This window comes from Botryllus schlosseri, chromosome 2 (assembly GCF_051294905.1).
Source record: "Botryllus schlosseri isolate E-star chromosome 2, Bs_hap1, whole genome shotgun sequence".
Lineage (NCBI taxonomy): Eukaryota > Metazoa > Chordata > Ascidiacea > Stolidobranchia > Styelidae > Botryllus > Botryllus schlosseri.
This window is the reverse complement of record NC_137237.1, coordinates 9,968,568-10,040,656: the sequence shown is the minus strand read 5'-3', so window position 1 is coordinate 10,040,656 and position 72,089 is coordinate 9,968,568. Positions and strand designations below refer to the sequence as shown.

The following is a 72,089-nucleotide window of genomic DNA, read 5'->3' as shown; positions in this document are numbered from 1 at the left end:
AATTATACTGTCAATCATGTGACAAGTTAACAAGTTTCGTGGCCCCCTGATTCAGAATAACTGACAGTGAAGCATTCCACTGCAACACAAAGGTCGGAATTTTGAGATAACATTTTCACATGAAATGACTGTTCTGTCCCATGACTCAAATTTAGTTTCGCACCCTGGCTTAGAGGCAGCAATTGAAGTGCATTTGTATATAGTACATATATTATCACGAACGACAATTCTGCTGATGTGATCCCTGATTATATCAGTTATGAAATAAAAAACGGCGAAGCAAAACCGGTTGAGAACCACTGTCCTAGTAGTTTTTACGTCGCATGATACCAATTTTGACGCGGTCCATTGCTATAGCCGATATGCATCCGGGCGGGTTCAACTCCTGTTGTTTGCAATCTGCATGGGTGCATCACCTCAGACGACTGATGAATTGTCTTGACTCGAATCATTTTGAAAATGTCGTGATTTGACTTGATTGATTTTGTGATGAATTGACTTAGCCCGAGTTAAAATTAGCATTCACTCGAAGTAACATGCGGTTCGGAGATACTGACTTGATCCCAACAATCCATCAATGTATATGGGGTATATACTTACTGTGTTGAAGATTCGTTCAACGTCTCAAATCCGCGACTTTTCGGCATCGCGGTGGATGAGTTATAAGATGACATTCTTCCAAATTAATCACCATACACCTTACTGATACGTTTTTCTCAGTAGTACATACAAAATGGATTCATGCGTTATGCGACAGCAGGCCCCGAGTGCTTCACAACTCTATTACAACTGATGTTAAACGGCCGCGTGGACGTCGATAAATTTGTTTCCTAAAAGGAATGACGTATTCCTAAACTTGACTAGACAAACTGTGGTTTCCGAGCGCCGCATCTGTACCGGCATATGGAATCTGTGAAGAGGTATGTGATTGGTTTAACTGACTTGTTTAGTCAGTGCATTACAACAACGTAAATAATCGCGTAGCGGATTTGTAGCGTTAACAGTCAATTTTGAACTCATGCAGCGCCCACATCACAGCATTACGATATTTGATGGTTATTGGCTCCTCAGAACACGATTAAAAGGGCAAAATGCAGGCGGGGCCTACGATATTCGTAACATAAAAATGGCTCGAGTTGAGTCGGGTCAAACGTTACAAACAGAGACGGACTTGTGACTCGGAACGCTGCGACTTGGTACAGCCACAGACGCAATAAACTATCAAATTGTTACGGGGAATAGTAATACATCAAAGGTCGTAGCTTGCGCTGAGTAACGTATTTAGCTATCTAATCAGGTCGGTATGGCAACCATTTGCACTGTGCTGCCCCTTGATGTGTAGTCATGTACGTACATCCTCCGTCATTTTGGGTCTATTTATCCATGTTATTATCGCCAATTGAAGGTGGCGAGTAAAGTAATGGTGCGCTCCACAGCTGTAGCAGCAATGGATTGTTCGTTGATTGGACATTTCTGTTACTATTGCACTTTAATCATTATAGTCAAGTTGTTATTGATCTGTTCCAATACACGAAGGTAAATATAACGCTGAATTGATTTGACTGGTAATGACATGATCAATAGCCTAGTTATCAGGAGTATGCCAGAAACCCGGATTAGGCTGTACTCTGACACCATATCAATCTTTGATAAATTCTAAAACGTTCTATCTATAATTCTGGCCCGCCAAATGTCCGCCAGCTGAGGAAGTATAACGCGACAGCTTTTGCGATGCCATGATGCATTTCAACTCTCGCGTGGTGTCTATAACTAAGTATTTTGACAAACTATGCCAAGTATACAGCAACAATTTTATTCAAATATTTAAAAATATGATTTTTTTGGTGCCAGGCGTGAAATCATAATAGTAAGTCACATTTTCACGATGTGTGTGAGATGTCACACTGCAAGGTCGCGTCAAATAAGGCCTACTTGGAAATACATTGAATACCCCTGTTATTGGTTCTGCGGCCCGCGACACCATCATAAAGTAGGAAATCGGTCCGCGAGAACATTTGAGTTTGAAACCCTTGCAATAGGTATTTAAGTCGCGAAGCTCGAAGAACATTTTCAAGTAAATTAAATCTCTCGAAAATACTCTCTAATTTGTTGGTTTACGAAATACTTTTGAGTCCTCTTTGAGCTCGCTCCACAGTCCCCACCCTATTAGGGAGTTAGGGGCGCGCCGGTTAGGGCGCGTTGGTTACGCACCTGGCAAGAATGCATATCATTGGGTGCGATATATCGTCCCCTGTAAAGTTGGTTTATAACTTAACAAGCAAATGACGCAGCATTTATAGAGAAAGTTTTTATCGCATTAAGCGTTTTCATCGCAATCCTTATATTGTCTTCCAATATATCTTCTGAGATTAGTTCAAGAAACAAAATAAATGTAATCCTGAGTAATCGTGATTACTTTTCCAATGTAATCGTAATCGTAATCGACTACTTCCTGATTTTGCTGTAATCGTAATCGTAATCGTAATCGCGAAATTCAGAAGTAATCGTAATCGCAATCGATTACATTCATAAAGTAATCACCTCATGCCTGCTTGGGGTGTGGTATTTGACTTATCTTACGGGTCATATTTCCTTGCTGTTTGGCTTTTTACAGAGAACTATTTTCAATTGAATAGTATATTCATATTGAAATGAACCTGAATATTTTCGGCTGACACTCGTCGTTTCGGTTGTTGATATACAGTGTGTTATCTTCAATTCTCTACTAGTTGCTGACGATTACCGCTGACGAGTGTCAGCCGAAAATATTCGGGTTCATTTCAATATGAATATACTATTCTCTTGTATATTGAAGTTCTGTACCTCCAAGAAGCTCTTTAGAACTATTATCGCATTGCGTTATTTTCTTGCTGCGTACGGGCAAAGATGTAATTTCAGGTGGTCTCGCCAGGCCGTTCGTGAAAAAGGAATGCACCAAATTTGGCAGCTCTGCAAGAGCTGACAGCGGAACCTTTCGAGTATCTCATACCCTAATAATTCTAACAAATTATGAATGGAACTTTTTACGGCAACTTTTGTTAAAATTGAGTGCAACTTTTTCGCGATTTAAGAGAAACGAAAACTTATCCTCATCAAATTTCGCCCCAAAGTTTTCAGTCGCTCTTCCTGAATATTTCATGTTGGCTAATGGATACGCATTTGATTCCAACTCTGATTGTAAACTATAGTCTACATATTGTTATTCCGCGCGTAGCGTTCTATAATATATCCAAACATCTGTTGTTGTTGTTGTTGTTGTTTTTATTAACTCATATAATTGGCGCTTGCAACTCGTGGTTATTTGCGCCCACACAGTAAATTTCATAATCGCATAATGGCATGTCTTCATGAACTTCAGTCTTTTTTTTCGGCTCATTTGCTGCCTTCTTTCATGAGTTCGGCTCTCTCTTCGTCTGGGCTTTTCAATGCGCTGTACTACAGCGGGATCGGCGATGAGGAGCCCAGTTAAGCCTCCGACACATAGAAACATGGCAGAGCCGAGACTCGAACCCCAAACATCTGTTGGTTTCCCGGACCAATATACTTTTCTTCCGTTCTGTAATCGTTCTATTCGATATATATACATACTTTATAGGTCTGGTGGAACTTCCCAATAATCCCAACCAATCAAAACCGATCTAATAATGGCATATCCCCTGTTACATAGGAACGGACCTGCTTTGCCAAAATATTGGCAGCTAGTGAATTCCCCACCCACAGATACACTCAACGCAGTTTAATCAGATAGGTCGTGATGGTAGGTTGCTTGAATGAGTCTAAAAGCTAAAACATCTGAAACGAGTTTACATGGTAAGCATATTGAGAGATCTGTGCGATTTTTGCCAATCTCGTGGTAATAGTACTACAAAAAATTGTATGCTTCCTGCAATCCTGCGCATCACATACATAGCATTAGCTAGAGACATTGCTCGAAGGCGGTGATTCTTAACGTAACACTTACGCTAAACTTCAAACCTTCTTGGAATCCCGATTTTGCGTTGATTCATATAAGCCAAAATCAAACAAAATACACATCCAACTACACATCTGATACATCACTACTAAAGATAAAGGTCATTTTGTCCTTCTCTCGAAAGACCCACCCGCAGATTTCATGATTTCGATTTCCTGAAAATCAAGGACAAATCCTCCTACATGAGGACTTATGGTAACCCTATTCACCGCGGAGAGTGTCATCGTGGTGTTGTTCGGTCTAAACTCAGCAGCATGATATTGATGTTAACATCATTCCACGGAGGATAAATTTGTTGATATGACCATTCGTATTGCCTTGACGTGCAATGGCTCACCACTGCCAAGACCAGGGGTTGTCAAATAGTGGGCCATAAGTCGCATGAATAGTTTGTATAATTGGATTGAATGTTTTGACATCGCAACTTCAGTAGATACAAGACATAGGCCTACTATGTACTGTACATTGTACAGCTTGCATATGAAAAATACATTCTCCATTTCTCAGTAGTATCCCACTCATCCAAGAATTGTTTGAAGCTGGTCCGGAAAGGTTATATTATTCCCCACGGTAGTGGAGCGAAAACCCATTCACACAGCGGGGATTGGATCATTGGGTTTCGCGACGTGAGTGGAACAGCGGAGGGCCATAATGTACACAAGAGTTATACGATCTACCAGGGCCATAACTGCCGCACCCAAACCCCAATTGGGGGAGCTCGAAGCAGAGGTGGTCAAAGTAGTCTAGAAAGCTACTCAAGTAGAAGTAGCGACGAAAATATCTACTTAAGTACGAGTAGAAGTACTTCTTCTATAAGCGACCTAAAACTACTTAAAGTAGAAGTAGAATTGACTGACTTTAAATCTACTCAAGTAAGTAAGTAGTTTTGATAACAGTCTTAATTCGTTGGCATGAACTGGGAAAAGCTGCTATTTGAGCTATGCGGAAGGTGCAGAGAGCTTGATTCGTATTGATGCATCCTATAGAGGTATCAATTTTTGGCAGAATAAGCATTCTTTCGCATCATGGGATGCAAATTATAGTATTGATATGAAAATGCAATACTAACCCTTTGCTTACTAGAAGGCCTCGTTTTAGAGAACATCATGGCATGGCGCCCTACCCCTTATTAAGGCCTCAAGCTTTGGCAAAGAGCAATACGGAGAAGTTGTATCGGATACGGTTTCAACACTTTGCGCGATTAGTATGCGTAAATAACAAATATAGTGGATCGTAAAATTTATATTTAGTGTAGCTTTATTTTCGGAAAATAGAGGCATTACTACACTTGCTTTTATGCTGCAACATGTATGTTCTGCAGAGAAAAGAACTGAAAGTAATTAGAGCTCACAGTATGATATTCGGAATTGAAAGTGAAATACAAATAGCACTTCTAAAAAGTGGAAAATATATTTCATGTCTTTTGTCCATAAAGCTTCAAAGGTGATCGGCTAAAACAGGTGTAGCGACAAAAAAGCCGGATTTTCCAGATTAGCAGGACACGTTATGGGCTGCTAGATTACGATATGATAGGTAATTGCTAGATTGCGAAACGGTAGTTTCAAACGTTATGGTCGGCCATATTTACTGTGATGGAATATTCGATATGGGCGACAATGCGATGTGAGCGGAACCAAGCAATCCGGTACCTAAATTATATTCACTGATAATTTCGTAAAAACATACTTGTCACCCCAGAAGTACTGTGCGCGAAGCGCAACAAAATTTCTGGGCTTTATTTGACTTTTATGAATATTAAATGTTGGTACTCCGTGAAAACCGCCCCGAAATTCCTCAGGCTACCTTTCGTATTGAGGGCTTAAACTACTTCTACTTGATAAACTGAAAATAGCGAAAAGTAAGTAAGTAGATCACAAAATATTACGAAGTAGAAGTAGAAGTAGAGAAAATCAGATCTACTTGAGTAAGTACCAGAAGTAGAGCAAAACTACTTGAGTACTTCCAAAAAGTAGAAGTACTTCGTTACTGACCACCTCTGAGTAAAACACACTTTGAACAGGGCTATCACCAGGCCGTGTTATTTTTGGCATATGCCAAAACTGCCCAAAATAACTTATTTTTGGCATTTTTCGATTTTTATTTTTGGCAGTTTTGGCATCGTCCTCTAAATAGATAGTTTCAGCCTCGAATTAGTCACAAAAACGCTTTATTTGGGCCAGTTTGTCAATAGAAACCACAAATGTGTAGCATCCACGTATAATCAGTGCCAACAAACAATAAGAATGAAGAAAAAACCTAACGATTTCATAGGTTAATAATATCAAACGAAACCACAAAATGTGCAGTATCCATCGGAATCGGTGCCAATAAGCAAAAAAAGGAAAGAAAAGCCAAACAAACACGCTCAACAGCTGATTGCTACAGCTGTTGAATAGACTTAAATCGTTTGCACTGTAACAGTGCTTCCAGACTCAGGTCAGCTAAGTTTCTCCTAAATTCATTTCTCGCCCAGCGAATCTGGGAAATATCGGCTTCAACAGTAGTCGTTGAGGGAAAGAATGTTGCCAGTCATCCACAAAAGGTTTTCATAGCTTCAAAATCTTTGGAGGGCCGAACCGGCTTCCATGCATCATGAAAAGAGATCACTTCGCCAGTGCCATCGATCTCATCGCGGAAAGAATTTTCTTCCCGATCCTTTTCCAGGAGTTTCCTGTGTTGTCTCTCAACACATTTTATTTAGTAGCCCGACTATCATTTCTCCTTCAGTCTACCGATATATTTTGAGAGGACTTTTGTCACTTTAGGTGGCTTTAATATTACCGACTCGCATGGAAGAGTCCTGGGAAGGTTAGCTTGTTTAAGAACATTGACGCAACAAGAGTGTCTGGCAAAACGAGACTATGCAGCTCATAAATAGCCAGACAGTTTGTTGCGTCACAATGTTCAACTCGATCACAATGCAAAAATCGTGGTTGAGTTTGGAGGTTCCAGTTCCATGAGCAGAATATAATTTATATTTTAATAATCAGTACTGCGGCAGCTTCTCATTGATACCCGTTTTATCAAATTTAGCGCTCGACAAGCCGGTCAAAAATGGTCGTAAAATTGCCTTTGGACAAATGGAAAGTATGACGTAAACCAAATGCAGTCAGCCATCCAATCTCGCTGTGCCCACACCATTTAGGACACCATGCATTCATCCCTAATGGGTGGGCTGGACCCAGATTAAGAAACCTGCCTTTCACAAACGCTATTCTCGCTTGTAACGCGGTCCTGTTAACACAACACCATGAACGAAATACACTATTTGGCAGGCCGTGTTATTTTTGGCATATGCCAAAAATTGCTTATTTTTGGCATTTTCAAATTTTTATTTTTGGCAGTTTTGGCATCTGGCTCCTGAAATGCCAAAAATAACACGGCCTGGCTATCACTCTAGCGTAAGGTTACCATATTTCCGTGGACCAAATTCTGGACACTCCCTAGCGCCTTCTAGCGGGCTTTAAAATGAGGTATGAACACATATGACTTTAATGCTTTATCTATCGATTGTATTCGGGATTGGATTTTTTAAAATAGGCCGTGAATTAAATAGGCTATTGAGCTATCTCTAATGTGAGTTCTGGTGATTACTAGGGTCGGTACTGTCATGCGGTCTGAAACATGCTTTTTCGCGTGATGGATAAAATTGTCTGGCCCGCCGGCGGTGTGTTCGACTGCTCTGCTATACTGTTTCGTCGGTGCAGATATGTTGTTGAGTGTTGTTGCTAGGACCGAAACAACACTTTTAAGCCAACTACCGCCCCCAAAAGTATTAGTCTGAAGCACCACCATAGGGTGAACGAGGCAACTTCTGGTGGGCTTCCTATACGTATCTGGTTGTTAAATTTTGCGAACGAGTTCTGTCAATAATATGGGTTCTTTCATATATCACAATAATATTTTATCATCTCAGCCCACGTGATCAAAGTAACCGTTCGAGCTGGTGGAGATGATGACGTTGAAAATGCTGGGAACGAAATTCTACATCGTTGTCTTGTTCATGTCACACAGATAAGACTATTTATGAGCCAAAATGCTAGTACGCACCAGCAGGTTGCATATCCCGTGGTTTCCAACCTTTTATGGTCGCGACTCCATTTCTCATTTGAAAATGTTCCGTGGCCCACCTCAAAATTGGGAGAGCCAAGTTTAAAAACATGGTAAGCCCCTTTGCCCAAACTTACTCACGGCTTATGTTGGAAGCTGATTAAGTTCAACATCTTCGCGATCCCCAGAAAAGGGCATACGACCTAGGAATATACGGTTCTCCGACAATTGCGATTACAATTAGTATTATTACAGTAAGTGATAGTTATTTTAATTTATTTTCTTTGTAGTTTTTGCGAGACAGGGGTACATACATTAATATCGATATACGTGACACTAAATCACGCGTAGCGCAAAGAACAATTTCAAGTTGCATAAATCTGCCCCGGAATAATATATTATCATGTTGATTTACGTAAAAAATTTCAGTATCTTTCAAGTCTTTAAAATTCCGGACAGTTTAGTAGATTTCTGCTTTTCCTCCCGGACGCAGTTTAAATAGTAAAATTCCAGGCATGTCCGGGCAATTCCGTCAGTGTGAACACGATTAATAATTGGTATTTCTTTATGGAGAGCATCATTTTCCTCTGCTGTTCGCATCGGTACTATGTAGCTCAGATTACAGGGGAAACGACTATATTAGAATCGACAGTTTTAACACGAGAGCACCGTGCCGAAGGCTGCGGTCGCAGCACTGCGGAGAATCCGCGATCGTTTGAAACAAAGATTAAATATCGGAAGACAGTTTCTCTTAAAATGCCATCACGCCTTGCAGTGAGCAATAACTGCTCAAATACTTCGTAGTTCTCACAGAACACAGTGAACTAATCTTTCTAGTGATTCTCCCGACTGCTAAATTAATCCATTGATGGGCAGGATCATCATTGTTAAGTAACGATGGACTTTTCCGGTACAGCTGATTAAATAGACCGATGACCAGGCCGTGTTATTTTTGGCATATGCCAAAACTGCCCAAAATAACTTATTTTTGGCATTTTTCGATTTTTAATTTTGGCAGTTTTGGCATCGTCCTCTAAAGAGATAGTTTCAGACTCGAATTAGTCACAAAAACGCTTTATTTGGGCCAGTTTGTCAATAGAAACCACAAATGTGTAGCATCCACGTATAATCAGTGCCAACAAACAATAAGAATGAAGAAAAAACCTAACGATTTCATAGGTTAATAATATCAAACGAAACCACAAAATGTGCAGTATCCATCGGAATCGGTGCCAATAAGCAAAAAAAAAAGCCTAACAAACACGTTCAACACCTGATTGTTACAGCTGTTGAATAGACTTGAATCATTTGCACTGTAACAGTGCTTCCAAACTCAGGTCAGCTAAGTTTCTCCTAAATTCAGTTCTCGCCCAGCTAATCTGGGAAATATCGGCTTCAACAGTAGCCGTTGAGGGAAAGAATGTTGCCAGTCATCCACAAAAGGTTTTCAGAGCTTCAAAATATTTGGAGGGCCAAACCGGCTTCCATGCATCATGAAAAGAGATCACTTCGCCAGTGCCATCGATCTCATCGCGGAAAGAATTTTCTTCCCGATACTTTTCCAGGAGTTTCCTGTGTTGTCTTTCAACACATTCTATTTAGTAGCCCGACTATCCCATCACCTTCAGTCTACCGAGATATTTTCTGTGGACTTTTGTCACTTCAGGTGGCTTTAATATTACCAACTCGCATGGAAGAGTCCTGGGAAGGTTAGCTTGTTTAAGAACATTGACGCAACAAGACTGTCTAGCAAAACGAGAATATGCAGCTCAGAAAGAGTCAGACAGTTTGTTGTGTCACAATGTTCAACTCGATCACAATGCAAAAATCGTGGTTGATTTTGGGGGTTCCAGTTCCATGAGCAGAATATAATTTATATTTTGATAATCAGTACAGCGGCAGCATCTCATTAATACCCGTTTTATCAAATTTAGCGCTCGGCAAGCCGGTCAAAAATGGTCGTAAAATTGACTTTGGACAAATGGAAAGTATGACGCAAACCAAATGCAGTCAGCCGTTCAATCAAGCTGTGCCCACACCATCTAGGACACCGTGCTTTCAACCCTAATGGGTGGGCTGGACCCAGATTAAGAAACCTGCCTTTCACACACGCTCTTCTCGCTTGTAACGTGGTCCTGTTAACACAACACCATGAACGAAATACACTATTTGGCAGGCCGTGTTATTTTTGGTATATGCCAAAAATTGCTTATTTTTGGCATTTTCAAATTTTTATTTTTGGCAGTTTTGGCATCTGGCTTCTAAAATGCCAAAAATAACACGGCCTGCCGATGACCCTATATTGCCTTAACTTAATAGATTTTGCATTTTTACTGCGTATTTAGTTGCTTTATTCATCAATCGTTCCAATACTATATACAGCAGTTGCCTACTAAACCTATATCGCCCCCATTTGCTCTCAGTGCCCCCTTACCACCCAATTTTAAATAAGTGCCCAACCGCACATTTGATGGCCAGCGCACCCTCCACGCTTGCGAACGCTCCCAGGGGGCGCTGGCGCCCACTTTGGGAATCACTTATCTATGTATAGGCCTATGTGCTATAATCGTTGAACCGACGACGATTCCGAGGGTTCCAAGCTAACCATTACATATTGTATACGTCGACTATATCGGGTGTTAATCGTCCCTATTTCATGCTGTTTTCGAAAATATTCACAGCATTGTGACATAATTATACAAATTTTGAAAAAGCATTTTTTAAAACACTGATTGAAACATGTTTAAAGAAAAGTCTTTTAAAACACCATTTGTTTCAAATACAACCCTAGTTGCGACTGTTACCTGTCTGAGCTGCATCGTGCATGTACATGCGGTCTACATGTAGACTACAGATTGTACTTTAGAACGAATCACAAAAAGATTGTTGCCGACATCTGTCTATTAGGAAAGGTTTAACTTGGAAAATACCGAACCTTTGCGACAGGGATATATCCTGCTGCATTGCGATAGGGAAAATGCTAGATCCTTGAGATATGTTGTACCACTTTTAACAAACTCACTTTAGTATATATGTATAAGTAGGGTTGCATTTAAAAAAACGGTGTTTAAAAAAAGTGTTTTATTGTAGTTATAAAGCTATGTCATAATCATGAAACTACTTTTCAAAATGCATGTTGTATGAGCTCACGGACAATTACCAACCGATATAGCCGACGTATATCGATGTGGGATGATTGGAACTCTCAATAGTCGGCTCAACATTAATAGTGCAGATATTTCGTCACAGGAGCTATATTTACCATATATTTTCAATTGTCAATGTCAATCCACTATGACCTCACAATTCCATATTGTTGACGTCATGCTTTAAAAGAAATCACACACAAAAAAACAATGAAAAGCATGTTTTACATCAGGGCTTTGTTTCAAACATGTTTATTTTAAATTGTTTTTTGTTTTAAATGCAACCCTATATATGAGACGAAGGTAATATTATTTGCGGCTGCATTTCTCCCGAATGACGCGGGATAAGCGATCTCACATTGCATATGAATATACTATTCAATAATATATTGCAGTTCTGTACCTCCAAGAAGCACTTTAAATATTTCACATGAGAAAATATGCGGCTGATGTGTAACTGCCCTGCTGTCGGGTCATTATGAATCCACATCAACGATTGCCAAGGTCAGTCATGCGTACAGTGGAATGCGATTCATTTGAATATGTCTTTTGTCTAGTCCAGTGGTTCCCATCGTGGCAGAGATGAGCGGATTTGAAATTTATATGTCCTAATCCAATCCAAATCCGAACCTTCAAATCCAAATCCAAATCCTAATCCATAACTTTCCCATATTCAAGTCCATGTCCAATCCTAATCCGATTCCAACTGAAAATTCAGAAAAAAAAACTAATTTATGCAATGGAGGGATTCGAAAATTTCCTTTCACAACCAACGATTCACTTGATTCAAGATAACCTCGTAACCATAAGTACATTAATAACTGATCTGAATAGAGTTTGTCGCCATTCGCTGCACGACATTTCAATTTCCCAGAAATTACATAAATCCAATCCAAATCCTAATCCGTTCTGAAAAAAATGTCTAATCCATATCCAATCCAAATCCGACAAAATTTCACAATTCCTGTTTTTTCAAAACCTAATCCTAATCCATGCTCATCTCTGCATCGTGGGCGATATCGATGAGTCGAAAAAGGTTGGGAGCCACTGGTCTAGTCTGCTGGCTGGAAGTGCATTTCTTTGATATTGTGTTCTTCGTTTGTTGCAAGATAACTGTAGCGGTTCATGGAGGATATATTATAGCCATCCTCTCCAGACAATAGACAGATCAACGACAGAACGGATGCAATAGGGTTTCCAAAACGTCCGGATTTTTCCGGACATATCCAGAATTTCAGTATTTAAACTGCATTCGAGAGGAAATTTCAAAATATGCCTAAATGTCCTGAATTTTGAAGGCTTGAAGTAGGCTCGATCATGTTTCGTAAATTAACATAAACACTATTATTTTTTGGGCAGATTTAGGCCACTTCAATTTTTTATTCGTGCTGCGCGCGATTTAGCATTACGTATATTGATTTTAATATGGGGACAGCCACCCACGCAAAATAGAAGAATAACCATCATTTACTGTAATAAGTCTAATTGTAATCGAAATTATGAGTGAACACTATATTCCTAGAGTCGGTTAAAACCGTTTTATTGGATGCTTTAGTCAAAGATAGTGGTTATAATCCTTGGGGTTGTTTGTCTTTATACTGGGGATCGCGAAGATGTTGAACGTAGCCACCCTCCAAAATAGGCCATGAGTAAGTCTGGACAAAGGTGCTGACCTTTTTTTAGTAATCATCTTATCAAATTTTGAGCTCGGCCACGGAACATTTTAATAGAAGGTCGGGAACCGCCGGATGTGCCACCTGCTGGCGGGGACCGGCCTTGGTTTATCCGTAAGATATGAACATGACTTAACGATGTACAATTACGCTCCCTGCATTTTCGAAGTCATAATCCTCGACCGGCTCTATCGCTCTACCGATCAAAATTTTATAGTACCATATGAAGAACCAATATTATAGACAGAACTAATTCACAAAACTTAACTACCAGGTGCATATAGAAACCAGATGTATATTATAAGAATTGGCATGGATTTTCGGACTGTGAAGGGTCCAAGATCAGTGTTTACCGGTATATCTACGTCGGAGGGGCTGAAAAATATTGCTTTTATCCTGGTTACAACATGCAACCACAAACTCCGGCACCTGAACCGGAATGTGAGCACCTCTGGTCGACAGGCCAAGCTTTGCTAGTGTGACGTCATATTACTGGACAATGCATTCACACCTCATTTTCAAACCCGCTAGTAGGCGCTAAAGAGAGTCCAGAATTTGAGCCACAAAAATATGGTAATCCCAATACATTACAATAAATTAGTAAGTCGGCTTCTCAGCTGGAAGGGCATTTTTGTGGTTCGCGCATGTGTGTTCTATAAATAACGCTCTGATAATACTAAAGACGGCAATATGACATACGCATCATAAATTGTTATCGCCTGTTTCGTGACTAGGGGTGGATGGAGATGATCGGTTCGCGTTCGACTTCAGTTTGAACAGTTCCCGAATGAAATGAACGGTGTGACTCCTCATCTTTGAAGAACCAAGATTGTAGAAGATAGGATTCATGCATTCGGATAGACGCAGAAGAATATACTCAGTTACACCGAAGTAGTAGTCAGTTAGGCGATAATATTGTGAATTTCCATGATCTTGCACCGACCAGAACTCATATGCTGAAAAACACATTTATATACGCTGTACAATGTACACTAATCATCGTTGACTACACCGCAGAGGCTCTCAACCTTTTTGACCTCGCGGCACTTTCTGAAAGGTGAAAAAAGCTTGCAGCACCCTAGCGCTTCAAGTAGGCTAGCTTAAGTTCATGTTTGGGATGCTGATGAATTAAAACAAGGTCATCAACCTATGTCATATCTCTGTTAAGCCGCATATTCTGATGTTGGCAACAAGAAAAAAAATTATCACTTTCGGTAATATCAATTACTCATTGCCGGTGACCATTTTCAGTCATCAGCTTCCCAAATGCTACTCAAAATTTGGATGCTCCTAATTTCTATTTTTTACTCATTTTGTCGCAGATACCATGCCGCAATCGGCATCCCAGAGTGTCGCAGTAGCCCGGTTGAGAACCACTGCTACAGGGTAACGCTACGTTCGCAATTACATTGTATTAATACTCAATGCTTGCTCTCCAATTGCAATGACCAGCCGCGCAAGCATAAATGTTGCGAAAACATTATCGTATCTAGTTCAGATATCGCATGTACATTAGATGGCAAATGTGACCTGATTATATAGTTTCAGTACAGTCGTTATCGAAGTTGGATGATTTCAATGTAATCTGCGTCGGCAGGACAAGGCTAGCAGTCTGACAAAGAAATAAATTAATGAAATGAATTAAAGAGTGGCCCTGGTTCATGAACCAGATGGCCGACATACAAACAACGTAAATGCAGATCGGAACTATATTGATTGTTGGTCGATATTAATGAAGAAGTGAAAAAGGAGACGTCTAGACTCACACTTCTGCAATACAGTGTTGGGATGACTCGAGTCACTGCCATGACTTGATTCGGACTTGACATATGAAAAATATGGTGTGACGATTTCTCGATTTTCAATCCACCGAATATTCTACTTGGTAAGGCCACGCAATCAATCCTAGTCCTTTATTAACTGCATCGTATTTCAGTTTACGTTTGTGATTTGGTTAGCTCCACCAGCAACAACATCACAGGCACAAAATCTTCGGCACGCCCTTAACCGTCGTCATAATAGCATTGTCGGTCGTTATAATCTTATTACCTAGGGTTACCATACGCCCTCCTTTAGGAGGATTTGTTTTGCTTTTTCAGGAAATCGAAAATGGCCTCCCAGGACGCCCAAATGTCCTCCTTTCTGGCAATTCGTTCTCCTTCATAGCTTTGACAGCCAGGTCAATGGACAGGCAACGCTAAATGACGCGAAATCTGGACGGCTTTAAACATAGCTGATATCCCTCATTTTAGCATTCATATATGGATATTGACTGTACCTATTTATAGGAACAAACAACAACTGTCGTCTATTATATACTGTGGCATATTTAGAGGTCAATCAGAGCCGGAAGAAGGCTACCTTGGAGCCGCATGCAGCTCTGAGAGTCACGGTCGGGAATCACTGCTTTATAGCATTCGTGCAGCATTTCAGTCAATAAACGTCATTTACTCCGATAATATTTTGAATGGAGCATGCCTTATGGGTAGCATGGACCAGGGTTGTAACCAAGTCAAAAGGCTCCGAGCTCGAATCACGTCGAGTCATTTTCAATTCACCTCCGAGTCAAGTCCGAGTCCGAGTCATGGTATTATGAATCGAGTCCGAGTCCAAGTCATTATGTTGACTGCTCAGTTTCCAGTTAAAGTGTTATTAAACCCACTTTTTACAAGTCTGTTTGGTGACATCAAATGGTTCGCATTTATAATATACTAATTTTCCTCACTTTTAGCAGTTTCTGGTCTCATTTTCATTTACCAGTACCAATAGACGAAATGCTACTCTTCCAAATTACAATGAAATGTCTTTCTTGGCTGTCTGAGTCTCGAGTCATATGACTTGGTTCGAGTCATCCGCAATGACTCGAGTCCAAGTCGAGTCAATACAAAGTCAAGTCAAGTCGAGTCATCAGAAAATCGTGATTCGACTGGCATGGACTTCAATTTACATAAATAACTGCGGCTCCTCATATCGTTTTGGTGGTTTGGAAATGGCAATGGGCCAAGTTTTACTAGTTCGATATGTCATATCGTATATGCAACTATGCACACTGCACAGGCATCCACACATTTAAATCGAACGACAGAAACTGAACATATTTCATGATTTGACACTGACTCGAAACCGAAACCTTCGAGATTACTTAATTTGAGTCGAGTTGCTTTCAAAAAATCTGCGGTAATTGACTCGTGACTTGACTTTAGAGTTTTTGAAATGACTTGACTTGACTAGAGTCAAAATTTGCAGTGATTCGAAATTATATGGGATTTGAAGACTTGATTCCAGGACTGCTGCAGTAAGCTTTTGTTGTCGTTTGTCTGTTCTTATTGATTCTAATATTTTCAGGGCAGTTCTTATATACATATAAAAACTCAATAAATTTGACATATATACCTGTAAACGGGAGATATCCCATCATAAACGACACTACGATGAGAGTCAGTTGAAGTACGGCTTGTTTTTCTTTTTGCAGCTTTTTACTTGTTACTGGTGTGATGGAGGCGTGGGTAGTAGCATACACCCGACGGCAAGTAAGAACAGATATAAATAGGACAAGGATCAACGGTATATAGAGGAACAGAGAAAACCCGATCTTCTGGAACATCGTGTACTGTCCGTACCTGTTAATCAACAGAAGAGTCCCATAAGGTATGCTGACTTTAATATTATAGGAAATAATGCTGATTTCGAAGGTATAATGCCAGCGCGAGTGTAATTTGTGATTTAGAATTTGTATTTTAACAATTAATTCCCAAGGAAAAAAACATGTTACATAGTCTCATGTATTTCCATATTGGCAATTGATTATTTTTATTAGGTTTCCCTTTTTTCAGATGCAGACCTTTAGATTGAAAAAAGAAACGACATGAGGATTTGATCGTAATGCCAGTGTTATCGAAAGGCAACGAACCGTATCTATCTATGATACGTTTGAAGTAATGCGAATTACCATTCCATGTTTATGGTGCATGCCGGCCATCGTGCGTCTTGTGAGTCGCTGTAGCGATCTCTTTTCCGCGCTCCAAACCAAATCCAATAAGGCACAAAGCCACATCCAAAGCTCACAATCCATATCTGTAGGGCGATAAGCTGCGATTAAGAATAAAAACAATTCGGAAACGATGTCAGAGTAGAGTCCCCCGCAGTCCCATATCCGTGTCACAAATGCAAGTAGAAGCAATTCAGACAGAAAATGCACCGAAGAGAAGGCGATTGAAGCTCCAGGTTTTCATGGCCGCAGGAAGCAAGGATTCTCAACATGTATTCTACGTTACTAAATGAAGTTGGACTACAATAATATATGTCCCACTATCGGTTCCTGGTTATTCACTTATCACGACTCTACATGACAAATGCTTGATAGCCATAGTTGTCACACACCGACCGCAATACCCAAGTTTCACAGAATATAGCCCGAGTAAAATCTAATTGATGCATCTTTCTACTTGCTTAAGAAACAGCCAAACTATATAATCAGGTATTATCATTACTGAGTATTATAGTTGAGGTTTTAATTGAAGTGAATTGTGTTTTAAACAATGTTTTGTAATGTAGTATTAAAATTGAAGATTAAATCAATGGAATTTTATACCAATGAATAAATGAAAAAATTAGTTAAATACAGGCCTCTGCTAATGTTACCGAATCTCTCACACATTGAGCGGGTCTTCAGTCACACTCGATAATTTGGCCAGTATAACTGAAACCAACGAAACCAGCGAAACGTACCTATGTTGGATATACATTATGCTTGGTTTTGCAAATTCGGCCATGACGCACATATGCACAATTTCATATGCGCACAGACGAACGAAGAATTGTAATTTTAGATGTTATGGTTGATAGATAGGTTGTCGATGACTACGATGTTAGTGTTTCACGTATACGATATTGAGTCACGGTATAAAAAGTTATCCAATCGTCGATCTGCATCTATTCACGACACGAAAGAAAGTAAGAAATGTGAAGGTTTTTTACTGCAACTCAGATAATATGAAAATACTCATTCGATTGATAGAACAGAACAAATGTCATTGTAATACCAGGGAGAATTTTGAGTCATAAGTCATATAGTTGTGCGACCAAAGAGATAATAATTGTATTTATTGAGCACCATGTAACTTGCATACAAAGGGTCATCATTAGGGTTTTCGCTTGTTATCGCTTACCGTTCGGGCAATTACTCCTGAAACCTCTGAACTGCATGAGTACTTTTTTACCTTCTCGGAATTTGTAGTCGATGTCACAGATTCTTTACTTACAGCAGCGCTTCTCCACCTGACGGGCGCGGGAGGCTCTCAAGGGTGGTGGTGGTGGTGGGTGGGCGAGAAATGGACAAAGTCTGTATGAATTCTGACTAAACATGTGTTTCACAAACATTCTAAGAAGACGATTGTTGAAGATGAAACTTATTTCATATTAAAGAAAGCTCGCCAAATTCAAACTCAAGCTGTAGCCCTCAACGGTGGCTGATTTAAACTTCATTTGAGCAAAATTTTGATATTCTTTGAAGATTTAGAGTAATTCCCATCAGTAAGTTATTCATTACTTCAAAGCTTTGGCAGTAGCCTAAAGCTCGGTGCGCTGGGTACCTGTTGTTAATAGCTAGTGAACTGCACTGCATAAGACAGACTTAGGTGCAATATCGGTTGCCCGGTTTCGCCCGCAATTAGGCTATCCTAAATCAATTCAATTACAAAACTTATCAAATTTAGCACGGCAGTGCAGAACGACCCCGTGCTCTCTGCAGTCACCATCAGCATTAGGATTAGTCTCAGTGCAACATTACCTTGAAATAAAATGATGTCCTGTTCAATGTTTTTTAGCTTTTTTCAAACAAGTTTGGGTAAATTTGTCAGAAATGTTAAAGACTCAAAAACTGGAATGCGGATTCAAACTTGCCGTAAAACATACCATATGTATACTATTAGAACAGGGTTGGGCAACCTGCGGCCGTAGAAGGGAATTTGTGCGGCCGTTGACACCTAATTCAATTAGTATGTGTGGGCGGCCGTCGACATGCATATTGAAATTACGAATTTGCTTACAAATTTTTGAGAGATTTTACTTAATCTTGAAATTTTCTTCGCACTCCGCGCTAATCCACATAGCTTCATTTTTCGATTTTAATATAGGAGCGCCCTTCTCAATCTCAAATCGGAATCGTGTGTTTCTCACGAAAGAAATTTGTCTATGGTACGTTTGGACGCAACATTGCCCATCGACAGTTGATATATGGCACATGTCCATGCTTGATATTTGCTATCGTGAGGGATCATTTACTTACGTGGAAGGATTAGTGTAGCTACATATCTCTACTGTTGATAGAAATAGGCTACTACAAGCATTTTTACATTTATCCCGCATTGCTTCGCCGACAGGATCCTGACACCCCAATAATAAAATATATTGTAAGCAAATACGGATTTTCATTTTGAACACAACACTAAATGGCGATGCTTATCGCAATTGTTAAGTGTTATCAAATACGAATGATTAAAGGAAAGAATATTTAGTCACTTACAACAGCAACCTTGTTTTGGAGCTTTGCCGTAATATGTGGACACGAGACAGAAATCAAACGGAATACTCCGAATGCTACGATATGCATTGCCGTTGCAAAAGACGTCATAATATCCGCTGACCAGTAGACCTGTTATGATATGTATCATAGCGAATGAAATTAGAATCGGTAAAATATATTATTTTTGATTTACCTTGCATAAGAAAGGAGGTAAATTCCACTCGTCGAATCCAAGAGTTCTGTGATACCAGTAGAGGGGACTTATCAATGCTGAAACCATGTCCGACAGACACAAGGAAAATATAAAAATGGAAAATATATTTCTGTAATGTAATAGTATCGGTATGATACAATTGTAGAAATCAATATGCATGATAGGAATCGTATACCTCAATTTGTCGTATTTTACGATCACAGCAACAGTTATTGCGTTGAGAACAATTCCGAGGAACATGAAGGTAAATAAAATAAACCCCATCACCAATGTTACCGTCTCGCCAAACGGTCTTTCGTACGGTCTAAAAGCAGATAATAGTGTAATAATAGTGTTATGTCTGCATATGAGTATATGCACTGAAGCCTAGATTGGTCGTAACGCGAACGTTTATCAAAGGAACTAATTTTCGTATCATAGGGGTTTAGGCTTATAAATCTCCTTTTGTGAAGTTTCAACATTGAATAGTTCATTCAAAAAATGATATATAGATATATTTCTTACGTGATGGTCGTCACATCTCCTGTTGCATTGGCAATGGTTGACGATACCGATGAATCAGTGAATGGAGTCATGCTTTGGTTCATGGTTACGAAGAAAAGTATATGCAAATAGCTCAACTGGTATATTTAGACATTGGTTATAGTAGTAGTACAAATCACAAATGCCGGATAGCAAAATTGTTAATGGGCTCGACTAGGGGCATGTTGGCGAAAGAAAGTTATGAAAATAGTAACTGGGGATGGCGTGAAAGTGATGTTCACGTTCGCGTTCTGTGTGTGAACCTCAGAAATCTAGAGGTTCGCGTTCACAAACGAACCTTGGCAGGTTCTGCACTGTGAACCTTTTTCACATAATAATATTTTCACTTCATTATAACATCTTTGATTGGAATTTATAGCATTTCAACTGCGGGCAACTCTATGCATGGCGCTTGCAGCAAAAAAATTCAACACTGAACACCTTGAGAATCTCAAAATTTTACTCGCTTTGTTACAAAATTTGCTTAAATTATCCAGCTTTCCGTCCACAGTGGCGGAACACTGTGCAAATATACTCCAGACATCATGCCCGGGGTGTCCACAGTCCGAAGACTCCGTTCATACTGAAGCGATGATGTCCGAGTAGCAACACATTTCGAACATACCAAATACATGATGTCTGAGTGGCGGAACACAGTGCTAACATACTCCAGACATGATGTCCAAGTGGTCGAACACAGTGCGAGCGTACACAGTCCGAAGACTCCGATCACACTGAAGACGTCCGAATAGCAACATACTCCGAACTTAGCAAAGAAGTGATGCCTACCCCAGATTTAATACTGTCCGGCCGTTGGCATACAATATCTGTTTACGAAGATACAAGAAATTGGTAGCTGCATCGCGGTACTCAACCGTGAATCACGTGTTGCTCATCTATTTATTTGAATTGTTCGTGTTCAAATTACATGGTGCAACCATAGTGTCTTATATGTTGTCGACACAAGCAAATCTCACGCCTCAGTGAAATTGTATCACGTCACAATTTTCATTTGGGACGCAACAATGCTGTCTGGCTCTTTTTCTCTTGAGCTACTCTCCCGTTTCGCCAGACAGCATTGTTGCGTCCCAATGCCAATCTCCATAACAATGAGAAATTCGAGGCTGATTGTGGGAGTTCCAGGGCCACGAGCGGAATAAAATTTATATTTTTGTAATCAGTACAGAGTCAGCTTTCGATTGATACCCATTTTACCAAATTTAATGCTCGGCATGCCGGTCATAAATGACCGTCAAATTGCCTGTAGCCAAATGGAAATTGTGACGTGATACAATTTCACTGAGGCGTGAGATTTGCCTGTGTCGACACCATATAGGACACTATGGTGCAACATTTAGAGTGATAGAACTTGCCCAATTATCCTTGAAATTATGGGTCTGACTGACTGTGCCCGCTTTCCAGTCTTTGGGGTCGTTACTTTTCGTTCGAAAAAATATGATACGAAGTCTGTATTTCGCCTTTGGAATATATTTATAATATCAGTATTTCACCCGCTCATAGTCTTCTGAGTTAGTGCTATATTCCTACTACTCATCGTCTCTTTCAGTCGTCTGTAACCCTCATACTGTTGTATAACAAGTGTTAAGAGAAACTGAAGTCGATGCCTATATGCACATATATGTATCTTGTAAGTTAGCAATCTGTGAATCTAATATTCGTCAAATGTCAAATAAATATTTTGTTAATGGAATATTTCCAATTTAGTCATAAAATAATCCACAGCGACAATCATATGCCATATATACTCGTTAGTCGTTACAACAACAAAGCATTAAACTGCAATGTACAAACCCCACACTGTATACCGACGTACAAACGTATGCACTGCAAAAACTGTGAATGCAACTCACTAACCTATTTCCTGGTTGAAGAGTAATAAATGCCACAGGTGACGCTCAAAAATATGCAATGGTATATCAAATACATTATTGTCAGACTTATGCCGTGAATTGTGATCTCATTTGTTGATATCGTGAAAGAGCAGTCGTTCTTCCCGAGGTGCTTAATCGCTTCTCAACTTGCTTCTGTACAATCTTCAGACCACATTCAGCATTTTGTTGATTTTGTTAATATCGAAGTCGATTCCTAATCCTTGTGGAATAATGACCAATATGACCTGAACATGAACATGTTAGGAGAGAGTTATCGTCCAAGCATATGCCTATCATATAAGCATGCTGTGGCGTAATCAGGGTCGAATGAGACTTAAGGATTGTAACGTTATCTATTTTCAATGCGTCACAAGAGATCCGTTAGCGTACTGTTTCGCCCGCGCCCAAAGTTTTAAGTAGTTCTTCCTAAATGTTTATGCTGACTGGCGATTACACCTCCGATTGTATATATGGTGTAAATTTTGGTTATTCCGACACGTAACGTGCTATAAAATATCCACGCGTAGGTCTGTTTCGCAGACGATTGCTGACACGGATATTTTTTTCTTCCGCTCTGGCCGACATATTTATATCTATATACTTTATAGGTCTGGTGGAACTTCCCAATAATCCCCACTAATCAAAACCGATATCATGATGGTCTACCCACTGTAACTGACGAACGAACTTGCTCCACCAGGAATACAGTGGTAGCTAACCTAATGTAACTTGACCTCCCGTCTGCTGTTGTCCTGCATGGGTAGTGAATTCTTAATCCACAGATACACTCAATGAAGTTTATTCAGATACGTCGATAAAGTTTAGGTTGCGCGAATGAGACTAAAAGCTAAAACTCTAGGGTTCATACAATCCATGGTGAGAGAGTATCGTAGGCTTACCAAGTAAGTGACCAAGATATGGCGAGAACTACGTCGATCTCTTGATAAATTTATCGCCACGAAAATATTATTCTTCCTTCGTATCACGTACCATGGCCTACTAAAAACAGTAGTAGGCCATGCACGTACATAGATTTAGCTAGAGATATCGCGCTCAATACAGTGGTTCCCAACCTTTATTATAGCCTGGGGAACGCTTACGCTAACCTGTAAGCCTTATCGCAGAACCCCAAACTTTCGCTGAGTCATAAAACCCACAATCTACCATACTACCCATATAACTAAGCATCTAATACATTATACTACAGAATACTAGTGCACAAAATGAACTGGGCTTCAATAGAGTGTTAAAAGAAGAAAAATAAAATAAAATAAATTTTTCACACAAAGCGAAGACATGATAATGAATGCAGATGGCAAATCATTGGAAATCATTTATGAATTACGCTGTTCCCTTTCAGATACCGCAATTTAGAAATGCGAGACTTCACCTTGGAAAGTGCCATCGTGGCATCATTCGGTCGAAGCGCAACAGCGTGATACCAATTGCTTGATTTCAAATGAACTTGTAAATATATTAGAGATAGAATTGACATTACAGAATGAGAGGGTCCGATTTCGAACCCCATATTATACCCTCCCATATATGCGAACGGCACCCGCACACGACTACAGAGCCACAAACAGTCATAATTCGATTACTGGTCGGGCCTATTTGCTTACCACTAGTGATGACCAAGACTGGCGTATCACCAAAAATCATATGTATGGGTAGAGTGTATGTCTCGACCTAGACGGAATCCCAGAGAGTGGTTCAGAGAGAGAACCCCTATAGTGTGTCGTGGACACACCGGTTACGAAGTACTTCCTCAAAGGGACCTGCGGCCCGCCACAAGGTGGTCCTCTGAGACCGAGCGGAAATAGGAAAAGTGGATAGGTCGTCATAGTTGTTGTCTGCCAAGGAAGGCAGTACATAGAACAGACTGTTAAGCGAAATAGGGATGCCAACACATGTCTTTATGCCTAATTGATGGATACAAAGGGTGAGTTTTCATTCGTTTTGGAAGGTACACAAGCTTATTCTTATAAACAAGAGTTAGTGGCTTCTGTAACACGAGTAATTGTTCGATTTGTACATGAGCCATCCCGCTCACTGGTGCCTGCTGTGGCGCCATTGCCCTCGTAGTTTCAGTGTCATATTCCCTCCAGTCGATTGCATATTTATGTGATTCATTCAGGTATTTCTATCTTATCTGAGCTAGGAATTACGGAGAATGGGTTGTAATGTGAGATTGTTTTGTTGAGTGTGTTGTTATTGTGAGGCACTCACGCTGACAGAGAAGCTGGCTAAGACGCTCAACGCTAACTACGACGCACTCCTCCGCTATGCACTCGGCATTCACCACCAGGAGCATATATCCACGAATGCATTGCGAGAACTCACAGGAACGGTCACATGCAGTCTACTGGCAGCTGAACGACGCTTCCGCCTAATCGGCCATCTAGTGCGGCATCAAGACGAGCAACCAGCCGCCGCCATCATCAATCACATTCCCACGGAGTCATGGCGCAGAGGTGGCTGGAATCGGAAAACATGGCGCTCGACAATGAAGACTGACCTAGCGCAACGCGGGCTGTCGCTTGAAGACGCTTACGACCGCCTACGTTGGAGACGCTTAATACGAGCCTAAGACTGATTATCTCGATGTTTTTTTGTTTCCTGTTTTCTTTTGCCCTTTTCATTTTATTTTATCTAATTGAAAAGCCGATATATATATTGTTATTGTATTTAGATCTACGATTAGGCCAGAGAGTTGACTGTTGTTAACATGTTGCGACTGCTACCGTTAAATTGGCGTGAACTTTAGCTAGCCAATAAATTACTTTCTTACCTATAAACCAGTGGTTTATATTGACAGGATCTCAAGGATACGCCTTGAGAGGTAGGAAGTGATTACAAGCACGGTAGAATTGCGACCGAGTTGGCAAGCTTCTCGACTAGCCAAACTTTATATAGCCGAATTTCCAATCAAAATATAACGTACGGTAGTTTGATCAGGCAACGTACTCTAATTACAGCTTCATATAACCGTTTACTAATATTCTAGCTCAGTTTTCTTCGACCTAGTTCGTCGTGGTACACCCGTTTACCGTTTACTCAAAACTTGTACACCCCTGAGCCCTGACCACATAACTCTCTGATTCCATATAAACAGGGTTGCCATCGACATAGACTCAAAAATAAGGACAGTCGAAAAATTAGATTAGCATGAAAAAACGTTTTTGAACATCTTTTGTATTTTTATGAGCCGTAGCATATTCGCTAGAAACAATCTGTTCCAGCAACTCCTTGTTATTAGAAAGTGCTTCATGCATCTCGTGAGAGCTCAGGTCTAGATTTACCTTTACTCAGGACCGAAACAACACTTCGTCACCCCCCCTTCCTAAATAAGCGTTGGCGTAAGTGCAATATAATTTAGAAAAATTTATCAATGATTAACAGCTTACTGCTTGCTTTTTAACCAATGTATCGATTGCACTACGCCTTTACTCATTACGCAATAAATGCTGCCTTTTCCACAGCTTGAGCTTATTCTGCTGTAGACCTAACAGCAGGAACCGAGTACTACTGTTTACTGCTAAAATGACGTCTGCCGTGGTAGCTTGGTACAGACGAAACCACTCAAGGGCACGGCCCGAGCTATCTCACCACTTAGAAGTCAAATTTTATGGCGTGAACGTCACACGAGTTCCTTTCCTTTATGATGTCATAAAATCTCGACGCAAAAGCAGAATTTATGAATATTATGCAACACAAATGCCAGAGAAAAACGATCAAAGTTCTGCAGTGGTTGAAAATAAGAAAAAATAAGGACGCAAGTCGAAAATAAGGACATTCCTTAGAAATAAGGACAGTTGCGTTTTTTAAGACGTGACCCTTCAAAATAAGGACAAATCTTAGAAATAAGGACGGTATGGCAACCTATGCATGCAGGGTTGCCATACCGTCCTTATTTCTAAGATTTGTCCTTATTTTGAAGCGCCACGTCTTAGAAAACTTGACTGTCCTTATTTCTAAGAAATGTCCTTATTTTCGACTTGCGTCCTTATTTTGTCTTATTTTCAACCGCTACAAAACTTCGATCGTTTTCCTCTGGTATCCATGTTGCATGTTGCATAATATTCTAAAATTAAGCTTATTCGTCGAGATTTTATGACATCATAAATGAAAGGAACTCTCGTGACGTACACACCACAAGATTTGACTTCTAAATAGTGAGATAGCTAGGGCAGTGAGTGAGGGTACAGCAGTTTCGGCTGTACCAAGCTACCGCAGCGGACGTCATTTTAGCAGTAAACAGCAGTGCCAGGTTACTGCTGTTTGGTCCACAGCAGAATAAGCTCAAGCTGTGGGGAAAGCCGCATTTATTGCGTAGTGAAAAAAAGCGCAGTGCAGTCGACACATTGGTTAAAAAGTAGTAAAGCTATAAATCATTGCTAAATTTCTCCAAATTATATTGCACTTGCGCATATAGTTTTAGCTACAAAGAAGACTAAATCTGATTAGTGAAATAAACGGGCGTGAAATCGTTTTTCGTGTCGATTATGAGTGAGTATTCAACGGTATCTAACGAATATTGAAGGGCGAGTGTTTCGCACATAGCAATATCTGCAATTGTGACATTAACCTGGAGGCCATAGGAAAGACCGCTACTTCAACTTACACTGATACCCCAAAACACAAGAAGTGTGTCATGATGATTAATTTGAGCCAGTCAATGAATAATTTTTCCACAAGTCGATCAGCACCAACGACCTCAGACTACAAGGCAGCAGCTGCAGAGGGTACCTAGGCATTCTATACTGTCAAACACCAGCAATCATTCCTCACCAACGATTACACATCGCAGTTGTTAAAAGCAATATTCTCCGATTCCAACATTGCAAATAAGTTTTCTTCGGCCAGGACCAAGACGACAAGCATTGTTACAGGAGTTGTTGCTCCATACGCTCAAAAATGATTTGTCTAAACTTGGTGTGCGGCCTTTTTCCATCTTGGTTGACGCCTCGTCTTAACGAGGTGACGAAATTTGGTTTATCACCCCAGGGGGCAACACCAACGGTATTTTTTTTGGGGGGGGCTGACGAAGTGCTGTTTCGGCCCTAAATAAAGGTAAACCTAGAACTGAGCTGTCGCGAGATCCATGAAGCACTTTCTAATAACAGGGAGTGGCTGGAGCAGATTGTTTCTGGTGAAAAGTATGGAATGTGATATGCCACGGCTCGTATAAATACAGTATATGTACAAAAACGCTTTTTCATGCTAATTTAATTTTTCGACTGTCCTTATTTTTTGATCCATGTCGATGGCAACCCTGCAAGCCTAATCCTGGAGTTTTCAATCTTTTTGCTATTCACGGCCATACTTCGATTCCATATATAGCATAAGGCCGCATTCTGGCGGAGAGTCGTCATTGCCAATCTGGACGTCGTCTTATACCCATGTTAAATTGGCCACTGGAAACTCCGCACCGTGGAGAGCCCTTTTGGTGTTCTGTGCCATCACTGATATCTTGAGATATACCTTGCGTATAAAAGTTTCTAATTGTACCAGCAACACATCCCGCAGGATTACTATCTAGCTACCAAATTAACCGCTAGAGATGACAGAGGGGTGTTTTTGAAATTGTTGGGCACAAAATCAATGATGGTGCATTTTCGGTTTTTATTAACCTCGTTGTTGGATGTTGTTGTTTTTCACAGCCCATCGGGATCATAGGCATCTAGAAATACGTATCGGAATCGCCCAAACGTACGAGAATAACTTTCATTCGTGAGACGCAAACGATTCCGATACTTGCTATACGTTCATGGGGTACATCATTTTCCTCTCCGGTTCGCATTTAAGCTGTGGGGCTCAGATTTCACTATCATACTAAAAACGAAAAATCCAAGTAACCCTGAATCGCGCCAAGCGTGAATAAAATTTTCAAGTTTAATTAAAATCTCTCAAAGATTGGAGAACCAATTCGTTAATTCAAATTGCATATTGACTGTCGCCAGCACACGCTAATTTAATTATGTGTATTGGGGCCGCATAATTATTGTTTAACGGCTGCATGCGACCGTACGTCTGCAGGTTAGCCAACACTGGCTTGTTGAAATGAGGTTGAACAAGGCTGCAACGTATTGGAAATGCTAAATACTAATCAGGGCTCGAGGTTACCGGACCACCATTAGCACAGTGGTTCTCAAACTCGATCCCCGAGACACCCTGGCTACGCCCCTGCAATTATGTTCACTATGCACTATTTATAAGCATCTTGCAGGAAGATACCAATTCAGTCTGAGCTCTTGCGGTGATTTCCTCAAAAATCCTTATAGACAGATACCGCAAGACGAAAACATGTCAACTCCATCCTGTTCTACTCCAAAAATTACCTGTTCTAGCCCCTGTTCTAACCCATCCTTCGCATCCTGTGTATCATTTGTTGATAGTAAATTTTCAACCGATAACTGTGACCCTAATAAATCGCTAACAGACAGCACGTGTAATATTGACTAGCCTACATATAGTTACATGGTATATGGAGTTTGTAAATTTGCAATGGTAACGGTTTTAAACTAAAATTCGCCGGACAGAGAGAAATGCATCCAATCATTGACCACTGATGATGAAGGTCGATTTGAGTTATTGATTTTGATGTTCGGTAATAGCACAACAACATTGGGTTATAATTTTCATATGAACAAGTTACACACAATGTACAATGCGATTAGACACAATGCTATATAATAATAATATAGTAATATAGTCATGGCGATGTCGTTTTTATAAATCTGAAAATGCCAAGCTTCCCATTTCTGAACTGGTTAATTACCAGCATTGATCATTTAATGCGTATTCAGAGCAGCAATAACCCTTTGGCAGTCATCAAGCTATACGGCGACGATATATGTCAGCCTTACAATACCATGTCAATAACAAAGCACCTGATTAATTTGATCGCTGATTAGATCCAGACGATGAATCAGGACTCCAAAATAGCAGATCGACGGAACGACCATCCAATTCAGTAATGGGTTTTACGTGAATCAACAACCGGCTTCGACAAATTCCAACACAGGCGATTTTTTAAAAAATGTAACGCCTGGTGCGCCCTATTCTGTAGCTAGTGGACATGCTGCGATACACATCTATATAGGATTTTGTACTCACGGCGTCGAGGATTCGTTCAACGATTGAAATCCGTGACTTTTAGCCATCGCAGTCGATGAATTGTAAGATGACATCCTTCAACATTCATCAGCATACACAATACGTCCTACCAATGATATATTCTGAAGTGTAGTGTTATTTGCAGCGTTACATGCCAATATGATGTATGTCTACTATTTATGTGTTCTGTGCGTGCTGCCTTGAATTTCTCAAGAGTATATTCCAATTGAAATCGTACGTACGCGTAGACCATGATAAGTGTGCTTCCGAGAAGTACTAACGTATGATTCCTAAAATTAGCTCAAGGAACTTTGACTGTCTATGAGTGTCTATGAGAGTCACGCCTCTATCAGAAAATGGAATCTTGTATAAATTATGATATTGATATCAGTGTCCTGGGTTTAGGCAGTGCATTACGTACATCACTGCGAGACGAATTTACAGCATTTACTGTCAATTTAGAACTCATGCATAGTTCAAGAATAGCGATGTTATAATACTCCAATACGAGCTTATTTTGGCCTCAGTATGCGCAATGCGCATGTCGTCGTATTTGTGCACGCTAAGTCGAATCCAATGAGAACTTGGCAGCGGTAACCCGGCCAGTGGAAACTGGGAACAGGGTAGTTTGCCTAACACAATTAGTTAGTTTGTTCCGGAATATCCCGGTGACAGAGACAGACGCGACATTGCAAAACAGTGATAATTTCAAAATGTACATCTCTTGTCATTACACAATTAGATATACATATCAGCATGGATGAAGCAGAACGGAAATAGCGAAGATCAAGTTTCAATGGAATTTTGACCTAAAGTGTTGTCTCGTCAACATCGCTATTATTATTAATATACCATTATTGTAATTTGTGATAAGTGGTGTAGCCGCGGCCAGGAAGGTGATAAGTTTCAAGCCTTCAAAACGTCAACTTAAGTTCCGTATTCAACGCGATGAGTACAATCGTAATATAAGTTTCTTTGCTAGTCGTAAAAGACTTGGACAACTAGATAATAATTGTAGATGCATAATTAGACTATTTAGAGCGAAATGCTATAATCAAATTCTAACCTAATTTGTGGAATTTTTCTCTGCTCTAATTTCAATTCTAATTCTAATTTCTGGATATCCTGAAAATGATACAGAAGAACTTGATTTTGCGTAGCGATTCAAGCTTTGTCTACAGACATTTGCCATTCTCATTCTTATGGGAATGAACTACGATGTTATATGAACTGAACTTGATTTTTGTTGATTTTCTTTGTACTTCGGAATTTAATTCATTTAGCACGTTTTTGTGAATTCGGTAATTTTGTTATAATTTGGATGAAAAATCTGTGTAGCTATAATTCTAGTTCTCCAACTCTGAATCGAAGTCACCTATATAGTCATACACAAGTTTTCGTATTAACGAGGATTACCGCAAAAGTTAAAGTATGATATTATCACACGCAACAGGACTGAGACCGCTGCAGTCACACAAAGCCACGCTTCAATTTCAGTTATTGTTTCCAAGTTTTTAGAGCTCTTTAAAGTCTAGAATCTAGCTACTAGGGAGTCATTTGAAAACTGCTGTCGACGTTACGGGATCTTCCAGCCAGATCATGTGTTGAAACATTCCACACTCCACGAACGCCCTTCACTGTGTCTTCTTTTTTTCTCTTGGCAATAAGATGCATGCGGGGCGAATGGTTACCAGATGTGACAGGGTCCTATACAGTGAACAAAGTGTGCCCGAGGCTTTGTGCCAATGAAGCCATTATGTTATATTACTTTACTTTCATTTCAATATGTCGTGCTTATTTTAAATTGGAAAAATCAGTCACTCGATTCTACAGCAGGCGAGATTCGGCTGCTATGTTCGCCTGCTTTCACCCACACACCGTGGATCACGTTGATCGCATGTTAAAGCTTTAGTCTCTTGTTCACTAATCATACACACGGATTCCGACGTAAATTTTGATTGCATTTTATAGGCCGTACGAAAAGCCGTTAATCGACGAAGTGATATGGATATCGGCTATCGTCATTCTGGCGTTTCTCTTCGCAGGCTTCTGCCTAAATTTGGTAACGGTCCTGGCGATTTCTAAATATAAAGAATTGAGGTGAGCAAAGCGTTACTAACCCAAAGCATTCCAACAGTGCCTCCAATCGAATGTAATTTATTGCAGAAACGCGTTTGTGTGGTTGATATTTTCTCTTTGCGTATCGCACATGATATCTGCTCTCATCAGTCCACTGTTTTGTTATCGGCGGACGTTAGGTTTTGATAACTGGGAGCTGCCCGATTTACTGTGTCGAGTAAGGTGTTATATTATTGTTGCACTGACGTCACATAGTAATGTGTAACTTTGTTGCCTTTATCTGCGAGCCGTACTTCCGCCGTGATCGCTCCAGTAGAAATCAATTGAAACGACACGTTTCCCCACCGAAAATATCTGGCCAATATATGTAGGTGTGTGCACATTGTAAATACATTGAAGAATGGGTGTAAATAGAAGCCCAAACACGGCGCATTGGTTTTTCAAAAATACGTTTTCATCACATGCTTTCGTTCATACAGTTCTACTGGGCGTTAGACATCACTACTTCCTTTTCCACGGCTATGCACATTCTTTCTTTCACCACAGCGATTCTCAAGATGCCAGGTGGCCGGCTTGCACGGCGAATATGCGATGGTCAGTATGTATATTTGCATTTCAACGTATTCTTTGTTGGGGATATAGTTTTATTACATCTGTAGGTCTGTAAGCCTAGACGCGTACTGTACGATGGTACCCCAAATAAAGACTTAAGCTTCGTTTTATCGGTTTATGCTCGCTCAAAGGAGCGATTTTCAATGCCGCGGAACCTAAGTGATTTATACTGAGACATAGCATTAAGCGACGGAATACGATTATTGATTCACACGTTTGAGTGAATCGATGTTCGCATCTATTCTTGATCCTTCAGTCAGTTCAGCGTAGCCACTGGCCCAGTGGTCGGGAACCTTTTTTGTGCGAAGAGCCATATTTGCCCTATTTTTTCCATATCAACTTTCAAAGAGCCATACATGCCAACCAACTGTTACGTCACAATTGAAAATTCGTGACGTCATGGTAGCACTAATTCAAACTCACTATTACAGCAGGGGTGTCAAACTCAAATCGCGTCGCGGGCCGGATTCAAGCCTTCTAATCGCTCGCGAGCCGTACCAGTCAACTGATTCCAAAATGTTACCTCGTTGTCTTGGTTTTCACTTGAAATACCTCAAAAGCTTATGTAGATACTACACGGATTATAGGTTTTTTAAAGTAGCAAGTCGCAACACTTTTATCCACGGACAATGGAATTGGTAAAATACGATGATTGTCCGGTTGAATACAGTTCAGAACCGCTAGAACAGTGGCGGTAGCGACGATATAAATTGGTATACTCTATACTCCCTTTGAGTTAGCCGCAATGTCGCCTTGGCTCTGCATATACGATGTGAGAAATCCAAGATATTTAATTGGAAACGCGGACGTTGCAATTTAGTTTATCATTAATACACCGCGAGTCCGGTTTCTCTAATATTAGGGGGCATAGTAGGGATGGTGTGAACGCGAGGTTCACGTTCGCGTTCTGTGTGTGAACCTCGGAAATCTAGAGGTTCGCGTTCACAACAGAACCTTGGTATAGGTTCTGCACTGTGAACCTTTTATTAAATTGTGATTTTCACTACATTATAAGATCTTTTGACTCAAATTTATTGCATTTCAACTGCGTGCCACTCCATGCATGGTGCTGGCAGCATAAAAAAAATCAACGCTAAACGATAATGCACCATGCACCTCGACAACCTTAAAAGTTTTACTTGCTTTGTTGCAAAAATTTTCTCGGAAAAACCAGCTTTCCGTTGGTGAATATTTTGTGACTCTCAGCTGTGAGCTTGTCCCGCAATCACACAACATCAGGAGCGATATAAATGTAGTCAGCAAATGATGCTTACTCAACCAATCAATGACATTGATATCGTCTTCTGATGTAACAAATCGAACGGGCGTACGGGGTCAATCTTGACTTCACATCTTTACTGCATCATTAAAACCAAATCCGTGCGATTAAGGTGCTTGCTACTGCATAACTTGTTGTTGTTTTTGGTATCGGTAGCGAGTATAGAAACCCGTTTTACACTCTGCTCAATATCAATGTAGCAATACTCAGCCTCCGAACACATTGTCCGGTCTGGCTAAGACCGGTAAGGCGCAAGCTTATATTCCCTGGTAAGTCCTCGTCGAAATTGTTGGCAAAGCGACGGAATGTATTGATTTTATGCAATTATTGTATCCTTTGATTACCGCGGTTGATACATTTAGCGACGTTTAAAACGCCAATATGTACTTCAGCATTGTGGCATTATGTGGACCGAGTCTTCGCTAGGTATCGTGTACATTAATATAGGCTATCACTTCATTGGAAGATAGGGTTGGAATTAGCAATATGACGTCATGTGACGTCACGAGGTTCATGTTCGTATTCATACAGAACCTTTCAAAAAGGTTCGCGTTCACACGAACCTGAACCTTTCAGAGGTTCACACCATCCCTAGATTGGGTCGAAAGTTACGCAGCATTGCGATCATAATGACCATAGATATTTCAATTATATATTTGTGCAACTAATATATATTTTCCATATAACCTGCATACAACGGTTCTTCATTGGCATTTTCGCTTCTGTGAATAACTACTTTTCGGTCCATATTTGTATAAAACTCTGAACGCAGTGTGCACTTTTAACCTGCTTGAAATTGGATGTCAATTTCAGAGACTTAATTGTTATTAGTGGTAACTATAGAGTGAAACCGCCGCATCGCCGTAGTCGGGTGGTTATAATGGGGCCTATTAACATGGAAGTATTTCCTGGAAACGTGTTGGAAAATATAAAAATAAAAAAAATCTACTCAGAATTGCTTCGCGGGCCGAATACGGCCCTCGGGCCATGTGTTCGACGCCCCTGCACAACAGCATGGGATTCCTCGCGTGTGCCATATTTTCTCTGTAAAAACTGGAATTTATTGTTCGAAAATAAAGCTCGAAACGAGACGTAATAAGGCACAAACGGGCCAAGCCTCACAATTGATAACGCAATTAGTCGTAAGTACCTTAGAATTTATTATAACTGATATTAATCGAATGTGACTGCCACACTGATCCCGAAAATCTAAATACTTATCGACTTCTCAATTCTCAAAGCATTCGGCAGTAAAATAACGTTGTGCTACACGCCAACACTGCATTTCATCGCCGGCTCTACACAGAGCTATAATTACCAATCAAGAACGTGGATAGCTATGACGTTGTTTGTAATACTAGTTTGTAATTGTCACATCCACAACAGTTCATTTCGTCCTTAATCAGAAAGACAATGCGTATTTGAAAACTGCATTTTGAAATGGGTGTAGCCATGTCTGTTATGCTCTTTGATTAATCAACGTATCGCACAATTCAAGATTTCGAGTCAGGTATAAAGAATTTGCGAGTGATATTGACCGTCGGCGTGTCAGTAACTTATATACTATGATTTTAGAAAGAGGGGGTCTGAGCTCCTTAACCTGAAGACGACAGTGTCTTTATCTCTCAAATACATGTTTATACTGCCACGAGAATAATTATTTTGGTCGTGAGGAAAATTTACCTACAAGTCGCTGCAATATTGATCAATTCAGTACAAAAATAAATATTTGGCAAGGAGCCATATCTTATACCCAAAAGAGCCATATATGGCTCGCGAGCCGTAGGTTTCCGACCACTGCATTAGCCAGTCACCATCGCAATATCGGCCAATCTCGCCAGTAATCTTTTTAACTTTCTGGTGGGATCAAGTCTACCATAAAGCTGCTTTAATGCCTATACCTTATAGTTGGATGGAATGAGTTGAAGTTTTCACCATCGCTGATTAATTCTTCTTCGCATCATCGACTTTTAAAGTAATTCGAGTGTGCCGGTATGCCGCATTCGTTCAGACATTTTCCGCATCTTCCTAACATCATTATACCCGATAATATTCCGAGCTGGTACTGAAAACGGGCGCGTAGATGATCAATGGAAAATTTAACTCGGATTGGAAGACATAAGCATGTTCACGCGTCGGTTTTGGATTTTGGATGATAATTATCAATAGTGATGAGATAACAGTGAAACTGGAAATCTCCAATTATTAACTACAGTCATATATCGATGTAGAAGTAACTTTTAACCCTTGATATTGAAATCCCAATCTTTAATTCTGTTAGTCACGCTCAAACGTAGCAATGGGTGCCATGATTAGGTGATTTTCCGCGCTCAATATTCTGATATATGTTTCCTTCGGGTCTCATGTTCTTAACACGACGTGTGTACTACGTAGTGTAGTAGTTTGTCAGGCTTCAATTGGGGGCATATAGAACAGGGGCCACGAACCTGTTTGAAACCAAGAGCTACTTCTTGTATACTGATTAATGCGACGGGCTATCAGTTACTTCCGCCGTTTATCCGTGCTCAGTTGGATTTATGGACTTAGGTCTTAGAAATTCAGAGCGCTGGGCAGGGTTTCCCTCTATACCAAGAACAAATCCCTCTCACTTACCGGGACTCACACCAACGTCTCCGGGCTAAGTTGTGTTGCCGCACTGCCCGCCGAAACACCAATCTCCGTGTCGAGACTCGGGAATATTACCTTGCTACCCGTTAAGCGCCCGCTTGGGCGCAGATGACCAACGCCCCGATCGAAAACTGCATTCGTATGTTCCTGTGGGTCGACTGACCAGTGCCCAACTGCTGTTCATCTGAAACCCTTTTCCGCATCGACTTTCAAATATCTCATTTGAATATTTGTTACTGCGAACGCGGGCGACTCATTTGGTTCTCGCGGGCTACCGCTAGCGGTCTCATCTGAGCTTTATCGCGCACCTGCGCTCTATCCTGCAGATTGTAGGAGAATGACTAAAAAAAAGCTTCCCCCACATCTATCCAGGCTACGTCTGACTTGGACAATACCTAGGCAAAATTATTGATTTTTTATTTGTTTCTGCATTGTGTTATAGTGTAGTGACATTTAGTTTACCACTTAAACTTGGTGCTTGTAGGTAAGACTATATGGCCATCAACAAACGTTAAAAAGAGATTTCAGGGAACAGTATCCCAGGGGATGCTCGAAAAACCCAGATTTAGGTGGAACAACCCAAACGTGGGATTTCTGGTCTCATCTGAGCTTTATCGCGCCCGTGCGGTCTAACCTGCAGATTGTAGGAGAACGACCCAAAAAAGCGCTTCGCCGACATCTATCCAGGCTACGTCCGACTTGGAAAAACCGGAGGAAGCGATAATTAAAATGGAAGATGCATGATATATATCAGACTGTATTTTTAACAAACCAATCGCTTCACTATATATTGAAGAAGTTAAGAACATAAACAGAGCTCAGATAAGCTATTTCAAAGAAATCTGAATTGTGATGAAGTCACGAATATTGCCGGATACACAACCTTGCATTGAGATATTTTATACACCTAAATATCAAGCGGATATCATGGAAATTGGAAGTTGGAATCGCATTTCTGTGGGCCGCATATGGATATTCCGTATTCTGTGCGATAGTGGGAAATAATGAAATGCGGTATAAACATTATACATTGGTATTGCCTGTTCCATGATAAGGACTGGCTACAGCTGATCGCTTCGATTTTGGCTTCAGCTTGAATAGTTCCCGAATGAAAAGAACGCTGTGCTTCCTCATCTTCGTAGAGCCGAGATTGTAGAAGACAGGATTCATGCACTCGGATAAACGTAGGAGAATATACTCAGTTGCTCCGAAGTAGTATTCAACTGCTAGGTAATACTGAGAACTTCCATGATATTGCACCGACCAGAACTCATATGCTGGAAAAGGTAAATATTTACTTTGTGCACGAATCCTACTGAATATATAGGTAAGCGGCTCTTCACGTTTTATAATAAATTCGACGACATTTATGCATATAAGTATACACACCCAATACATTGCTATAGATTGCAGGTGCGTGAAATGAGCTGTGCGTCAACAGCTTGTTAAAGGAACAAACGCATTGAAATATGATTTCATATTCGCTATGATTTCGCGAACAGTAATAAACATGTATTGAGACTTCTGCTATTCCCTTTCAGAGACCAATTTGCAATGCGAGGCTTCTTCTTAGAACGCGCTTTCGTATTGCTCCAACGAAACGAAACAGTTGTTGTTGCTGTGTCTTAATTGCAAATGAGCTAAAATATTGGAGATAGAATTGCCCTTTCAGCATGACTGGATTTTGATTTCGAACCCCAACCCCTTGGGTTAACAAAAATCAAATTATACAAGCATGTCTAAAACATTTTTTTATTGTTTTTTTAGCTATAACGTCACGTATCTTTAATTACGACGACACCGCGGATTGATATTGACAATTGAAAATATAGGGTAAGTATGGTTCCATGGACTAAAACACACAGCCCCGGTTTTGACACTATCAAAAGTTGTAAACGAGAGGGATTGTCTTGAACTGAGTATCAATTGTAATGATTCGAGTCGAGTAGTGAGGCGAAATTTCTTCCGCTAATGAAAATATACACCTTTACACCAAGAGTAATGTAACATGGAAGAGAAATATAGTTCCGATGATGTAGCCCCGCCTTTGGAGCCGTGAAGCCTTAGTTGACCGTAGCTCAGCATTAAAAACTGGATAGGCTACAACCGCTACATATTGGTACTTTTCAAGTGGTGATTACTATTATGACGTCATCGCATCTTATACTCGAATCGAAGTTAAGTATTCTAGCCTCATAATCTAATCACTCAGGTACACTCGATCTTGCCCAGCCGTAATTAAACGTGAAAACATATTTTTGTTTTTGAAGCAACGATTATTCTCTTGTTAGTGTGACGTGACCGCTTTCAATTTTACTAGCGTGCCACAATTCGAAAAAGTTTGGGAACCACTGCAGTAGAGTCTCCAGTTGAGATATTATATAGTAGGGTTACCATATTTTGGAAATCTGAAAAGAGGACACTTTTCCAATTTTCAAACTTGCGATACCGGATGAGAATCCTGACGAAATGGTAAATTTTTCCCACTTAGTGGTCAGTTAACTTAAAAAGGTCAACTTTCAGGCTCAGCTCGCGAAATAGTCGCCGCGGCGTCACTTCAGTGCTGATTTACTCTATGTCAGTCAGATTTTGCCCTATTTAACCAAAATTCCAAAAAAAGCGGACCAAATCTAAAAAAAGAGGACCAAATCTCAAAAAAGAGGACATTTGGGCGTCTTCCGAGGACTCTTTCACAAAGTCAAAATAGAGGACAAATCCTTTTAAAAGAGGACGTATGGTAACCCTATCATATAGCGCAGTAAATCTTGCAGGATTATAATCTTAGGACAGCCGTTATCACAGATGTCTGGTGATTTATATATGTAATCTAGGTGGTCAGTTCAAGGCCGGCAGTGTTACAAAGAGCTGTGAGAAATTATAGGGCTTAGTCGTGGTTCATGAACCAGATGGCTGGGTCTCGGCATATAAACAGGTTTGCCATACAGTCCTTATTTCTCAAATTTGTCCTTTGTTGGAAGGGAGATGTCTAAAAAAGCTAGATAGTTCTTTTCTCAGATTTCTCAGATTTTCCCTTCTTCTTGACTAGTGACCTGATATTGTAGTTAACTTGCGGCAGGGTTGTACTTTCAGCGCATAGCATGTATTTTGGTAAAAAGTCAGTAAATTCGACATATACCTGTAAACGGGAGATATCCCACCATAAACGATACTACGATGAGTGTCAATTGAAGAACGGCTTGTTTTTCTTTTTGCAGCTTTTTCTTTGTTATTGGCGTGATCGAGAAGTGGTTAGTAGCATACAATCGACGGCAAGTGAGAACAGATATAAATAGGACGAGGATCAAAGGTATATAGAGGAACAGAGAATACCCGAGCTTCTGGAACAGCGTAAACTGTCCGTACCTGTTATTTGACAGAAGAATTCATGAGGTATATCCGTATATATGCCTATATACTTTATTAAGTTCAGGACGGGTTATGATTTAAACGTCACAAGTGCGTATGCCTTCGCTCAGAGAATGCTTGAACCCAGAACCAGGCAAGAGAGAAGTCAGTAAACCTTCCAGAACTACACTGTAAATCCGCAAGGTCGTATTGAACACTTCATAACACTTTTTTCTGCGTACAGACACACTTTTTGGGCATATAAACGCATTGGGCCATTATCGTCGCAACGCTTCTGCGTATTTCTCCGTTTACATGTAACACTTCGCCAGTGCGGCTTATTTTCAAGAAAATTTATACCTGGTTATTTATCATCAATTTTGCATTCATAAACCATCGCTACGTTTGGAGATCACATGAAATCACGGTATATGTAAAATAATATTACTCACTTGACCCAACACTAAGTTTAAGGGTAATATTTCAATGAAATATACATATTTCCCTGTGACGCGGAAGGGTCACAACCTTCGTTACGGTAGAGCGCGCTCGATTTCAGTTTGGATTTGAATTGGTGGTTCGTCAGGCTTCAGGCAGAGAGTAGGGTACACGAAAAAACTTGGCGAAATGGATATATTGAAGCAGTTTCTGCTACCTGATGGCGTAAAGGATCATAACATCCATGTACTGTAAGGTATGGAAATGCGGTAAATGTTATTGAATGTATGTAATGTGAGAATAGTCATAAAATTAACTCGTTTTGACATTGCAGTAACGTCGTTTGTTTTAGATGTTTTAGCAGGCTACTGATATCCCTTATTCATATAAATGTTCTTCAGATGTTTTGCAGTATATGATTCGTCTGATTTTATTGCTGGATGATCGAGCTTCGAATCTGATAATATACCAGGCTGCGACCAGGTCCAGTACTACGGTACTGATGGGAAGCTGCTATAAAAGTAACTTTTTTGACATATGGATAAAGGGATGTTCTCTCTATCCACACTGAAATATCACTATGTAGGCGATATTGTGGTCCATTGTGGACAAGTACTGCAATGTCAGCAATTGAATGCCGGTATGACAGTCATGCAACGGTTTTGATTGTTTTTCAACTGCAAGACATTTTACACTGTAGGCCTACTGTTTATTCCAAGTGGTAAGGTGTTAACTAAAGCGATTTTTTTTGAAATGTCAAAATAGGTCAGAATTTTGTCAAAATTGTACCGTCAGGTAAAAAATTGCCAAAATTCTTTACAAAATCAAAATTTTGTTGGCAACTTGCATCATAGATGACTGCACTGTCGGTGAACTTATCATTTTACAATTTACATCTTGTAGCCTACTTTATAGTCCTACCGTTGTAGACGGACCATCGTCTGCTCATTGTGAATCATAAACTGTCAAATGAAACAAATACTCAACGTAGCCTATTGCACTATCCTAACTGAAGCAAGACTGCGTGGGCATTGGTTCTTCTATTAGAAACCGTATGATGAATAATTGCGATGTAGACAACTTTGTCATAATGAGAGAGAGAGAGAGTGCAGTGTACGCACAACTTCAGTGTTGCCGGCCAACAACTGCAGCTGATGAACGTTCTTTCTTCATTCTTGCCAAGCTACTTAGTTAGGACAGACACTTTCTACCCGAAAATGTCGGAAAGTATCTTTTGTTGTACTACAACAAATTTTTAATTATTTCTACCATAATACGAGATGTAACTAATACTAGAATTATTCATGGGTCCAGATTTCGATAAAATAAGTTCTTTTTCATGTAAAAATTTGTCAATTTTCATGCTAAAAGATTTTTTCAGGTCAAATTACTTCGGAAGAACAGACAGCTCCAGCCAGAAATAAAGCTAAGTTCCGGTAATACAATTCTAACACTATGTGAGAAACACCTAATTTAAGTACATGGGGTCAAAATTAAGTTTTTCATCATCAAAATATGTGTGAATTTGAATTTTTTAGTCAAAATCTTACCTTTTTAGGTCCAAAAAATCGCCCCAATAATAGCACAGCCAAACAAACAATCTTTTCAACAAACCATGGATCACAAGGGGTAGTATTTGTTTTGCCCAATCCCCGAATTTGACTTTTCTGAGTTTATTGTGATACGGTAACTGAACTAAACTCTATTTTGCAGGTAGTATGTATTGAACTTGGCACCTTTTTGAAATGCATTTGCTGTATGGAATACTGGTAAGCATCACGATGTTTTGTAAGTGAACTGGTATATCCTTAGAGAATGAATTTGATTCTATTGCAATCGGTTATCTTTGTGATAAAGATTTTTATGAATGTTTGCTGGTAAAATTTCACAAAAATTGTTAACGATCCAGGAAGTATACTAGCTGTGCCAGAGTAAAATTGGTGGTAACGTCATGTGCAACTTTCCATTCCATTACTCAATTATTCTATGAAATACACCCTTCTGTCACGCACAACTTATTGCAGAAAAAAAAACTGTATCCAGTATGATATCTGCGTGATTACTGAGCAGTTCATTTGTATTGCGAATTTTGGCAACAAATATTTCTTTTCAATAGTCTTGGATTGCTCCTCAAATTCGTTCAACTGATGTCCACTCTTTAAAAAGAGCCCCCTGGGTCTACCGTGCCTGCGCTATCAGACAATGTTGACAGTGACGTGAGGAGTCGTTCGTAACGGGTTTTGTGCCGGCACAGTCATCTTATGTGATACAGACCTTTGTCTCAAGAGCCCATGGATACATGTGATTATGTAAGCCTATTTTTTCATTTTGTGTATCACCATTGATTATGTAATTTGCTGGTTTTTGCAGTCCTACTTTTCTCACGAACTATCTCGCAGAGTAGCTTACGGGCTATTCGATATGAGCTGAAAAAGGCTTCATCTGTGTACACTGTACCGTACAGTGTACCCTGAACTGTGTACACTGAACACTGAACAGAGATGTAGTTGAACGTAATGAGCTCGTGTAACTTGTACTTTAACTATTGCTTACTGAACTATAATGGGCTAGGTCAGTGGTTCTCAACCTGGGGGGCAGAGAACCTCTCCTGCGCTTCTGTAACCTATCTGTGTGAAATATTTATATTTACTTCTGCATCAAATTTACAATTTTCCTTTGTAATGTTTCGTATTTTCTAGGAGCAGCATTTGGATTAGACCAGTAAAAAAAAGATCCGCCGTGGCACGCCACGAATCAGGGACTCATCAAGCCTGGGTTGCGGCTGATGGAAAGAATATGAAAAATGCCCTAATGTGCAGGTAGTATGTATTGCAATTGGCAACTTCTTGAAATGCATTTGTTGTTTAAAATACTGGTAAGCATCGCGGTATTTCGTAAGTAAACTGGCATATCCTTAGATAATGAATTTGATTCTGCTGCATTTGGTTATTTTTATGAATGTTTGCTGGTAAAATTCCACTAAAATGATTAACAATCCAGGAAAGTATGCTACTCGTGCTGTAGTAAAATTGGTGGTACGGTCACATGCAACTTTCCATTACAATAATTATTTGTTCTATGAAAGACACCATTTTGTCACATACAAATGTATCCAGTGTGATATCTGCGTAATACTGAATGCCGGTGACGTCATATTTTGTGATACGATTTTTGATGTACTACGTTCTTTCGAGTTCTCTACTAGTTGCTGACGATTACCCTTGACGAGTCTCAGCCGAAAATATTCGGGCTCATTTCAATATGCATATACTATTCAATTTTATATTGAAGTATTGCACCTCGAAGAAGCTGTTCGAATATTGAATAGTTCCCTTGTATTGCAAATTTTTGAAACAAGTATTTTCTTTTCAACAGTCTTGGATTGATCTTCAAATTCATCCAACTGGTGTCGACTCTTCGAAGAGACCCCCTGGTTCTGCCGTGCCTGTGCTAACAGACAATGTTGATAGTGACGTGAGGAGTCATCTGAACGGATTTTGCGCCGGTGCAGTCATCTTTTGCGATAATACTTTTGCCTCATGGAAACATGTGATTATGTAAGTCTATTTATTCATTTCATATATCACCATTGATCATGTAATGTGCTGGTTTTTGCAGTCCTAATTTTCTTGATAACTATCTATATATGCGATATGAGCTTAAGAGAGGCTTGATCTGTGTACATTGAACAGAGGTGTTCTTGAATGTAAAGAGCTGGGATAACTTGTATTTAAACTACTGCTTACTGAACTATACTTGGAACATCAAATTCAGATCATTTCCCATGCCGTGCTAATTCCAAATAATTTCGCTAATTAAATTTCATCAGAAAGGAAGTATTTTGAAAGATTGAGAACAATTACAATTACTGCAATGAAGGAAAAGTATTCAACACCTTCGATAAGATGTCACAAAGTTTTTTGTACTAAAGACAATCAATGTGTCCTTTGTCTGGTCAATTATTGTAATGGAAATCCAAACCCATAGGAATACCGATTCTACTATATTTATTTTCGGATCTTGTTTGCAATCAATTACATTTTCAGTAAAACGAGGTTGATGAAGTCAACTGTCTTCTTCTCCAAGCCAAATTGAGAGACAAGCTAATACAATCCAAGACCCAAGCGCATGTCTTATTGAAACAGGTATCGTAATCTTTCTGTTTTGTGGACCATACAAATTTACATAGACCGTTCGTAGACGTACATAGACGTTCTGCTATAAATTTCATTCTGAGTTACAGTTCTGCATTCTCACTGTGGCCTGTGCGTCTGAATGTCAATGTAAATGTCAAAATGGCCGAATTGAAAAAAGCGCAGACCTAATTCAAGATATTTTTATTAGTCGTTATGCGAATTTTAGTCCTTCTCAGTGATAGGATTTCACATGTACCCGAGCGCCTTTCCTGCGCTTGTGTAACCTGCATGTGTGAAATATTTATATTTATGTCTGCATAAAATTTAGAATTTTCATTGACATATTCAAAACTTTGGAATTTAATCACATTTTCAAGGAGCACAACTTGGAGTCGACCAGTAGAAAAGAAGCAAACACCATGGCACGCCACGAATCAGAGATTGACCGATCCTGGATTGCAGCTGATGCCAAGAATATAAAACTGCTTCAGTGAAAATGAAGTATTCAGAAACATTGTTGACGTTTTGAGCTACTATGCATTGGATTGTCATACCCTGAAGGAGTGGTTCTCAAACAGGAGAAAGCATGTGAAGGGGCGTGAACCCGCTGTCAACAAATCTTTTTCGCACATGGCAGCTTCTACTTATTTCTCTGTGTATGGTCAGAATTTAATATTTGAATATTCTCTCATCAACAACTATTACCGTCACTGCCATCCAACTATCAGTTGGGATTTCTAGCGTTCTGGTTGCTTTTTTTAATTTCATGATACGACGATAAGGGGTGTGTGAAATTTTTTTGCTATCATAACGGGGCGTGTCCAAATATGTTCAAGAATCATTGCCCTAATGACTTCCAGATTTCATATTTTGCAGCAGACTGGCAAATAACAACAAAATCTTTTCTGTGAATCTGCAAAATTTGTATGGACTCAAAGAAACGATTTCTTTGTTATTTAAACAAAAGTGATTGGCATTAACCTGATATAAATCCTTGTAATGCAAGCCCAAGAATATTTTTGATGCCTGGTTAGCACTTAGCAGGCCCAATTTCATTAAGAGTAAAAAAATACTTTATTACTTGTTTATCGTGGTAGTGGTAGTGAAACTGATATATTCGTTTTTTTTTTTTTTTACAATAAAATTAGAAATTTACAAGCCATAATTTGATCAATTATGAATATGTTTTACTGATTTGTGTTGATCATGTTTTCCGTTAACGGACGTAACCAATGAATTTAATTCCATGCCATTGTCACGAAAGTTAAAGATACTAAATGATATTTTGTTATCACTATCCCTAATTCGCTATGCATTCATTTTCATGATTGAACGAGTTGCATGATATTTGTAGTGAGTTTGCTCTCGATCATTTTTGATGTTCGTGATTTCATGGACTATTCCGGAAACGGTTTCAACTGCTGATCTGAATTTATGAAACCCTGTCACAGCAGCTATTGGAAATTTCAATGTTTGCACGTATTTAATCACCCAGGTTGGGTATTATAAGCGTCATCTATTCATGAATCAATAAAATCTGATTTTATTTTGAGCCCTGCGTTCCGGTGACTAGTCAACCAGCCACTTTGAGGCTGAACACTTTTTAGGTAAACACTTTTAATTTAAACACTTCGCAACACTTCTAGGCGTTCAATTTTTGGATCACGTTTCGTGTTCAATTTTCCGGGTTGAGCAACACTTCAGAATTTACAGTGTAGGATTATATGCGGAACGAAGATTTCAGTTTTAAATTGGAAATAGCGATGGTTCTCTGCTTACTTTGAAGCCATCTCATTGCTTTTTCTTGATCAATCGCACCGCGTGATCATGTATTTCGATAATAGACAAGGTAACTGATTATTTTATTATTTTTGGATCCAGACCTCCAAATTGGGAAACAGTATCAGCCTTCAATATCGGCCGGGATGTCAGTACTATCGAACCGCGTCCAATCATTGATTCCAATGTATATTCTAAGCTTGGCGAGACAGCGTATGGTATATTATCCGCAGCTGCAACACCGATGGGTTGCGGGTTCGAGACCGACCGAGGTCGACTCCAGAATTTCTACGTAAGTGTTGGAGGGTTATCTACTAGGCTCCTCTTTGCCATCTGATCCACGCACGCGGTGTCTCAAAAAAGCCTAGACTTTAGCCGTGCTCAGATACGGAATCAAAAAATAATAAAAGACAATCGACCTGGTATAAATGACCATTGTAGTCGACAAACACAATGAATAACACACAAAAAAAACAAGGTGTAAAAGTAATAGCAATTACCATTCCATGTTTAAGGTGCATGCAGTCCACCGTGCGTCTGGTAAGCCGCTGTAGCGATCCAGTATCCGAGGTCCATACCAAATCGAAATAGGCACAAATGCACATCCGAAACTCACGATCCATATCATTATAGCGATAAGCTGAAATTAGGAATTAAATAATGTGGAAGATCCTTGATCTATATAAGGGTCGTGAGAAGAATGACACAGTATCCTAGGAATGATTATGCATACAGTTGTCACTAAAATATATTTGACGCGCCCTTCGAGTTGGGTAAGCGATCGGAGTAGGTGTTCAGAACCAACCTGTGATGACTTTAAGTTAAATCAATGTCAGCGAAGAGCCCTTTATGGGATGAAATGAACGTAGGGATTGTAGGTCGAGAGACTCCATATTCTACATTTCAGTATTTTATGTTGATGAAGTAGCTATACATAACGATAAATTCTGCAGATAATTTTGGTGATTCGACAATAATTATAAACGATATACTATCAGGTATTTTCATTATAAATGTTATCGAATACTATAGTTATGGGGCATTTAAAGCAAAATATTTATTTAATATACATATTTAAAATACGTTGTATTATCAGTCGGGCGATTTTTTTGGTATGTTAATATAAGTCAAAATTTTGTCAAAATTGTTTACAAAGTTGAAATGTTTTTGCAACCTTCATTTCATTTGTATTGTATAGATCAGGGACGGGCAACTTCTCCATCCGGCGGGCCGGATAGGGAAACATAAAGATAAGGCGGATAGTATCCCTGAATGTTTTATGAGTTTAGGGGAAATCTCCCGCGGGAACGCGTCACAGATCCGTCCATCCTATCCTGCACTACCCTTTGTACATACAATTCAGAGACGAACACATTCTTGCAGTTGAGAACTATATCTGGTATCAGGCGACCGATTCACGGGCGAGTCCAAATCAGATATGAACGTTATAGAAAATCAGTGTTCATTTGGCTTCTAGTCGCGCGGAGTGCGAAGATTTTTTGAATAAATGAATGAATTTGATCAATGATATTGCTGCGTGTAAGAGCAAGTGGCTTCTTTTTAACATCGTACATGCCATAAGAATATATATTCATGAGCTTGTCGCGGATTATTAACTTCGGGCGGGTTCATTCTTATTAATTACTTCGTTGAAAACTCCAGCAACCCAACGGCCTCGGTCTATATTTTAGTGTATCTATGATACTTTATTCTCACAATCAAGGCGCGTACGAGAAACATCGCGCTAAGCGACTTCCAAGTGGTAAGATAGCTAAGGCAGTGAGCGGCTGTACCAAGCTCTCGCAGCGGACGTCATTTTAACAAACAGCAGTACCAGGTTTCCGCTGTTTGGTCTACAACTGAATAAGCTGTGCGTGAGGCAGCATTTATCGCGTATAGTGAAAAAGGGCGCAGTGCAGTCAACATGTGGGTTAAAAAGTAGTAAGGCTATAATCATTGATAAATTTATCTAAATATATTACACATACAGCACTGATCAACACATATTTTTATGCAGACAAAGTAAAAGTGGTTTTGGGGAATCTGAAGGGCACTAATTCCGAATATGACCTTGGTTTTTTGAAATTGGCTCTATTTTTGGAGATAATCCATTGGGGCTATTTTGACTAAAATCTCATATTTTCGATATCTGCGGTAGATCAAAAAATTGGCTCAGACGTACTATAAAGTTGAGAAATTGAACATTCTTCTTATTTTGACACGCTGAAGACTGTTTTAAATCAAAATACATCAACAGAATTATGTTAATTTATATTTATCATAATTGGAGACTTTCACTGATGATATCATATACAGTACATAAATATACTTCAATCATGTATATAAGTATTTACCTAAATACCGAAATAACATTGCAATAATTGAATCAGTTTTAAGGTCAACCACCTATTTTAAATTCAAAATAATTTGTTGGAATATAATGTTAATAACTTATCTTAAAGCAAAATTGGTTCTTGTACTATTTTTGGTTATAAGCTATTTAGAGCAATTTTTCGAAAGGTTCCAGCAATAGTCTGCCATAATATGTTTGTCGCATCTGCACTGATATCTTTCTTTTGTTGTTTCGATGTATTTGTGGAGCCTTTCCCCTTTCTATTTCCTCTAATCAACAATATTATCAGAAAATACATTAAGATGTCTGAACAGGAAGTAAGATTTAATGCTCATGTTTGCTCCAAGGTTTCCATGTGCAGATACCAATTCTCGCACCAACTGTTTGTAGTTGGGTGCTTTGTGATCTTCCAAAAAAAAATGATTTACTACAGCCTAGAAGGAATTCCATGCAATGAGCACCTTTCTTGTTATGAAATGGTAATCCTTAGTCCGTATTCGAATCTGAGATCCATCAAAGATTGCATATTTAAGCTTCTAGATTGATAAGAATTGGATATGCCCATTGCCCACTTTGTTGGCTTTCCGGAATATCATCCATTTACAAGTGAAAAGAGATGAGACGCATATGAGTATTTTAGTTGGGCTTTCCGGGGACAAAATTGCTGGCTTTACACTGCCCTTCCATCTTGGTAGAATGACCAATTCGTGCAGGAGGAAATATACTTCCATTGTACAAAAGTACAATTTTTAGGCTTGACAAACTGATTTTTTTCTCGCATCAGGTCATGTTAATATTGATAGTATAACTGAGAACAACATGAGTGTTCATCATTGTCAATTATCTATTTAAGCGCTGTATAAAAGTAGAAAAATACAAGATTTCCTTCCTACCAAGTGAAATATTCAAGGGTAAATACAGTGATTTGAAGCTTTTTTAGGGGTATAAATATCTTCTTTTCTAGAGCCAATCTGGCAAAACTAATGTGATATAAGTAATCAGCAACATTGAAAACCCCAGAAATGGCTCCTAGATGTTCTGCTATTTTTTAAAATTTTGTTGACCAATATAGTTTTAGCTACTAATGAGGCGAATCTGATTAGTTAAAATGAGCAAGCGTAAAACGTTTTTCTTGACGATTATGAGAGAGAATTCAAAGGTATCAAACGACGAAGCTTGAAGGGCGAGTGTTTCGCACATTGCAATATTTGCAATTGTGACATTAACCTAGAGGCCATAGAAAATACCGCTATTTAAACTCACGTCGATACCCAAAACAGAAGAAGATGTGTCATAATGATTAATTCGAGCCATTCGATGAATAATTTTTTCACAAGTCGATCAGCACCAACGACCAAAGACTACAAGGCGGCAGCTGCCGAGGGTACCTGGGCATTCCCTACTGCCAAACACCAGCATTCCAGCAATCATTCCTCACGAACGATTGCACATCGCAACTGTTCAAAGCGATATTCCCCGATTCCAACATCGCAAAGAAGTTTGCTTCGGCGAGGGCTACGAGCATGGTTACTGGAGTTCTTGCTCCTTACGCTCAAAAAAAGATTTTGTCTGATCTAGGTGTACACTGTACAGTCTTTTCCCATCTCGGTTTACGCCTCTAATAACATCGAGGTGAAGCAATTTCATCTAGTCATCAGTTGGAGTGGTGGTGCGTCTTCCTGACCTGCGATCGATGTAAGGCGAGACCTAGGCACAGATCACGAACTTTATTCTCTCCTCTGTTTGAGAGAATGGCCAAGACATGAAGCAGCTATCCTCCCTTACTGCCGATAATGCCCCAGTGAATTTTGGAGGATCACAGCATTGTGGAAAAAACAACGTCTTCTCTCGCCTCAATGAGCAAACATTGCATCTGATCCTAGTCGACTGCCCTGCGCATATTTTGCATAACGAAACAGCGAAGGGATCAGATCGCCTCTTGACATATAAACAATCGAATTGAAGATTGGTAGCAATTTCAAAAGTGAAACTGGTATGGCAATGAGGCTCAAGCATTTTTGCGAGGAACTTGATAGCAACTATTCGACTCTACCAACTCTCATGCCTACTCGATGGGCCGCACTTGATGCCGTACTCGGGCGAATGGTCGATCTCTGGAGACCACTGAAAGCGCATATTCTTCGCTGAAACATCCACCAAGAATATTGGAGTATTTCTTTAAATCAGAAGAGTTACTGATCATCGTATGATTTCTCCACATCGCTCTCTTGCTCTTTGATAAACCACTGTTATTCCTGCAAAAGTCAAATGCATTGTTTCCAGAACTGGCAGAGATTATTGAATTCGTCAAGATCAACGTATTGCTCAAAGCGAGCTTCCAGGAGTTCTACACCATTACCTTGAAATACATCAACAAGTTGTATCGATTTGAGAAGCATCAACTGGACCTTGCTGAAAGATCAAGCAATCGAGTACGAGGAAGTGAAGGGGCTGGCGAAGCAAATTTAAACTCTATGACAATGAAAGACGAGCTGTTCGATGAGGTATCGGCTGTTAACACTCTGCTCAGTAGATTCCAGCTGATGTGTTCCGCAAGAATGAACCGGAGACCAAACGGATAAAGATCTTTACCGGGAACGACTCTTTTCCGTTGTTCAACAAGCGAGTTAGCATCATTTTCTTCCTCCTGTCAGCAATGCGTGTGTGCGAAGAGTGTTCATTTTTGTTTCGGCGCAGTCGACCAAGAAAATGAACAGACTTAGTGCAATCCCAGCTACAAGCAGCACCGTAACTGCCGCACCCCAAACCCCCCAATTGGGGGGGGGCTGAGCTCGAAGGGGGCCCAAAATTATTTCGTGAATTAGCATAAATCATAGAGTATTTTTTGAAAATTTATGCAATTTTTTCAAAATTTTTTCGCGCCGCGCGTGAATTCTAGATGCCATTTATCTTTATTATTGGGTATTGGGCCATTACCGCGCCACGAGCCACCAAGACATACAATCAAGTTTTAAGCCATATAACATGAGAGTCCAAGAAGTGTGCCAGAACGATCGGCAGCGAGAAAACCTTTGCCGAAAAGGACTATGCCGTTATGCTGACCGAAGACTTCGTTATATATACAAAATACATATAGGTTTAATTGTCCATAGGCGCCTGAATGACTGGCAGCGAATGTTTCCGTCTTGGCAATCTGAACCTCACAAGACAAATACCATCCCGCTGAGAAAAAATTTACGCCAATGAAGAAATACCAATTTGAGATCGTGTGCGTCTTTCAGTTTAGTACGTTCATGCGATTCTATATTTTTTGATTTAGCAGACTGGAAGTCACGAAATAACATCATATATGTAACGAAGTCATATCAACGGGTCCGCCCGCCCGAGGATGTTTAATTATTATTTACGGGCCCTCCCGTCTTCAAGACACTTCACTCAGCTCTACCGGTAAATCTAATTACGTGAGTAGAGAGGACAAGAAAGTGATAGCAATATATATGCAATTGTCAATCTGATTGACCGATTTTATCAGAAATTACCGAAAATTTTCGCGCATCGCGCTGGCTCACTATACGGTACAGCTAATTGCGTGACAAACGTGAACAGCGTGATTGGGGGAGGGGGGGGGGGTCGTTTTATCATCCTATGGGAGCCCAAGACCCAAGTTTTCGGGTTCCCTGATGAGGTGCTGTTTCGTTCCTGCTAACGGGTATACGCCCGAAGATGTTTAATTATTATTGAGTGCTCCTACCTTTTCGAACACATGTCACTCAGCTCTACCGGCAAATATGATTACGTGAGCAGAGAGAAGATAAAAGTTGATAACAATATATATGCAATTCCCGATCATACTGACCGATTCAATCTTCAATTCTAGAAATTTTTCGCGCTTCGCGCGCTTAGGCGACAAAAGCTTGCTCACTAAACAACTCCCCAATGTAGATGATAAGTAGCGATAAACAGGGTATAGGCTGAGGGGGGTCTGGGGGGCATTTATCACACTATGGGGGGCCTAATACCAACGTTTTGGGGGGGGGCCTGACGAAGTGCTGTTACGGCCCTGGCTACAAGTAAAGGTAAACCTGGATCTGATCTGTCGTGAGATCCACGAAGCACTTTCTATTAACAAGGAGTTGCTGCAGCAGATTGTTTCTTGCAAAAAGTATAGAATGTGATTTGCCACGGCTCCTACAAATACAAAGTGCGTACAAAATCGCTCTTTTTTCGACTATCCTTATTTCTGGGTCCATGTTGATGACAACCCTGAAGGCCTGCCGTTGTAGACGGCCCATTGTCTGCTCACTGTGAATAATAAACGGTCAAATAAAACAAGTAGGATGACATGTGGTGTTATGCTCAACGTACCGGAATATCCTAACTGAAGCAAGACTGCGTGGGCCTTGGTTCTTATATTAAGAAGCGCATGATGAAAAATTGCGAAGTAGACAACATTGTCACAATGGAGCAACGCGTTGTGTCACCAGCAGTGCACGCATAACTTCAGTGTTGCCAGTCAAGAACTGCTGGTGTTAAACGTTCTTTCCCAGTTCCTGGCAAGCTAAGAACAGGCACTTATTTCTACTCGAGAACGTAGGAAAGTATCTTTCGTTGTGCTACAAATTTTTTTCATTATTTCTACCATAATGAGTGAAGTAACTACTAGAATTCTTCATAAGTCCAGATTTAGTTAAAATAAAGTTTTTTCACGTAAAAATTTGTCAGTTTTTAAGTCAGTTCCATCAAGAAATTAAGATGAGTTAGGCTACAATTATAACATTATTTGCGAAAACACCTAATCTACATAGCCTACGTCAGGGCACAGTTTTGTCAAAATTAAGTTTTTGAAGGTAAAAAAATGTCAAAATAGTCATTTTTTAGGTCGAAAACCTCCGTTTTTAGGCCACCAAAATCGTCCCAATTATGAGTTATGAATTATTGAATGAATGAATATTCAGTAACTTACAACAGCAACCTTGATTTGGAGCTTTGCAATAACGTGTGGACACGACACAGAGATCAAACGGAATACTGCGAATGCCACGATATGCATTGCCGTTGCAAAAGACGTCGTAATGTCTGCTGCCCAGTAAAACTGTGATGATGTGTATCATATAGAACGAAATAAGTATCAGTAAAAAGACGTCATGTGTGAATTATTTACCTTGCATAAGAAACCTGGTAGTTTCCACTCGTCGAATCCAAGAGTTCTCTTATACCAGTAGAGTGGACTTATCAATGCTGACAACATGTCCGACAGACACAAGGAAAATATAAAAATGGAAAATATGTTTCTGGAATGCAAAATATATGGTCCGACAACTGTAGAAACCAACGTGCAGGATAGGAATCGTATACCTCAATTTTTGGTACTTTATGATTACAGCAACAGTTATTGCGTTAAGGACTATTCCGAAGAACATGAAGGTAAATAAAATGAACCCAATCACGAATGTTACTCTCTCGTCGAACGGCTTTCCGTAGGGCCTGAAAACAGATCGCATAGATAGATGGTATTTATATGTAGGCTAAGCATATACAAAACTTATCGATAGAAGACAGGTAACATACTATCGTACATGTTTATGTGGCCATGGTTGTTGTTGTTGTTTATTAAACATAAATAATGGCGCTTATCGCCTGACGGCCTTTTGCGCCACGGCCAATAACATTGTACATGAATAATGGCGGAAACTCAGTTCATAACAGGCGGTATCACAAGGACACGAGGGTGGACCAAAAACACGAGGGTAAGGCGGTTGCACAAGAAAACAAATCAATTATCAGAATAGCATGATAAACTCAGTTACAAATTGCGGTTGCACGACAACACAAATTCAACAACATAAGGCGTTATTTGAGGATTAAGGAGTAAATCGGTAATACAAAAATTCACTTTCAATTGCGCACATTTATCTACAAGAAATTCACGGTGAAAAGCATATTTTGGACAACATATTAAAAAGTGTTCGACGGTTTCGGGGTATCGGCAGTAACTACAATATGGAGATTCAACTATTCCAATTCTAAACAAATGAGCGTTCAATCGGCAATGTCCAGATTTCAAACGAAACATGATGTCATCTATAAGGCGGTTCCCACAAGTAGAGGGAGAATCACAAACAGAGGATTTGAAGGATTTATATTGACATCCTTTCTTGGATATACGGTATTCCTGATCACACAACGTCATGCAGTGGCGACGTACGATACGGCGAGCTTCTTGTTCCGAGAGCATCGGCAAATCCCGGTAATTCGGCGGGGAGTCAGAAACGGTTTTGGCCAATCTGTCCGCTTTTTCATTGCCGTGAATGCCTACGTGACCAGGGATCCAGAGGAATGCCACGCTGACTTCACGTTATGTGGCCATGGTCATTATTCATTTAGTACAGTGCTCTTCAACCGGGTGTATCGTAAACCCTAGGGCTGAGGTGGGCGAACCACCGCATGCGACCCGCAACACCGTTCTGTGCGGCCCGCGAGAGTCCAAAGAAACTTAAAAAAAAATATTGAGAAAATGCGCACTAAAAATCGGTTAGTAGCGCTGGCGTCGTTCGCCCAGAGCTGCTGCAGCAAAGCCACCGAGCTGACCAGTTTTCTTTGATGAAGATTACGCTGCTGTTGCTGCTGCTGGATGTACAAATCCTGTAGCGGGGCCCTGCACTTTTGCTGCAGGTACATACTTCGCGCTTGAAGAGAGTATGAATTAATGCAGGGATTTGATGGAACTTTTTCTAAGTAGGCCTATATTTCACCATGATAATTCTGAGGCAGGGGTTCGCAAACTGGGGGGTGGGCCCCCTTTGGGACGTGAAAAGCATCTGAAGGGGGGCGTGAAGCTCGATTCAACTGATTTTTTTTTGCGCTCAGCGTGATTTCCATCCATTTCATAATTGTTGCTCTGTAGTTAGTCTTAATTTCATATTTAAAAATCTCTCATCCACAGTCGTAACCTTCCATGCCATTAAACTATCCGTTAGGTTTTCTAGTATTCTGTTTGTGTTTTGTGATATGACGATAAAAGGGGAGGGCGCGAAATCTTTCACTGTCATAGCGAGGGCGTGTCTTAAAAAGTCTGAGAACCACTGTTCTAAGGTAAATTCTTCCTATAATATTTTTCATGTTTAATTTCTGGCACGACAGCGCCATCTTAAGGCCCACGCAGTTTGAAAAGCGAAACATCACAGAAATTCTAAACGAGATTGGAATAATTCGGATCACGAGTGGGATTTCAAATTGGCCACTCCAGTTTAAATTATTTCAGTGATATGCTAATTAAAACGATTCGCGCGTGTCTTAGGTAGATTCGTTCTCTGTATGCGTAGAATTAGGGTATTTATATTTTATCTGCACATAGTAGAAGCGTGTTTGACTCTAACATGGCTATGATGCTGTCACCATTGTGTGGCCTAGAACTGAACCAATAGTGGAAAGAGTATATCCATGAACAGATCGCTTTTCATAGATATTTCAATTTCAATCCTGTTCTAAGAATCGGGAAAACCGACTTTCATCTTGATAGTTTCGACAAATTGTTTATTGAGGTCGACCAGCCTATGAAATCTCGCTACCGTTTCTGACGCGTGTACGATATCATCAAAGCAATGTTCGGTTTGGTTTTAATATGCATATATATTATCTCCATGTCTTCACTATATAATCAGAAACCAATATTGCGTTTTGGTTTATAATCCCAATTATTTATAGCGCGGCCCGCGAATGGATTCAGATGTTGAATGCGGCCCGCGAGCTGAAAAGTTTGCCCACCCCTGCCCTAGGGTGTACCAAAATCTTAAAAGGGTGTACTACTCAGATAGGGTGTACCAGCAGTTCCGAATTAATATAGACCGATGACCACAGCCATCACAATAAACAGGCAAGTTTATGCTTCAAAACATGTTGACCGGGTGTGCAATATCGTACAATCGTACGGGTAAGCTTGTAAGTTTCATTCCTCTTGTGATATCAAAAGCAAATGTTTATCCTCATTTAAAAGTTGGTAATGTAATTATTATTGGTTCCTTTTGGAGTAGAACAGGATGGAGTTCATATGTGTTCCGCTGGCGATATCTGTCGATAAAGATTCTCGAGGAAACCGTCGCTATAGCTCAATAATATTGAATTGGTACTTTCTGCGAGAAACCCACAAATAGAGCAGTTTACATCGTGGCAGGGGCGGAGCCAGGGTGTCTCTGGGGGGGGGAGGGGGGTCGCGCGTTTGGAAGCCACTGTGCTGGATGCCCTGATGGCAGTAATATATGGAACCACCAACCTTATCGACGAAATACATTTTCCAGATGGAAAATATTTTCACGCTTTGCGCGACTCGAAAGGGAATCAAAAAAACTTTCATAACTTTTTGCTCGCGATTTTAGTAAGCCTGCGGAGGTGTTCTTCTGCTACAAATAAAAACTTTTATACGTAAAGTATATCTTAAAAAATCAGTGATGGCACAGTACACCACAAGTCCCTCCGCAGTGTGAAGTTCCCAGTAGCCGATTTATCATGAGTAAATGACGTAGAGATTAGCCATGACGAGTCTCCGCCGGAATGATGCGGCCGTATGCTATATTTGGAATCGAAGCATGGCCGTGAATATCAAGGAGGTTGAACACCCCTCGATTAGGCGTACCATACGCAACAGTTCGCTGATTCACATGCACTTACACCTATGTTCTATAAAATTTTGCGGAGCTTCTATAAAAGAAAGAGACTGCTGTATCATTAGGATTGAGACAGTAAAATTCAGGTTATCTCGTTAAGTGAAGTTGTTCGATATTCAATAATTCATTGCAAAACACAATATATAGATCATATACATTTCTTACGTGATGGTAGTCGCATCTCCTGTTGCATTGGCGATTGCTGATGATACTGATGAATCAGTAAATATAGTCATGGTTCTGTTCATGGTTGCAAAGAAAGCATATTAAGGTAATTGTTCAACTGTTTTCTTTCGGAATTGGCCCTGCCAATGATGACCTTTTATGGTCATCAGCTTCCCACATGCTACCCAGAATTTGTATGTGCGTAATTTTTGATAAATCGGCGACAACCGTATCATTACATCATTTTCTCGCGGCAGCTCAGTTGAGAATCACTGCTCCAACCCGTATCAGCCTCATAACCGCGACGTAAGCTAGTCATTTACTTATTGCAACTGAGAAAGTAGAAATGGGGCGTATGTGAGGTGAAACCCCCAGAAGCTCGATTGACCTTGCTATGGGGGCCAGGACCAATGCGTTTTTGGAGGGTAGGCTTACGAATTGCTGCTTCGACCCTGCTAGTTAAGACTGAATTGTGCAATGGGCGGTCCGTGCACCATCCCCTTTGAATGAGAACTATGGTTCAAATCAGGCTTTCGAATCAAGATCATCAAGGTCCTGCTCGCGGTAATGTAACGATATGATCTGAAGTTCGCCTTTATGTCTCCTTAAAAAATGCGTATGAGCGCTCGGACGTGCTCGCTTACGTGTTTTTTGTTGTTGTTGAGATTTTCCCTTCCCTTTCGAAATTATTTGAGCCGCATTATGTATTCTGTGTTTTGGATATTTTAAATGCCTCAGTATTCCCCCCTCATAGCCCGATGGGTTACTGTTACTGCTATATTCCTTTTCTCAATATACAATATACCAAACGCATACGACTCTCCCTCATAGCTCTCTCACTCACCAGTATAAAACGAGACAAAAGTTGCGTGTTATATGCATCTGGATAGGCTATTTGCAAATATATATATAAATAGATATATTTATTATAGCAATCTGGGAATTAAATATCCTCTGAATGTCAAATAAATATTCTGTTGGTCGCATATCACGAATTTGGTTGTAAAACTATTTACAGCGAAATTTCAGTTATACTACTCGTGAAAACAATAAATCGGTACGCTATGTACATTATACAGCCTTCGATTATTATAGTATAGAGCATAGTAGCAGTATAGTACTATATAGCAGGGGTTCTCCAACTCTTTAGAGCGCGACCCAAATCTGAGTTTATTCACATCTCTCGACCCAATCCTCAAACATCTAATGGAATGCAATTCTAATGTTAGTATTATATGTCTGTTTGCTCTTCGTCTATGGCATACATGAAATGAGAGAAGCCACTGGCTTCCAGGCAGACGCTATGCAGTTCTAAGAATCATGATTCATTAACAAAATGTCTTTCGTAGTGAGCTTGATTTCTCTGAAATTTAGGCTTCCTTGTTTTGTTTTTGGGTATTCATGGTGTTTGTCTACTACTATGGTCATTTACACCAGGCCGATATTCTTTTTATTTTCCGTAACTGCCGACTTATAGCACGAACAACCCCAATATGAAATCCTGTTATGATGTAGATCTGAACTTCTAGATTTTTGAGTTGTTTTGTTCTGCGATGCCATTACACCCGCTAGTGACATTAAATCGACTCGCGTAATACAGGGGTCGTATGACCAAGCCATATTGTCGTAAACGCTTTTCTCTGAGTCACTTATTGGCTGTAGTACACAGAGGGGGGCATAGTAACGAAGTACTTTTACTTTTTTCGGAGTACTAAAGTAATCTTTGTGTACTTTACTAAAGTGTTTCCAAATCTTCTGTACTATTTCCACTTCTACGTGAAATGTTGTCTAGTGAAAGCTACTGACTTATATTTTGAAATGTAGAAAGTAGTATGGGGATAAGTTACCCCTTGAAATAGTTTTGATATATCTCGGAAATTGATACCTCTACTTGCAATTGAGCAGATATTTACGTCGTTACCGTTACTTCTACTTGAGTAGCAGCTCTGACTATTTTGATCACCTCTGATACCCAACACACTGGAATTCGTTTTTCCGGAAATATGCAGATACTATACCTGTGATTAAACGATGGCTTTGGTGCGGTCGCGAGCCAAATCTGTACCCTTCGCGACCCATATACTTTGAGAACCACTGCTATATATCGGCATAAAAAGGTATCCACTACAAAAACTGTGCATGCAATTGACTAAATTCATTTCATAGTTGAAGAATAGAATAACTGTCGCCGATCGTCGACCGAAAATGTGCAATGGTATTTCAAATGTGGTATTGTCCGCCTTTTATCGTGAATTTATATGGCATTTGTTGATATTGTAAGAAAGCAGTCTCTTTTCAGGGTGTTATCAATTGCTTCTCAATCTGCTTCTCCACCCTTTCCACACCATATACGGCATACTATTGTGATTATTACTGGTGAAATAGTAAGCAATATAAAATATCTATACATCGGTAGGTTTCGCGGATGAATTTCCTTTCCTTACGCTCGGGCCGAATCTGTTTGCTTTCAGAAGGCACTCGGGTACGGATTCTATTGGTCCCGCTCCCGGTTAACTTGAGTAGCAGATCACGCACGAACCTTCTAGTATATCTTCGCATTTTTGAAGATCCAAGATTATAGAATATCGGGTTCATGCATTCCGATAATCGAAGTAGAATGTATTCGATCAGACCGTAGTAGTAGTCAAACGACCGAATGTAGTCAGTGTGTTCGTGCTCCTGTACCGACCAAAATTCATATGCTGAAGAGGATGCGCGAAGTCATTGCAACTTGCACACAGTAAGGCGTCAACGTGCTCGAATTGTACTAACTCACCCGTGAAAGGTATGTATCCGAACAAAAATGAGAGGACGATCAGTGATAGCTGAAGGACAGCCTGCCTTTCTTTCAATCTCTGCCTGTTCGTTTTGGAAGTGACGACAGTTGAGCGTATTGTCGCGTATACTTGAGCGCAGGTGATCAGAGATATGATTTCGACGAGGATCAGGGGAACATATAAAAACAATGGGACGGACAGATAGACAGACAATGTCTGTGGGACAAACGATAAAAATAATGTTTTTCATGCTGGTGACATACCATTCCATGTTTATAGTGCAAGCGGGCCATCTCGCATCCGGTGAGTCGCTATAGCGATCTCTCTGCCTTACGTCGAACCGTACGAAGTAAGGTATAAAGCCGCAGGTGAAACTTACTATCCAAATTATAATCACCACAACCTGCAGGTATGCAATATGTCGTATTACCGATTGTGATCGAATTGACATCATAACGATTCACCCACAACTCCAATCTTGTTTGAAATGGTTGTGAAGAAATGCGGGTACCGTATCGATATAAGTCGGAACGTCCCGAAAGAAACGATATGCAAAGCGGTCGCGAAAGAAGTCAGGAGGTCTGCTGCCCAATAAAGATGAAACAACAATTACTTCGCGCAAGGCTATACTTTTGTCAAATGGACTGAATGTAAACGTACAGCATACTTTCCCATACCTTGCAAAAGAATCCAGGAGCTGCCCAATGATCAAATCCCACAGTGCGCCGATACCAAAACAACGGGCTTATCAATGCAGATACCAGATCCGATACGCAGAGGGAGAAAATAAAATAAACGAACAAATTCCTAAAAAATACACGTGATTCGGCGTCATTCTTGATGTTCGAGTTTGACAAGTGTGGCTGAACAAACCTCAATTTTTTGTACTTGAGGAACACGCACATTGTCAAAATGTTCAAAGCCATCCCGATGACGAGCATGCTGAATAAAAATCTTGCCGACTCCCAAATTGCCGTAGTGCTAAATGGTCTTGTGTATGGACTGAAGGAATGAAGGATGAAATATTGAGGTATTCAGGCAATATTAAGTATACTTGAAAGCAGGGTCACAAGGTTCCAAGTCACAAGTCAATCTCACTTTTATAGTTTTGAGTCGAGTCAAGTCGAATCATTTTCAATTCACCACCGAGTCAAGTCCTAGTTCAAGTCAGCTATAGTAGAGGGTCGAGTCCGAGTCATAGTATTTTGACTCTAGTCCAAGTCATTATGTTTACAATTTAGTTTCGAATTCATTCCGGCTCAATCGACTTTTTTCAACTCTGCTCGAGTGATATGTAATGACTCGCATTATTAATATAATAAGTTACCTCATTCTTAACAGTTTCTGGCCCTATTTTCCAAGTATCATGAATGATAGACGAAATACCAATGATGTGGTGACTTACGATTCTTCGAACTTACAATGAAATGTCTGCCTTGGCCGTCATACAGTCTCAAGTCATATGACTTCGTTCGAGTCGTGCACAGTGACTCGAGTACAAGTCGGCTCAATACAAAAATTTACTCGAGTCGAGACGAGTCATTTTGCGAATTTGCAAAAATGACTCGAGTCAAGTCGAGTCACCATATACTCGCGACAAAATTTTTGCAAAGCGATAATAGTCAAGCTCCCAGATTAATGAAGCTCGTTTTCCAACCCAATTTTTGACAGGCGCATGCAGCCTTAAAATATTACACATAGCACACACTGACCCGATTAGACTTCTGAAAATAGCTAGTTTGAAACAAATTGATATTGACAAGAAGATAGAATACACCGGAATGTACTATTCACCAGAGTTGGATCAATTACAATATTTCAATTCAATTACAATTACAATTACTCAATGCTAAAAATATCAAATTACAATTACAACTACTGTTAAACATGTAATTAATTACAATTAGAATTAGAATTACAATTACTTTTAAACAGGTAATTGATTCAGTAAAGAGGTGTTCTTTGACAACCGTAGCGACGTAATTGGCAACAATCTCAAGCTATTCATGTTTCATTCCTGACATGTGGAATACCCTTTAATATAAAACAAAAACTCGAGCGTATTTGAACTATTCCTGATCATGAGTACTGAAAACTACAAGGACAGAAAAATGTTTCAAGCGACTGTTAAGAAGGTTTGAGCGACTAACAGCGAATAGGCTACAGGACAGTCAATGAAATGTAATCAAACGATTAGGCTAATCTGAGCTGAGTCAGGATAATGAAATGTAATTGGTAAGGCGTCAGCGATAAGGATGATACCGATAAGGTGCGTAAAATTAAAATAAATGCAAAAGGAAAGAACCTCCTGATAACTAAGAATTACAATTTTTGGTTCGCATTTACATTTTCAGTTGCTCGGAAACTGTTGGATTGCATTTGATGAACCTTACGGTGCGAAAAGTTTCTGGCCCCAGTAAATTTGGCCAAGATTGGAGGTAAGACTGGGATAACATCTCTACAAATGCGTGATCAAGTTCAATGAAGCCTTGGTTGAAAACTTGATTTTTTTTGCTATTATTGTTACAACAGGCCTCGGTACTGGTCAGAGATTATTTAAAAAAAACTTTGACCGTGGTGTAGGAAATGGTTCAGCACAGATTTCAGGAGAGTTTATTTGCTGTTCAACCATTTTTGAAATATTAAGATTTAGTTTAGCCCACTGGTTCTCTAACTTTTTTAGACACGCCCCCCCCCCATTTATGACGGTGAATAATTCGTGCCGCCCTTATCATTATAGCACACAATGAAACCAGAAAGCTAGCAATCCTTACATATAATTTGATGGTATGGAAGGTTATGAATGACTGTTGATGAGAGAATTCTCCAATACTAAATTCAGACTCTACACAGAGCAATAACCATCAAACGGAGGTGAATCGGGTCAAGCGCGGAAAAAATTTCAGCTCACTGGAGCGTCGCGCCCCGTTCAGATGCTTTCACGCCGCCCAAGGGGGCACGCGCCCAGTTTGAGAACCACTGGTTTAGCATATATTGTAATTCAAAAAGTTTTCTGTTGCTAATGAAGTATGGGAAACAGTTTAGCGTGACTGAATTATCTAGTAATAACGCAGCACGCATAAAACACCGATGTAAATAGGCTAATTATTACATGTGGTGACTGTTTACTTACTAAGGCCGTAAGGCCGCTCGTCGTCAGTCTGGTTCGTACCGGATTTCACTGGTGCGACGAATAAATGACTGATTATTTGAATATTTTATGTTGTGATTGCCAGGTTTCCATGAAAATGTAATTGAGATTGTAATTGAGCAAAATTTTGATCAAATTACAATTACAATTACAATTACACAAAATAAAAATGCTTCAATTACAATTACAATTACATGAAAAAATGTAATTAATTACATTCAGCTCAATTACAAATTACAATTGATCCAACTCTGCTATTCACTAATAGGAAATGCATCCGACTCATTTGAAACTAAAATCGAGATTTTGTGTATATTTGTGAAGCGCCGGTTGCAACACTATGAGTGATGACGCCCATTTCAATTTCGAAAACATTAAAAAAGTTCACGGTCACGTATTTTTATTTGGAATAGATATTCAATTACATATAAAAACATACAGTCACACCAGTGACGCGCGGTGAGGTTCATGGTTGGTGAGACACTGACCCTTTCGAGTCATATTTACAAATATATATAATCAAAATGGTAGCTGATTCATTTGTTTCTTATCACATTCGTACTATTTACACGCAGGCTTCGCAAGAAGGTAGAATAGGTAACCACAATTGGAGGTATAGGTGTGGACGGAAAATACATTAACAGATAGATCAGTAAGATAATGTAGGCCTATTTGCTCTGCATTACATGGTCGCCATCGCAACTACACGATCCATACATTGATCACGCATTTTATCATTGCGCTGCGATTGTGCGATTATGCTACCTAACAGTAGGCGAGGCAAATTCATATGTGCCTCACCTGGTCATTGTTTCTCTGTGCTGTCATTGTACGTAACAATCCCGAATTTCACATTCCTCGGCGATTTTGAGGGGAATCTGGTGTTCTGACATTATTAATATTTAGATTTTCGAAATCAGTACGACGATAGCATTCGATTAATGTCAATTATTAAAATTCTGAGCTGTTTATGAGGAATTGCGCTATCACGGGTTAGGCTTGGTCAGTCTGTGCCTCACCTCTGCTTTCGCGCTGTACTTTTGAATAATAAATATGTAAATTCCGTGATTTTGTGTATCAAAATGTTTCAAAATTAGTCATTCATGAACGTCAATGGAAAATAGCATAACGATTAGTGTTATAGTCATTAAAGGTGTCACATTTTCTTTTTTCTCAGCTTGATGACTGGCGAGACACTGCCTCACTAGCTTCCCCTGACTGCACGTCACTCAGTCACACTCACTCCATTGTTGTCGAGCTGAGCACACTTGGCGTTGAGGATGCATTGTAATTAATGTCGACGTCCATAATTCTAGGCGACACCGGTTTGGTAGCTGAAACGAAAAAGATCCTCGACTGATTTGTTGATAAAATGCATCATCGCTAGACTGATGACTTTGTCTCACAGAATCCATTGCATTAGATAGAAATATATTTACCAACGTCTCGTCTTTATTGTTACTAAATTCCAGAAGACGGACTGATCAATCATGGAAAACTGTAGGGATTCTCGAGAACTCTCCAATGACAGGGAAGCCAGGCTTCCGTGAAAATATGTGTCAGACACCCTGGAAAAGTTACAATGCAATCACTCGCCTATACCTAATACAATACCTGTACCCATAAGTCACAAATATTCCGATCATACGCAAAACTATATCAATATTATTTCTGAGGCGATGCGCAAAGGCGGGGATTACACGTCATGAGCACTGCCGAATTGAATTGTTTTATAACTGCTATGAATAATTACAAAAACAAAGATTCATCCATCGACACCGTTGGTTAACAGATCACACAATCGCCGGTGCACCTTCTCCGATTATTATTGCAATTCCGGCCATGCGTTTTCACTACGAATGGAGAAAGTTCCAATATTAACGGATCACGCGAAATAGCAAACAGTATTGTCAGAAACACAAGAGAGAGGGAGAGAGAGAGAGAGAGAGAGAGAGAGAGAGAGAGAAAAAAAAAGATTTTTCATCAAACCAAAATACATAACACATGGCAGTGGTGGTGGTACAGAAAATATGCATGCAGAGTATTCGGTATTAGATAGGAATGATCGATAAGACCGTGACGGTCATCTAGTCTGATCACACTAGCGTCAAACAGGTACACTTGACTCTAAACAGTCTGGCTGTAAAAATGTTACAGTAGTTAAAAAAAATAGAAGAAAAATGAAACGATGGTAGCAAATGATCAATGTCTCGGCGAGGTAGGGCAACAGTGTTAGTGTAACGATAAGTGGTGTTCAAGTAGGGGTTTTTTGAATCTATTATAGGGCAATTCACGGATATGTGGTGGTAATGCATTCTAGATGATAGGTCCCGAGTAGTCGATGGACCTCTTAGTTAAGTTGCTATTGGGTGGGGGTAAGTAGATATTTCCTTTAGACGAGGATCTCGTGTGATGGGAGTGGACACCAGGTTACATTTAAATTTTAACGTTTAAAACATGGCAGTTGAGAATAAGCCGTGTCTATATACTGAAACTCAAAACAATGTGACAGGTAGGGTTGCATTTAAAACAGAAACAAAATATGTTTAATACCTTTTTTTGTTGTTGTTGTTGTTTTTATTGTTTTCTACCCTATAGGTCACGAATCTTTAATCGTGATGTCGGGTGGATTGGCATCGACTGTGAAAATATACGTAAATAGCCTCCAAATATCTTTGACCGTTATGCGGCGTCTTCCGGCATCAGATCATCAATTCCGTGCCACTTACCTATATATACGTGCTGTCGAACCGATGACGATTTCGTGGGTTCCAACCATTCCATATCGTATACGTCGACGGTAACCAGTGCAAATCGTACGTAGCCTTATTAACTGCATGTTTCTCGAAAGTATTTACGCAATTATGGCATAATATACAACTTTTGAAAATGACAATTTTTAAGTACTGTTTAAGAAGACCTTTCCAGTGTCAGTGTAAAAATACCAATTTGACATTATGTGCGTCTTTTAGTTAAGTACGTTTGGGCGATTTCAATATCTTTTGACATACCAGACAGGAGGTCACGAAATAATATCATGTAACGAAGTCATTATACCAACGAGCCCGACCGAATGTGTTTATCCTTCATATTTACGGGTCCTACATTCCAAGACAACACCTCACTCAGTTCTACCGGTAAATCTGATTACGGACAAATAATTTATAGAAATATATATGCACTTCCCGATATTATTGACCGATTCAATCATGAATCAAATACAATGAGGCAATAGAAAACGGCTCACTGCTGATTATAATAAATCTCTCTGGGGGCAAAGCCAACGTTTTTTATTTGAGGGGGGGCTGACGAAGTGCTGTTTCGGCCCTGCAGTTCTCGTCTTCGTCAGAGTTAATGATTTGCAATCTGACTGCAACAATGATGCGACTGTGAAATATTTAATATCGAAATCTCACCTCGACATTGATTTTACCTGGATCTTTGCTTTCCTGCACGATTAATCACCTCTCTTTTTCTCTTCGCCCATTGATAAGAGAACCGTGAGTGCAATGCAATTTCCAACGACCTCGCTCATTGCTACCATAAATTAAAACACACGTAACAAATGCCCATATGATCTGAAAAACACAAAGCATACATCATGCCCACTTCGATCCTCTATAGAGTCTATACAATGACACGACGAAGCCGCACACACGATTCAGACTGCCATCATATGTTTGCACCAACTCTCATATAAAACCAAATACCGAAATAAAGCACCATTGATCTGCTCAGTTACACAAAACTTTGATCGATACGGGATAAATCTTATAATTGAAAAATTTCAGATGCAGTACCACCCAAACGATATTTGAATTTCTGCTACAGGTGCTGCAAATAATTTATAAAGCTCAAGTGTGTGCAGCGACATAACCGAGACTCCTAGAGGGAGTAGTAAAATTGGAGTCCAATCTTCGTTAAACAACAGAAATTCAACGGAACTATACAGTGCGATCCAATTTGAGACTATTCACGAATCTACCAACTCACAACTCCGAAAGCATTAGGTAATCTGGGCATTATTGATGCCTCCTGTGAAAATCTCGGAATTTCCAATATACATATTTTCAATATATACAGATGGCATGGTTTTCGGATACATTTGTGGTTTTTGGACGAGAAAACAATTCTTCGCGCACTCGGAAAGAACGCAGAACCTGTTGCTCCAAACGTTTCATGTTAAGCTACATGACATATGTAGATGTATGTTTCATTAGTAGTTAACTGAAGCAGGAAAAAGGGAAGATAATCCATATTGAACAAAACAAAAGCTGATACTGCATATCCCATGAATGCACGTCATAGACGAAGTTGTTAGCTTTATACTCTCATTCCTCCGTTTGACTAAATAATGTTTTAAAACATCCATGTAGGATTTCTCAAGATCCAAGCCTATAATACAGCTGACGATATATCATACCAAAAGGCAAACTATTATATAGTGTTCTTTTATTGAAGGTGATAAATTTGGAATTTTTCGTGACCCACACTGGAATGACTCGTGACCTGAATTTCAAAACTTTATGGTTTAACAACTGATTCAGTAAATTCAGACGTTAATGACGATAGTAGGTGCGTTAAGTAATATACATAGCCCAATATTGAGTAATATGTATAACAAAATATGGCTACTTTAAATTATGTCCCGGTTTTCGTTTTTTTTTTTGATACGGCGAACAGCGAAAAGGCCCACTTTTAGGCTACTTTGTCAAATACTGCTACCCTATAGGGTTGCATTTATACCAAGGGCTTTTAAAAAAAAAAAAACTATTTCTTTTTCAAAATTGTATAATTATACCATAATTGTGTAAATACTTTCCAAAAAATATATTGTATGAGCCTACGGACGATTATTACCCGATATAGCCGACGTATACGATAGTGGATGGTTGGTAACCTCAAATTAATCGGTTCAACAGCTACAGTACGTAGATATTTTTGCGCTTCCTCGATTTATCCTATATTTTCGATTGTCAATGCCAATCCACTATGTCGTCACAATCGAATATTCCTGACGTCATGACTTAAAAAACAATGAAAACATGTTTGAAACAAGAGCCTTGTTTTGAATATGTTTGTTTCAAAATGATTTTTATTTCAAATGCAACCCTACTGAACCAAATATATGAACGAAACAGACAGCTCTTTCGCTTAGGAAAACATATAGTAGATGTTGTGACGAGCAGTAACAATGAAAAGTATCTAGTCTATAGTGTGGAAAAAACATGTGGCCATTGATTCAAAACCCAGGTTCTGGACAGCAAAATATATTCAAAAATAGGTTCAGCTTTACCCGGGTTGGAAAAACTACTTCCATTATGAAACATCATTGCTGGTCAACGCTCGCGCCGTGGGCAGCATTTGCTCTCCCTTCAGTGCCATTGTTCGGCGCGAACGCACTCAAGAAAGGATACACAAATGCCGAGAAAAACAACAAAAAGTCGGGAAATGAGAAATCGGTTCGGGGATGAAAATTGTACGGATATAGATGGACTGGACATGACTCCTGGTGAATCTGTCCACCAACCCGCAACTTGAGGTGTGCCAAACTTTGGTCTTGTACAGTTACATGGCAATGTCTGCAATACAATGAATGTACAATGTAGTAGCAGTGAACCGGCGTAGGAACCTTAACAGGACTATGTTCAACATCGTCTATATATAAAGATTTTTTCCCCCACAAATCAGATCCCCAATTCAATTCCGTTTTCAAGACCGATTCCATTCTTTAATTCATCTCTCGCGCAGGTGCTATTGATAGGTTTTTGTTATCGTGCTGATACTGCATCACACTGAAAAGTTTAAAAGGCTGTCGCGCGTCACGGGCTTCTTACATTCAACTTTTGAACTTGGCCGCGCAAAAAGGGAATTCCGCGCACGACCCATGTGTTGGAAATCCAGCTACGCTCCTTGCAGCCATCCGATTCGCGTAAACTATGTCTGTCAAATATCTCGGAAAGACAGCCGGCAATGCTAAAAGTCAGCAGCTCAGATATCAAGAGATAATATCAGCCTGATGCAGAGTGGCTAATAAATTCGGATCCTCATTGATGAGTTGACATTTGGTGCTCGACTTCTAAAAGTATTTTGCACTGACCTATATGAGTTGCATATGACAAATCACGACCTGTGAGCAGCAACAGCAACAACGCCGCATGTCTCCTTCTTGGTTATCGCCTGCTCCATCTGAAACGTTTCAAGTACAAGACGGAAGAAACGCGACGCTTTCATCAACTGGCGTGTTATCAAGCCGCAACAGTCATCACTACTGGTTGAGATGTTGAGTAAATGCAAAATGGGCCATCACGTTTAATTTATTATGCTCTGCGTCTGCAGGGCTACTATTTTGACGCACTCCCGTGGGTGACAGAACTCGTACATTGAGACATGTTCTCACTCCTATTCCATACCATCATCGAAATCGTCCGAGCCTCTGTTTAATATCACTACTAAGTTTGACATAGTGACTAAATTTGCATCCAAAATTTTACAATATTACAAAGCAAGATGGATTGAATTGTGCAAATACGAATCATGTCCTCCTAGTCCCGATATCCACCGATGACAGGTTTGACGGGTCATGTTTGTTTTTGGATGGCGAGCCGTGAGCCATTTACTGGGATTCCAGACTCCGAAATTGTGTTGCATTCCGTCTCTAGCGAACGCATGACGCAAAACCAGTTGCGTCGTTTGTCTATTGACCAGGGAGATGAAACCTGCTATCACAAGGATACTGACCACGTGTATAACCAAACACTGTTTGATTTAAGATATACGAGCAGGTTTGTTGCGACTATCAAGATCGGTTTTATACGAGTCATCATGTTGCAAAGCGTACGCGGAAGCTCATTTGGTATTTTTTGCAGAACCATCGTTTCCTTGTTGTGTCATCAACGTTTGATTAGTCAGAGCAAGGAAACATTCTTCCTTGTTCAAAATTCAACCATAACTCACCAAGGACTGAGGACCGTCACCGCACGCTGCGACGTGGAATTCAATTCCGTGTTAATAGAATCGCCATGCCGTAATAGGGGGGTTTACATGGTATCGCATTTTCAACAGTGTTGTTTTCGCATGTTCGAAACAATGTCAATCTGCGACCCTTTGTCGGTTGTTGACAACATGTTTGGCTCGGCGCTCACATATATGACTATCAATCATAGCACATTTACGTCCAAGGTGCGAAGATTTTCATGATAGGTGACCGTACGTTCTTCACAACAGCCTATTAGAAACAAAATGTTTCTATTTTCGAATTATGATGTGTGGGGGCTCCAATGGGATGGTGCAGCAGCTTGACGGATTTGCTATGCTCGAAGTACAATGGTAGCTGACCAATTATTATGGTTAGCGCTGTACCAGTAACTTGACCTGCATCCGTTCCTGTCCTGGTAGTGGATTCTCAATCGACAGATACACACAATACAGTTTATTCAGATACGTCGTTATCGTAGGTAGCGTAAAAGAGTCTCATACAATAATGAGAGAATATCGAAGTACGAAGAAAGTTACCGTGATAAGATGAGTAGTTGGCCGATCACGTGGTAAATTGTTAGTAAGAAAGTGTTATATTTCCTTCGTTTTATATACATTGCGTTAATGGGACCAGGTCGGCCCCAATGATTGTCGCTTGTTTAATTTTGTATGACTGAGGCTGGCTGTTGAGGTTGCGAAATACGTGACTGCACTGTTGGGAAACCGGTTAGGGCAGTGGTTCTCAACCTTTTTGACCTCGCGGCGCCCTTTGGAAATGAGAAATAGTTCGCGGCACACCTGCACAGTGGTTCTGTACTTGTTTGGCTTACGGCACCTGTAAACTGCCAGAATACTCAGCAGAATCAGTAGTAACACTGACTAATGTGACAATCCAAAATGTTTCTGTATTAAATTAAACAGCTCTGGCAAAATCAAAACAATTTATTGAATTTCATCACAAACAAAGTCCGTGCGAAATTTGCGCTTGACTACTAGCGCGTATCCTTTCAACTCTCATCTCTCTTTTGACCAGAACGGAAATCCGGCCTCGCACAGATACAACGTGGAAAATTGAAGTAAAACCCCAATTGCCTTTTCTTCAATGCAAAGACATTCCTTATGGATTTTAATCCGCAACTCGTAGAGAGACGTTTCATTGTAAAATAACTACAAGTTTCAGTCACTACGGATGTCAATCAGCTCTTCCTCCTCTTTTAGATTCAATGTATATGGGTTCCCTGTGTAAAAAATGAGTTTCTTACCCATGCATAGTTTTCTGTGACTAGTGTTGAAAATAATTGTTCATTTTTGCATGCAAACATTTGAGATGCTGAACAACTAATGGTACGATTTCCCTGGTATTAGTTTCGAAGAAATTGGAGAACATGCTACAACAGGGGTTCTCAACACGGGGCCCGAAGACGCTTATTTTGCGTCCCGCAACATCGTCGATTATGAGAGCAATTACTACTGATATGGGATATGGTATTGTTACATATTAATTTAGCTACTTGACTCTTTCATCGCGCCGTTCCTTTTTGGTTATTGATGACTAGTTTCCTGATATTATCGAGTTGAAATTGGTACTGTTTTCATAATCGGTATTCGTCTGATAGAGTCTGGTTTAAGAGAGTCCAGCTAGGTGGTACACTTTTAAAGAGTGTTACACTCACCACCACCGACTCGAACAGATCTCAACAAGAAAAGGGAGATTATACCACGAAAACTGAGTTTTCAACTAAATGTGGAAAAATAAATTATCTTTCGAAGAGATAAATGGAAAACCGCTGTGTCTTATTTGTCGAAGAACAGTTGTCGAAGTGAGGAAGTGAGGAAGTTTAAAACGACCTCAATGACCCAGTTTCATCCGTAGTTCTAAATTACATATCCACCTCTTCTTGGAGAAAAAACGTAGCTAGCTAAGTGTCAAGCCCGGTAATCTATTTTTGAGTCATTGTTAAAATTGCCGGCAACGTTACAGACCCAGTGCTCACACATTGCTTGGAGTATTGCTAAGGCTAAGAAGTCAGCTTGAGAAGATGAAATCCGAGAAAGGTTTAGCAGCCAGGCAAATCTTGAAGCTACAGTTGTCTGATCCAACCGTGTCCAAATGAATAGCATCAATTTCAGTTGATCTTTTATCGCTGTTTCTGAAGCAAGTTGCCCCGTAGGCTACTTCAGCCTATATAACATAATATAACGTAACATAACATCGTTGAGTTATATTTTTCATCTGAACAAGTCACACACAATGTATAATGCGATAAGACACAATGCAATGTAATGAACAGATAGGAGGATGTCGAACGAGACGCATCAGTGGCGATCCTTTACTCTAACATCCACCTCGGCCTGGATGCCCGATGCCCGATGTCACAGTTCTTTTCGATGTTGATCTTTTTTGATGCCGCGGCCCTTTCTACTAGTTCTTTCCATTCCTGATGAGTGCTTTCTATCGTCGACTCTCTTACTGTTTTTTTGTCGCCGTTAGAACGGCAACGGCGGGGGAAGAGGAGCCCAGAAAAACCTCCGACGGGAATCAAACCCGGTCCGTCAAATTGGTGGGCGCTTGTCGTAACCACTACACTATCTCCCCCGCTATAGCAGCGGACGAATCCACCGACTCCACAGACATT

At 40.0% G+C, this 72,089-nt stretch overlaps 3 protein-coding genes and 1 long non-coding RNA gene across 9 annotated transcripts; 1 reads left to right on the top strand and 3 right to left on the bottom strand.

Annotated features, from left to right (window-relative positions):
* Positions 1-13,383: 13,383 nt before the first annotated feature.
* Positions 13,384-20,832, bottom strand: LOC145433429 (growth hormone secretagogue receptor type 1-like). Its single transcript, XM_080310527.1, has 7 exons — positions 20,084-20,832; positions 19,755-19,883; positions 19,559-19,688; positions 19,366-19,494; positions 16,792-16,931; positions 16,236-16,462; positions 13,384-13,798 (listed from the first exon to the last, which is right to left on the bottom strand). The coding sequence occupies exons 1-7, from the start codon at positions 20,164-20,166 to the stop codon at positions 13,545-13,547; spliced, it is 1,092 nt and encodes a 363-aa protein (XP_080166653.1). The 5' UTR covers positions 20,167-20,832; the 3' UTR covers positions 13,384-13,544.
* Positions 20,833-36,451: 15,619 nt separating this feature from the next.
* On the bottom strand, positions 36,452-58,919 carry LOC145433430 (growth hormone secretagogue receptor type 1-like). Its single transcript, XM_080310528.1, has 7 exons — positions 56,548-58,919; positions 53,078-53,206; positions 52,884-53,013; positions 52,686-52,814; positions 45,909-46,048; positions 38,847-39,073; positions 36,452-36,987 (listed from the first exon to the last, which is right to left on the bottom strand). The coding sequence occupies exons 1-7, from the start codon at positions 56,628-56,630 to the stop codon at positions 36,734-36,736; spliced, it is 1,092 nt and encodes a 363-aa protein (XP_080166654.1). The 5' UTR covers positions 56,631-58,919; the 3' UTR covers positions 36,452-36,733.
* LOC145433434 (uncharacterized) lies at positions 40,331-45,181 on the top strand. Of its 3 annotated transcripts, XR_013913102.1 has the most exons (6): positions 40,345-41,262; positions 41,610-41,802; positions 42,193-42,312; positions 42,869-43,050; positions 43,540-43,638; positions 44,007-45,181. It is a non-coding gene; the product is annotated as an uncharacterized LOC145433434 (long non-coding RNA). The 3 variants fall into 3 exon arrangements; XR_013913100.1 differs by lacking the exon at positions 42,193-42,312 and having other exon boundaries at positions 40,333-41,262; XR_013913101.1 differs by lacking the exons at positions 42,193-42,312; positions 44,007-45,181 and having other exon boundaries at positions 40,331-41,262; positions 43,540-43,639.
* A 788-nt stretch (positions 58,920-59,707) lies between the features above and the next one.
* LOC145433432 (uncharacterized) lies at positions 59,708-68,852 on the bottom strand. 4 transcript variants are annotated; one of them, XR_013913099.1, is made up of 7 exons: positions 65,909-68,562; positions 63,915-64,043; positions 63,719-63,809; positions 60,198-60,326; positions 60,002-60,131; positions 59,793-59,905; positions 59,708-59,727 (listed from the first exon to the last, which is right to left on the bottom strand). XR_013913099.1 is itself a non-coding variant. In XM_080310535.1 (6 exons), the coding sequence occupies exons 3-6, from the start codon at positions 63,781-63,783 to the stop codon at positions 59,897-59,899; spliced, it is 336 nt and encodes a 111-aa protein (XP_080166661.1). In that variant the 5' UTR covers positions 63,784-63,809; positions 63,915-64,043; positions 68,576-68,852; the 3' UTR covers positions 59,793-59,896. The 4 variants fall into 4 exon arrangements, 3 of the variants coding, with proteins under 3 accessions (XP_080166661.1, XP_080166660.1, XP_080166662.1); XM_080310535.1 differs by lacking the exons at positions 59,708-59,727; positions 65,909-68,562 and adding an exon at positions 68,576-68,852 and having other exon boundaries at positions 59,793-59,908; XM_080310534.1 differs by lacking the exon at positions 59,708-59,727 and having other exon boundaries at positions 59,793-59,908.
* Positions 68,853-72,089: the final 3,237 nt, after the last annotated feature.

Coding starts and splice junctions, on each gene's coding strand:
- LOC145433429 (XM_080310527.1), bottom strand. CDS start 20,166: ATGAACCAAAGCATGACTCCATTCACTGATTCATCGGTATCGTCAACC. Junction 19,884..20,083: donor GGAGATGTGACGACCATCAC/GTAAGAAATATA, acceptor ATCTGCTTTTAG/ACCGTACGAAAGACCGTTTG. Junction 19,495..19,558: donor TACCTCCTTTCTTATGCAAG/GTAAATCAAAAA, acceptor ATATCATAACAG/GTCTACTGGTCAGCGGATAT.
- LOC145433430 (XM_080310528.1), bottom strand. CDS start 56,630: ATGAACAGAACCATGACTATATTTACTGATTCATCAGTATCATCAGCA. Junction 53,207..56,547: donor GGAGATGCGACTACCATCAC/GTAAGAAATGTA, acceptor ATCTGTTTTCAG/GCCCTACGGAAAGCCGTTCG. Junction 52,815..52,883: donor TACCAGGTTTCTTATGCAAG/GTAAATAATTCA, acceptor ACATCATCACAG/TTTTACTGGGCAGCAGACAT.
- LOC145433432 (XM_080310535.1), bottom strand. CDS start 63,783: ATGGACGTCGACATTAATTACAATGCATCCTCAACGCCAAGTGTGCTC. Junction 60,327..63,718: donor CTCAGCTCGACAACAATGGA/GTGAGTGTGACT, acceptor TCATTCCTTCAG/TCCATACACAAGACCATTTA. Junction 60,132..60,197: donor CTCAAGTACAAAAAATTGAG/GTTTGTTCAGCC, acceptor TGTATTTTTTAG/GAATTTGTTCGTTTATTTTA.